General features: G+C 48.0%; 2 protein-coding genes and 2 non-coding genes across 12 annotated transcripts; 2 read left to right on the top strand and 2 right to left on the bottom strand.

Annotated features, from left to right (window-relative positions):
• Nucleotides 1-568: 568 nt before the first annotated feature.
• Nucleotides 569-671, bottom strand: LOC126031573 (U6 spliceosomal RNA). Its single transcript, XR_007503405.1, has one exon. It is a non-coding gene; the product is annotated as a U6 spliceosomal RNA (small nuclear RNA).
• Nucleotides 672-1,923: 1,252 nt separating this feature from the next.
• Nucleotides 1,924-5,877, top strand: TUFM (Tu translation elongation factor, mitochondrial). Its single transcript, XM_049787811.1, has 10 exons — nucleotides 1,924-2,066; nucleotides 2,158-2,355; nucleotides 2,930-3,096; nucleotides 3,205-3,309; nucleotides 3,404-3,568; nucleotides 3,697-3,829; nucleotides 3,911-4,015; nucleotides 4,127-4,278; nucleotides 4,378-4,497; nucleotides 5,526-5,877. Exons 1-10 carry the CDS (start codon nucleotides 2,021-2,023, stop codon nucleotides 5,697-5,699), a joined length of 1,365 nt encoding a protein of 454 aa, XP_049643768.1. The 5' UTR covers nucleotides 1,924-2,020; the 3' UTR covers nucleotides 5,700-5,877.
• Nucleotides 5,878-8,977: 3,100 nt separating this feature from the next.
• Nucleotides 8,978-28,050, bottom strand: ATXN2L (ataxin 2 like). Of its 9 annotated transcripts, XM_049787787.1 has the most exons (24): nucleotides 27,680-28,050; nucleotides 26,255-26,291; nucleotides 25,713-25,769; nucleotides 25,550-25,621; nucleotides 23,866-24,016; nucleotides 23,411-23,535; nucleotides 20,342-20,433; nucleotides 19,872-20,072; nucleotides 17,295-17,470; nucleotides 16,835-16,945; nucleotides 15,444-15,656; nucleotides 15,296-15,367; nucleotides 13,443-13,513; nucleotides 12,985-13,280; nucleotides 12,838-12,907; nucleotides 12,249-12,395; nucleotides 12,067-12,139; nucleotides 11,785-11,972; nucleotides 11,003-11,132; nucleotides 10,791-10,912; nucleotides 10,417-10,629; nucleotides 10,039-10,282; nucleotides 9,730-9,889; nucleotides 8,978-9,482 (listed from the first exon to the last, which is right to left on the bottom strand). In XM_049787787.1, exons 1-23 carry the CDS (start codon nucleotides 28,033-28,035, stop codon nucleotides 9,735-9,737), a joined length of 3,372 nt encoding a protein of 1,123 aa, XP_049643744.1. In that variant the 5' UTR covers nucleotides 28,036-28,050; the 3' UTR covers nucleotides 8,978-9,482; nucleotides 9,730-9,734. The 9 variants fall into 9 exon arrangements, with proteins under 9 accessions (XP_049643744.1, XP_049643743.1, XP_049643746.1 ...); XM_049787786.1 differs by having other exon boundaries at nucleotides 8,978-9,889; XM_049787789.1 differs by having other exon boundaries at nucleotides 8,978-9,889; nucleotides 10,093-10,282.
• Nucleotides 28,051-33,422: 5,372 nt separating this feature from the next.
• LOC126031684 (U6 spliceosomal RNA) lies at nucleotides 33,423-33,529 on the top strand. The gene has a single exon (XR_007503516.1). It is a non-coding gene; the product is annotated as a U6 spliceosomal RNA (small nuclear RNA).
• The last annotated feature ends 27,419 nt before the right edge of the window (nucleotides 33,530-60,948 follow it).

The following is a 60,948-nucleotide window of genomic DNA, read 5'->3' as shown; positions in this document are numbered from 1 at the left end:
TTTTTTATTTTATCAGGCTAATATACATTAAGTTGGAGGACATATGAAAACACAGCCCCTTACAATACTAAAACAGAAACTGTATATTGAGTTAGGACCTGATATGTGTCAGGAAAATTGCTGATTTGTTTGTTTTTGCCATACCCAGTGATGCTCAGGATCAGTTCTGGCAGTGCTCAGGGAACCATATGCAGTGCTCAGGATCGGGCTTGGCTATGTGTAAGGCAAGTATCCTACCCACTGTACTATTACAACATTAAACAACTACTATTTTCCTCCTCGGAAAAAGTCTAGAGGCTGAGATGCAATGAGTGTGAGTGTGATTATCCTAGTATTCCTTCATTCATACAACAGATATTGAGTAATTGCTGAGTACCTTGCCTGCTGGGGCCACAGAGTGAACAAGCATGATTTTACAGGGCCGGAGAGATAGCACAGCGGTAGGGCATTTGCCTTGCAAGCAGCAGACCCAAGACCAATGGTTCGAATCCCGGCATCCCATGTGGTCCCTCGTGCCTGCCAGGAGCAATTTCTTTATTCTTTTCTTTTTTTTTTTATTTTCTTTTTAAAATATATGGAACGCTTCACGAATTTGCGTTTCATCCTTGCGCAGGGGCCATGCTAATCTTCTCTGTATCGTTCCAATTTTAGTATATTTGCTGCCGAAGCAAGCACGCCAGGAGCGATTTCTGAGCGGAGAGCCAGGAGTAACCCCTGAGCGTCGCCGGTGTGACCCAAAAACAAAATAAAACAAAAAGATTCTACTCTTGGGACCGGAGCAATAGCATAATTGGTTCCTCACTGTCAAACTGGGGGCTGTGGAGTGAGGATGCGGGAATCATTCCTAGGCTGCAAGAGGCCACACGGTAGAGGGCACAGCTTTTCTTTCGGGGCTCTGTTGGTTCTGCAAGGTGGGCAGCACAGATGCATACAGGCAGTGTGCCAGAAGGATGGATGTTAGGATGGACTGTGCCAAAAAGCACCCTGCTTTCTCTCCTGCTTGGCCCATCCCCTCTCAGAGTCAGAATTCAGAATCTCCCTAGAAGGCAAAGCAAGGCTCAGCCAAGAGAGGAGTCACAGTCGCGCCTCACCCAGATGCTCCAGAAACTGCTCTCCTCTGGGCTGTGAGCTTTATTTAAGTCCTACCTCCACAGCTGCACCAGGTCGTTCCCCGGACCCGCACGATGGGTCGGATTCCTGGGGACTCGGGGCTAAGGATGCTCCAGAGCGGTCCACGGTCCTACAGCAGCAGGCGTGGTTAACACTTAACTCCACCCTAAGGCAAATCCAAGCACCGCCTGGGAACTACAAATCCCAGGACCCTTTGCGGCAAATCCACGCACCGCTCGGGGAACTAAAATCCCATGAACCTGGGGCCGGGCGGTGGCGCTGGAGGTAAGGTGCCTGCCTTATCTGCGCTAGCCTAGGAGACGGACCGCGGTTCGATCCCCCGGCGTCCCATATGGTCCCCCAAGCCAGGAGCGACTTCTGAGCGCATAGCCAGGAGTAACCCCTGAGCGTTACCGGGTGTGGCCCAAAAACCAAAAAAAAAAAAAAAAAAAAAAAAAAAAAAAAAAAAATCCCATGAACCTTTGCGGCAAAACCCACGCACCACCCTGGGAATACAAATCCCAGGAATCTTTGCGACAACGGTGCCTTAGGGGAATTTGACAGAGTGGCCCGCCCCCCACTGCGCCCCCAACAGGCCGACGCCGCCCCCAACAAGCCCGTCCACCTGCGTTCGGCCTCGGAGCCCGAAGACGCAGTGGCAAAGCTGCTCCATCTTCCGCCGCCTCCTCACCGCCTCACTCACCTTCCGTCGGCGTCTCTCTCCCGGAGTCCGGAAGTCGGCCGAGGTGGACATAGAAACTCGTGGCTAGAGGCGCCCGGACTTGCCCTCCCGGGACTAACTTCCGCCGGAAGTGACCTCTGGCCGCTCGTGCCCTTTTCTCGTTGCCCGCGCGACACCAGGACCCGGGACCCGGTCCTCCCTCGGTAGTCCGGCGCGAGCACCCCCGAAATGGCGGCCACTAGCCTGCTGCTGCGCGCGACGCCCCTCTTCAGCGGTGAGGGACCGGGGAGGGGAATGGCGGCCCGGGCACACGTGGGGGGGTCGCGCGCGAGGTTGCCCTGACTCCCAGCCCGCTGCCCCTGCAGGTCTCGGAACCACCGGCTCGACCCCTCTGCTGCAGGGATTGCTGCGGCCGCGGAAGGCCCCGGCGCTGCCCGTCCTGTGCCGTGGCCTGGCCGCGGAGGCCAAGAAGACCTACGTGCGCGACAAGCCCCACGTGAACGTCGGCACCATCGGCCATGTGGACCACGGCAAGACCACGCTGACCGCGGCCATCACGAAAAGTGAGCGGGGGTGCAGAGCGGAGGGGCCCTGGGGTCAGGAGGCGGGGCCCGCACAGAGCCCGGGGGTGTGCCTCTGTGGCCCTGGACTCACTGCAAGGTGTAAGGAGACCAGGAGACCAGAGATTTGTAATAAGGAGCCAGAGCCACAGTACCGCGGATAGCGCATTTGCCTTGCACCCTGATGTCCTGGGTTCCATTCTTGGCATTTTCTTATGCCCCCCTCTAGCACCTCCAGCAATGGGGAGTAATTCCTTGAGTGCAAGTAACCTTACCCTGAGCATTGCCAGAGGGGGAAAAAAAAAGAAAAGGTTGTGATTCATCTATTAAGAGATCTAAAAAAAGGCTTCCCTGCCCTTTTGGCAGAGTTTACCCTAAGTGAACTGCACTTACCCTAAGTGGAAGAGTTCCTCTGGCTCCTCTGTTAGAGACTGACCGAGGGACTGCAGGAGGGTGGGGTCGCTGCAGTATGCATCTCCCAGACTCATTTGTTCAGATTCATTTGTGTCCTGGGTGTGGCAATCTTGCTTCCACTTCTGGAACTCTACTATTAGGTGTGTTCTCTTCCCGCCATTAGTTTTAGCAGAGGGAGGTGGGGCCAAATTCAAGAAGTATGAGGAGATTGACAATGCCCCTGAAGAGCGAGCGCGAGGGATCACCATCAATGCTGCTCACGTGGAATATAGCACCGCGGCCCGTCACTATGCCCACACAGACTGTCCCGGGCACGCTGATTATGTTAAGGTGAGAGTTCCTTAGGAAACACAGAGGAGAATGTGGCTATATTCCAGCAGCTGAGAGTGGCAGAGGATGGGGAGCCTGTTTCTGACATCTCTTCCCTTCACCACTCAGAACATGATCACAGGCACTGCCCCTCTAGATGGCTGCATCCTGGTGGTGGCAGCTAATGACGGCCCCATGCCCCAGACAAGAGAACACTTACTATTGGCCAAACAGGTACTAAGCCTCTGGGGAGAGGTGGAAAAGGAAGCTGGGCAACTAAGCCTCTGGATACTGACTTCTTCCTCTTCCCTCCTCCCTCTCCCCTTAGATTGGGGTGGAGCATATAGTGGTATACGTGAACAAGGCTGATGCAGTCCAGGATGCGGAGATGGTGGAGCTGGTGGAGTTGGAGATCCGGGAACTGCTCACTGAGTTTGGCTACAAAGGAGAAGAGGCCCCAGTTATTGTGGGCTCTGCTCTCTGTGCCCTTGAGGTGAAGATAGGGTCAGCAGGGACTGTAGCAGTGGGCTGGGTGGACATCCTGGCTGCTGGGTCTGTGGAGGGGATCTTGGTAAGAAGATCGGCAAATGAAAATTGCTGTCCTTTTACCTCTGTCCATAGCAACGCGACCCTGAGCTTGGTGTGAAGTCTGTGCAGAAGTTGCTTGATGCGGTAGATACTTACATTCCAGTGCCTACCCGGGATCTGGAGAAGCCATTCCTGCTCCCCGTAGAGTCTGTTTATTCCATCCCTGGTGAGGACCATGCTTATTCCAACCCAGTCTTAGCAACAGCCTTTTCCAGAGTTCCTCATGCCCTGTCCTGTATACTCCTAGGCCGAGGCACTGTTGTGACAGGTACACTAGAGCGTGGCATTTTGAAGAAAGGAGACGAGTGTGAATTCCTGGGACACAGCAAGAACATTCGCACTGTGGTGACAGGTACAGAAAGGAAGCCTGGGGGCTTTGGGTCTAGCTCCAGGATGGCCTTTCCTTAGTTCTTGAGCCTTCCTTCTGCCCCTCTCCTCCATCTTTTTTTCTCCTCTCTCCTAGGCATTGAGATGTTCCACAAGAGCCTGGAAAGGGCAGAGGCAGGAGATAATCTTGGAGCATTGGTTCGAGGCTTGAAGCGGGAAGACCTGAGGCGTGGCCTCATCATGGCTAAGCCAGGTTCTGTCCAGACCCATCAGAAGGTGGAGGCCCAGGTGAGGCCTCCAGGTGATGTGGACAGAGCTGAGCCAAATGGAGCCTGTAGTGGGGCAGTTTGAGTCAAGCCCAGCTCCACTCTTTTTGCTCTCTTCCAGGTTTATCTCCTCAGCAAGGAGGAGGGTGGCCGCCACAAGCCCTTTGTGTCTCACTTTATGCCTCTCATGTTCTCCCAGACGTGGGACATGGCCTGTCGTGTCCTTTTGCCTACGGGAAAGGTACTGTGGGTGTAAGGGTGTGTGTGGAGATTCTTACTAGATTTGCTTCCCTCCTGAGAACATGGGGCAACTTTTTTTAGGGCTAGAGGTTCTGATAGTGAGGTAGAGCAAACAGTGGTGAAAGGGCCTGGTTTTAGGACCCCTGAGCAATTATTCCTGAGACTAAAATAGCTATGCCAGTAATTAATCCATCATGACTCCCTAAAAGGGGCTTCCAATATGTCCAAAACATTTACAAACATGAAATGTAGTTCCACTACATACAGTGACTGAAAAAAACCTGTGTAACCTAAAATTTCAGTGTTTATTTAAATTAGGAACATTGGGGCCGGAGTGGTAGCACAGTGGTAGGGTGTTTGCCTTGCACACAGCTGACCTGGGACTGATCCCTAGTTCAATCCCTGGCATCCCATATGATTCCTCAGCCAGGAGCGATTTCTGAGTGCAGAGCCAGGAGTAACCCTGAGTGCCACCGGATGTGACCCCTCCAAAAAATAAATTTGGAACATTCTTTTCTTGCCTGGGGTTGGGGGGCGTGTTACAGAGAGGTGTAGTGGTCCAGAACCAGCTTTGCATATGGGCCATTCCTGGCTCAGTGTTAAGGGAATCATGTTTGGTGCCATGGATCACACCTGGATTGGCTACATGCAAGTATCTTTTTTTTTTTTTTTTTTTTTTGGTTTTTGGGCTACACCCATTTGATGCTCAGGGGTTACTCCTGGCTATGCACTCAGAAATTGCCCCTGGCTTGGGGGGGACCATATGGGACGCCGGGGGATCGAACTGCGGTCCGTCCTACGCTAGCGCTTGTAAGGCGGACACCTTACCTCTAGCGCCACCTTCCCAGCCCCTGCAAGTATCTTAATGTCTTTCTAGGCTCCAGGACTTCTGCCTTTATGTATGCTATTTGCATATGCCTAATAGGTAGACTGAGGTTGTGTTCCACATTTTCAATATGAACCTGAGTAGCCATAGCTGTAGGATAAATCACACTGAAGGCCATGCACTGGTACTCTTCCTTCTTGCAGGAACTTGCCATGCCTGGAGAAGACCTGAAGCTCACTCTAATCTTGCGGCAGCCAATGGTATTAGAGAAAGGTCAGCGTTTCACCTTGCGTGATGGCAACCGTACCATTGGCACAGGCCTTGTCACAGAGACACCTGCTATGACCGAAGATGACAAAAACATCAAGTGGAGCTGAGCTTGGACCTCTGCTCAGACTCTTGTGTTCAAGCTGGCCAGTGGTTTGGTTCCGCCTCTGGTGCCCCCTTCCCTGGATACATGCTGCAGCCTGGTAGAGTGACTTAGACTGACATGTTTGCCTACCTGAATGGGCCTTGCCAAGGGAGGGAGAGCAATAAACTTCTGTGAATAGTGAACTGGGCTATGTGTTGTGTCCATTGTATAAGTTGGCGAGGATGGAGGTGTATAAAAAACTAAAGGTTAGCATGGCAGAGCTAGAGATAGTGCAGCAGTAGGGCGTTTGCCTTGCACACAGCTGACTCAGGATGGATCTCGGTTTGATCCCCGGATTCCCATATGGTCCCCCAAGCCAGGAGCAATTTCTGAGCGCTTAGCCAGGAGTAACCCAAGTGTCACCAGGTGTGGGCCCTCCCACCCCCAAAAAAAAAAACAACCCCAAAACAGTAAAAGCTAGGACAGGTGAAGTCAGTCTGATAACATTCAGTACTTTATCTCCAGTACTAGAGAAATCATATAGCCTTAGCTCTGGCTTTATTTGTGGCTGATCCTACTAGGTTTAATTTTCAGCTCTACTGCCAAAAGTAATCCCTGACCCAATGAGTAATCACTTATTTGGATGTGTGTCTCCCAGTAATAAACTGAATTCACCCCTTCCAACCGCAATAGTTCTCTGGCTAGTGCAAGAGCAATAGTATGGCAGGTAGTACTTTCTTTGTACACAGCTGACCCAGCTTAATCCTCAGCACCCACAGACACCTGAGCCCACAGAGTGATTTGTGAAGGCAGAGGTAGGAATAAGTCTTGAACACTGCTGGACATGCCTCCCCCCACCCGAGTTCTCTGATTCAGCTATGGGAACTTGGAGCAGGTCATAGAAGTCCATTCCACCAGGGGTATGTCAGGTATGAGGGGGTCAAACCCAGAGCCATATTAATATCCCTTTGCGTGTGCTCTCTTACCATTTTGAGCCATCTTGACTTTGAAGCTCATTTTTGGGGCCACACTCCACACTTCAGGACTACTCATCATTCAGGCATCAACTCTTAACAGTGCTTGGGGAATAACCATATCAGGGTTTCAGGCCTTTGCTTTTTTTTTTTTTTTTTTTTTTTTGATGCTCAGGGATTACTCCTGGCAGCTCAGGGGACCATATGGGACCCCGGTGGTTAGAACCTCGGTCAGTATTAGGCTACCACCGGCAACACGCAAATGCCTTAGCACTCTGTGCCACTGCTCTGGCCCCTATTATTGTTTTTTGGGTCACACCCAGCTGCGCTCAAGGGTTACTTCTGGCTCTTCGCTCAGAAATCGCTCCTGCAGGTACGGGGGACCATATGGGATACTGGGATTCGAAACTACCATTTTGTCCTGAATCAGCTGCATGCAAAGCAAACGCCCCACCGTTGTGCTCTCGGCCCCACCTTTGCTTTTTTTGGGGGGGGAAGGGGGGGTCACACCTGGCGGCGCTCAGGGGCTACTCCTGGCTCTACATAGGCTCAGAAATTGCTCCTGGCAAGCTCGGGGTTCCATATGGGATGCCAGGATTCGAACCACCGTCCTGCATGCAAGGCAAATACCCTACTGCTGTGCTCTCTGGCGGCTCCTTTGCTATTTTTTAAAAAGCTGTCATGATTTGACTAAGGGTGAGAAGCTAAAGGAGGAAGCTACCAATGAATTTCATATGACTGCTTAGCAAAAAGATATAGTAGGTACAACTGGCATGTACTTAGCTTTAGTGCTAAGCACCTCCTTTTTCCTTTCAGTTGGAACTGGGCTATTCTAGCTGTTTACAAGCATCATTGGACAGTATTTCATCTCTAGATCCACCATGTTTGTACTTGGTAGAGGACAACTGTTTTCACCAAAACACAGGACCGAAGCTACAAAACACAATTTTCAATGTTTACCAACATTAAAATGGGATGAACCCGGGTTCAATCCACAACATCCCATGTAATTCCCCGAGCCTACCAGGAGAGATTTCTGAGCAGAGCTAGGAGTTGCCCAAGGGTTGTGGCCTAAAAAAAAAAAAAAAAAAAAAAAAAAAAAAAGAGGGGCTGGAGAGATAGCATGGAGGTAAAGCGTTTGCCTTTCATGCAAGAGGTCTTCGGTTCGAATCCCAGCGTCCCATATGGTTCCCCCGTGCCTGCTAGGAGCAATTTCTGAGCATGGAGCCAGGAGTAACCCCTGAGCACTGCCGGGTGTGGCCCAAAAACCACAAAAAAAAAAAAAAAAAAAAGATCGCTGGCCCCTTACAGATTTGAATAACCCCAAAATGTCAGTTCAGTATCAAAACCTCCTCACAAGTCTGTTTGTATGAATGTTAGACAAAAGCAAAATTCCAAACTACCTACTAGAAAAGTCTGCAATGACCAAATGCCAGTTTTGTATACCTGTTATCTGTCCCACTCTACCTATAATCCCTAGTTTGGTTCTTCCCTTTTTGTTTTTGGGCCACACTTGGCAGTGCTCAGGGGTTACTTACTCCTGGCTGCGCTCAGAAATCACTCCTGGTAGGTTCAGGGAACCTTTTGGGATGCCAGGAATTGTGGCTTCGTGCAAGGCAAACACTTTGCTGTTTTATCACTCCAGCCCCCTGGCTCTTCCCTTAACCTGCTTCTTTTACCCAGTTCTCACCAGTCTCCAACTGTAGAGCTATAGCAGGGGCTATTAGCTCTCACCCAGATCTACATACTCAAGTCATAACCTCTATCTATGTATGCCAACCACAAGTGTTCTTTCACTCTAAAGGTGTTTCTAAAAGGATTTTAAGGCTGGAGTAGTAGTACAGCGAATAGAATACTTGTTTTGAATACGGCCATCCCAAATTCAATCCCCAGCATCCTATATGGACCCCTAAGTACCCCCAGAAATAATTCTTTTTTTGGTTTTTGGGTCATACCCGGCAGCGCTCAGGGGTCCCTCCTGGCTCCACGCTCAGAAATCGCCCCTGGCAGGCACAGGGGACCATATGGGATGCCGGGATTCTAACCAACGTCCTTCTGCATGAAAGGCAAACACCCTACCTCCATGCTATCTCTCTGGCCCAGAAATAATTTTTTTTTTTTTTGGTTTTTGGGCCACACCCGGTAATGCTCAGGGGTTACTCCTGGCTATGTGCTCAGAAGTTGCTCCTGACTTGGGGGACCATATGGGACACCGGGGGATCGAACGGCAGTCCGTCCAAGGCTAGCGCAGGCAAGGCAGGCACCTTACCTTTAGCGCCACCGCCCGGCCCCATTCACTACTGTCTTTAAAGAGAAAACAATACTCAGGTTAAGTTAGTTTAAAATTTTATTTTTTTTATTTTTTTTTAATATTTTTATGTAATAAAAAGTAAAAGTCCTTGTCCAACCATCCTTGTGGGGCATGTCTGTCTCTCACGCAGATCACTCAAGTTAATGGGAAAGAAAGAACAGGGGGCCCAAGTTTGAGGTTATAAATAATAGAAAATAAAAGATCTTCCGTCTCCAGCGGGGAAATAGTTGAGGATGGGAGGGCAAGATGGGGGAGACAGGTAGGGGCAGAGAAGGAACCCCCCTACCCCCGCTGGACCCTGGCCCTGCCCACTTTGAGGCCCCTCCCATTCAAGGTGCTTGACAAGAATTCCCCAGCTCCCCTGGGGAAAGGGGGAATTGGGAGGCTGGGAATGGTCCGAACTGCTGGGGGAAGAGACATAGATCACTCTTCCCTCCACTCATGGAGGTCTCAGGTCGCGGCCAGGACAATCTTCAGTTCCCCGGGGGGTGGAAGGGGAGCTGCTGGGAGGGATGAGATTGAACTGGTTGGAGGGGAAAGAGAAGAGAGCAGGAGCATTAGAACCCAAGCAGCTGTCCCTTCACACAAAGTCGTCCAGTGGGGTGGGGCGGGGCGGGGCGTTGGGGCAGGAGCGGTCTCTTCAAGGTGTCTCAGGGGGCTGTCAGAAGCACAGATCAATCGCTGTTTCCCAGTGAGCCAGTGCCCTTACTTATGTGCCCAGCTCAGCCCCCCACACCCCAGCCTGGCCCTGTCTGCTGCGCTGACCTTACCTCGGCTAAGTCAGGAGACAGTCGGGGTCACTGAGAGCTGGGGAGGCAGTGGGGAGGGGGGCTGCTGGATCACAACTGAGCGAGGACGGAGGGAAGCAAAGGACAGAGCCAGGAGCAAGCCCCTGGCGGCGGCGACTGTGGCTTCTGCCCACCCTACATACTTCACAGACAGGTGCAGGTCGGCGGGCGCCCTGAGGGACGGCCCTGCCTCCAAGACCCCTCACTCCCCACCCAGCACCCGAGCATCCTGCCCCACCTGCAGCCCGTCAGCTCTTCCATGCCAAATTCCCCCAGCTAACGAGAACTCACGAATCCTGTCATCGGCTCCTCCTGGAAATCCAGGCGCCTGGCCGGGCTGCTCACCTTGGGGGTGTCCGATGTAGGGGTAGGGTGAGGGTGTGGAAGCTGATAGTGCAGGCACCCCACTCTGGGGCACCGCGCCTTGGGGGGGGCCCCCATGGCTCTGGGGTGGGTGCAGCAGCATCACCTGGGGCGGGTGGGGAGCCCCAGGGTGAGGGGGCGGGGCTGCTGTGATTCCAGTTTGGACATGGGCCTATGAAAGAGAGAACAGAAAGGAATTGAGACAACATAAATACTGGGACAGACCCCAAGCATTCTAGTGGCACCAGGGGTTCATAGCCCCATGGCCAGATAGAATCACAAGTAAGTTCCCCCTTGGGTTCTTACCTGGGTAACATGGGCCATATTGGTGAAGCCGTGGGGCAGCTGCTGATGAGCATGGATGGCATACACAGCGGCTGGTTGGGGAAAGCTGCTCTGAGGGGACTGGGCAGAAGGTCCCGGTGGCAGAGAAGGCGGTGTGCCTGTCAGGGCCCCTGGGTGGTACAGATTCTGCTGTGGTTGTCCACTGCCCAGGTGTGGGGCCTGCCCCGCCTGGTGCTGTCAGGGGGAGGGGGAAGGGTAAGTGCCACCTATTTATCTGGTGCCCAAGTCTTACCACCCATCGACCCTCATCGTCTCGGCTAGGAAAAGCTCCCTAGCCCCTCTCTCCCACACACCCCAGTCCTGTACCAACCACTTCAATCTCCCATGGCAGGCACCTGGACAGGACTAGGGGCCGCATGCTGGGACTGTGGCTGGCTCCCAGTAGGTGTGGTGGCCGGCTGCGGCTGGTGAGCATGGAGCTGTGTGGCATGGTGTGGATAGGACTGGTGAACAGTGGCTACAGGAAAAAAGATAATGGCACAGAGCTGAAAACTCAGCCCAGAAGGAACAGTACATAGCACTTGCGTGCACACATACTAGTACTCACCATAAAGGGCTTGGGGAGTGGGCTGCTCTGCAGAAGGGTATTGAGGAGTAGAGGAGGACACAATGGCCTGGGGATGACTCCCAGAAGTCAGCATGCGTGGATTGCTTTGAAGCATGGGGGCAAACACCGGCTAAGAGTAGAGAAGCAGTCAGTCAGCAACGGCAAAGAACTCAGGAAATGTGTTCTACTGTCCAATGCTCTGGACCAACCAAGTCTATAGTCTTGGCCCAGCTACTACCTGTGACATTCTAAGTGCACTGTTTTGGGCCATACCCAGCTGGCCGCCGGACCTCCTGGCTCTGCACTCAAGAAATCACTTGGTAGACTTGGGGGACCATATTGGGGTGCCAGGGACTGAACCCAGGTCACCCATGCAAAAGGTAAGTAACTACTGTATTACTACTCCAACATCCTTCTAAGTAAATTCTGACTCACTTGTCAAAGGAAAAATCCAAGCCAGGAAATATGATTCAAAGGGTTGGAATGCATGTACCCCCCTTGGCACCATGCACGCCCCTCAGCCCCAAACTGTGCCCAAGCAGCAGGGTATTACTGTGTCTGAGCACTGACTGTACAGGCTAGCTGGGTAATCATCACCGGTAGTAGTTCCCAGTTCTAAAGCATTGAGAGATACCCTCCCACCCCCAATTCCAAAATTCAGTGTCTTGCTACAGGTCCTATGAGGATCCAAGCCTCTCATCCAACTCCTGAAAGCCCGAAAAGTGGAGAAGATGGGATCCTTAGCAGAGCTTTAATACTGTTTCCTACTGGGCCCAAGTTACCTGTGAGGGATAGTGGGCCATAGGCTGCATCATGGCTGGCTGGCCTGGGAACTGCTGTGGGTTGTAAGGGATGTAAGAAGAGTAAGGAGTGGCAGCCACCAGAGGTGGACCAGCAGCAGCTGCTGCCTGCATCATTGGAGGTGCTGAAGCTGGCTGGTGTTGGTCCGAGCGCTGAGGGGGCAGGGAGCCTGGGAGTGGAAGAGAAACAGCACATAAGTCTAGTTCCTTCAGCCAGGATACATTAAGCAGCCACCCACTAGTGAGCATGCTGGCCCTGCTCACCTTTTGCTCCCCGGTACTTGCCCTGCTGTCCAGGCACTGAGTTGGATACAGGATATGGATACATCTGTGGTGCCTAGGAACAGGTGAAGCAAAATCATTTGCATACAAATAAAACCCCCGAATACCTTGTCCCTCAATCAGTCCACCCAATTTCCTAGACATGGCTCAACCCAGTATCCTACCTGAACAGCTGGTCCCATGTGGATCTGAGGTATGTAGGAAATGTACTGGGGGCTATACAGTCCACTCTGGCCTGCTGTCAGCACCGGGATGGAAGGAGTTGAATGAGTCCGGGGTCCCGGAGAAGTTGGGGTACTAGTGGATTTATTCTGTAAAAGCAAATGGTGTATTTTTTTACTCCATCTTCTACATTTGCAACATCAACAGACAGCATCCACAGAATTCTATATGCCAAACACAATTACAGTTATATTGCTAAACTTCTTCAGGAAATGAGCAGTCTTAAACTATTGTTGAGGAAACTGAGGCAGAGGTTAAGTGACTTGTCCAAGACTGTCAGGTCCCATAGGTGCAAAGAAAGCCCTTGCTCATAACTACCCCATGCAACATACTTCCTGAGTGAAAATGCTAAGCCTCAGAAAAACCCATAAACACCTCGCAGACAGGATAGAATGCCTTGTCACAAACCACAAGATACTCTCTATAATCCATCCCATCTCCTATTCTGCTACTTCCAAATGTCTCTTCATTGCCCCATCAAATGCTGACCTTTCTCTTTTGAAAATTGAAATCCACATTTTCCATACTTACCACAGAAAGCAGAGGCTTTGTAGGATTAAACTCCTTGGCATTAGGATTCAATGTTGATTTCTTCACTTGTCTGAGAGAAAAATAAATCCTCTAGCTTGCCACTCTTGACTCCATACATCCACCCATCTCCTCCCCAATCCCACTCACTCAGCAACAGGGCCGTCATCCTTGTCATCTCCCTTGATAAGGCCCACTGGGGGGCTGCCGGTCTGGCTTGGGCAAGGTGGTGGGGGTTGTTCTGACCCCTCAGTGCCTCCAGCTGATGGCAAAGGTGGTTTATCCTCCTTATCCAATACAGAGTCTGTCTTGGAGGAGACTGGAGATCCTATAGGTTCTGAAGTCAACAGTCCATCAACCTCCTTCTCCTTCCCTTTGATCTCTTCCTTTAAGATCCGAGGAGGAAAAGGATCCAAACTGGTCTCAGGGGAACTACTGGATTGAAGCTAGAAGAAAGATATGCAGTATTACCATTGATCTCAACCTCATTTTGCTTACTTCCTTCATCCTTGTTTGCTCTCCCAACCCTCTAAGCCTAGGTTACTTGTATAAAACCTACTAGTTACCCCACCACTTTATCTTACTAGATTATTCCAATTTTACCTTACCTTAAACTGAGCCCCAAACTTTCTCAGCTCTTCCAACTGAAAGCGTTTTTGTTCATTTTGAATACCAGGGACTATGAAAAATAGGAAAAAGTGAGAAAATTTCTTGCCTCAAAGATAACTATAGTGCAAACAGCCAAAAAACATAGTAAATAAAAGAATTTTCAAAAATCTTTCGAAGGGGCCAGAGCGATAGCACAGTGGTAAGATGTTTTGCCTTGCATGCAACCAACACAGGACAGACAGCAGTTCAAATACGGGCATCCCATATGGTCCCTGGAGCCTGCAAGAGGCGACCCCAAAACAAAACAAACAAAAAACCTTTTAAGATATTGAGGAAATGTTGATTGGGAGCCTGAAAGACAGTTCAGTGGCTAAGGGTGCTTAATGGCACTTTCCTAGTACACAGTCAACCCAGGTTTGAGCACAAGTATCTCACATGGTCCCATTGTGCCCACCAGAAATAATCCCTGGGGCCGGAGAGATAGCATGGAGGTAAGGCCTTGCACGAGAAGGATGGTGGCTTGAATCCCGGCATCCCATATGGTCCCCCGAGCCTGCCAGCAGCGATTTCTGAGCATAGAGCCAGGAGTAACCCCTGAGCACTGCAGGTGTGACCCAAAAACCAAAAACAAACAGAAATGATCCCTGAGCACAGAGCCAGGAGTAAGTCCTGAGCACTACCAGGTATGACCCCAAAAAATAAAACAAAAGGAACAAAATATTGGTAAAGGGGCTGCCACAAACAGCTCAAAGGCTAAGGTCTGGAGGCATAGTACAGTGAAAAGTCATGCTGATAATGCCAGTTCAATTTCCAGCACTACATAGTCTTTCTTGCACACCCAAGAGTGATCCCTGAGCACAGAGCCAGGAATAAGCCCTGAGTGCTGCTGGTTGTAGTCCTCAAAACAGACCACATACTCTGCATGCAATAAACCACCCCTGGTTTGATCTCTCGCACCACAAGGAGCAACTCTAAATGAACATCATGCAGTGAATAGTTCACAAGAAATGGGGGGTGGGATGCAAGAGTGAAAGAACAGAGAGCAGTAGCTCACTCCTGGCTCTGTGCTCAGAAATCGCTCCTGGCAGGCTTGGGGGATCATGAGATGCTGGGAATTGAATCTGGGTTTGTCCTTGGTCGACCCCGTGCAAGCAAATGCCCTATTGCTGTGCTGTCTCTCTGGCCCCTAGGAATGTGATTAGGGAGGCAGGGCACTTGCTTTGCACATGGCCAACCCAGGTTTGATCCCTGCCACCCTGTATCATCTCACATGCACTGCCAGGGCTTATTACTGAGTGCAGAGCCTGGAATAAGCCCTGCGCATCACCAGTAGTAGTTCTAACACCAAGACAAGAACAGTAACAAAAAAGGGTAGGGTGAGCTTTAGCTAAGCCATTAGATTTCTGGGCTGAGAGATAACACAGTAATTAAGGCACTAATGTGTTGAACATAGCTGAGCTCTGTTTTAATCTATGCTACTGTAGCCCCACTCCCATTCAGGAGTAATCCCTTCAAACAGGAGTATATCCCAAGTACATAGAGACATATATGCAAAGGTACCACACATTAAACAAAAAAGACATTGGGTTTCTGACTCCCACAAGTTTTTTAACTGGAATGCTCCCGATGATCAGAGGGGATTCTTTGTAACCAGGAAGACAGCTGAAAAGGGCTGGAGCACATGCTTTGATTTAAATGGCTAAACTCAATCCCCAGAACCACATGATTCATTAAGTGACTCCACCCCCCACCCCCAGCACTAAACTGGGGAGTTATCCCTAAGTACTGCTGCTGGATGTGGCCCCCAAACAAAAACAAATGGACATTGGACTTGGAGAAGAAGGGAGCTCACCTTTTCCAGCTATCCGAGACAATTCCTGGGACTCCAGAGTTCTACCAGATTCCTTGGCTTGTAGTTCTTTCACTAAGCAAGAGAACACACCTGAAGATCCTGTCCAAAATTATACATTACCCACTACCTGCAATCATCCAGTTCTTACCATCTGTGGGGGCCAGTGAGATCTTTGGAGATGCCGGGGAAATGGCACCTACTCCGGGATCCACGATCGATGATGTTACAGGGATGGAAGCTGAAGAGGTTGGTACTGCTGAACCAATTGGAGGTTCAGGACAGGAAGCTGAGATTGGGGCCGGGGCAGCAGATTTGGGAGAACGAGGCGGGTACATCCGGCCCACTGCAAGAAAAGGGAGAGCTGTACAATGGTTACTGCTGGCCAATAAGCAATGTGTACATAGAAGACTTAGTCGAACAAAAACATGTACCCTCTTCTTTTTGTTTTTTTGGCTGATACCCAATGGTACTCAGGAGTTACTCCTGGAGGTCTCAGAGGACCATATATGATGAAGGAGAGCAAATAGTCAGCTGCATGCAAGGCAAATAAATCCCCCCTACCTGGTGACTATTGCTTCGGCCCCTACTCCCCTTTGTGCCTGGGGTAGGACACAGAGTCCCACCACAGATAGGCAAACCTTTCATCATGACCTTTCACCCGCCCTTTTTAGTTTTAGGACCATACCCAGTAGTCTTCATAGCTTGTGGTGGGCAAGGAGGCCTTATGTGGTGCTGGGGATCAAACCCCGATTGTCCACAATCAAAGCAAGACTTATTCATTTTTCTTTCTCTATGGCTACTTTACCCAATATTTTTATATAGTAACAAATTTACATGCATACACACACAGGTAAACAAGACTCGGAGGCAGCATGAATGAATGACTGGAATGCTTAGAAGAGGACCAATTGTCAAACACAATTCCAGCCAGAGCTATGCTGTACTCTACTTTGAAAAAAATTGAAATTTTATGTGAATTCTCTTTTAAATGTTGACAACTTAAAAGACAGTTGGGAGGACACATAACAGTACAGCAGGTGGGATATTTGCTTTGCACACAGCCTAACCAGGCTGATCCCAGCACTCCACTTGGTCCCCTGGGTTCAGCAAAGAGTGATCTCTAAGCTCTGAAAGTTCTGAATACTCCCAAGTGTGACTCAAAAAAGGGGACAGTGGGGCCGGGGTCAAACAGAACGGCGAACAGGGCACTTGCCTCGCACACAGTCGACCCAGGTTCGATCCTCAAGCACCGCCAGGAGTGATCCCTGAGTGCAGAGCCAGGAATAAGCCCTGAGCACAGCTGGGTGTGGCCGCCCCCCAAAAGACATTTTTAAGGAAACCAAAGAAAACCCATGAATTACTACATTGAAACCTTACGAGTAAAAAGCAAAAATTATTTCCTAAAAAGCATAAATTCAAATCCCCTCAACATTTTTCCTATCCTGAAATAATCCCATCCTGGCATTCCAACAAGGGATATATTGACATCCCCTAACAAATGTCTACCCATTACTTCATGTGACACTGCTGAAGTTTTACCTGCAGGAGGTGGTGGAACAGAAGCTTCTCCAGAAGGCCTACTGCTGGGTGAAGACAGTGTCTTGGCACCTCTCAGAGGCCGCTGTGCCTTAGGAGACATGCGGGAAGGGCCTATATATAGTTTATAAGGTAAATTAAGAAATAGAAAAAGATAATACTCATTAATACATAATCACAAAGTATTATCCTTTGAATCTATTTAAATATTTTCTTTTTTTTTGTTTGTTTTTGGGCCACACCCGGTGATGCTCAGGGGTTACTCCTGGCTGTGCGCTCAGAAGTCCCTCCTGGCTTGGGGGACCATATGGGACATCAGGGGATCGAACCACGGTCCGTCCAAGGCTAGCGCAGGCAAGGCAGGCACCTTACCTCTAGCGCCACCGCCCGGCCCCATTTAAATCTTTTCAATTATCCTAATTCCTAACATCCCTCGCCCCCATAAGCCAACTTCACAACTTACCTCCATTAATACCGCGTGTTTCAGAACCTGGGCCAGGGCTGCTGTTGTCTAGATGGTGAGGGCCACGAGGTGGCAAGGAGCTAAGTCCAGGCCGGCCACCCCGAGAACTACTGCATCGAACTCCTCCCCTTGGACCTTCCCGAACTCGCTGGGGTAGAGGGATATATTTTCCTTCCCTAGAGGAGAGAGTTCAAATTGCACAAACCCACACATGGTTTTGGTTTTGGGCCCACACAAAAGTGGTTCTCGGAGATTACTCATGGCTGCACTTAGAAGTTGGTCCTAGGGGCAGGGGCGATAGCACATAAGAGGGTGCTTGCCTTGCACGTGGGCAACCCGGGACAGACCCAGGTTCGATTAAAGGCATCCCACATGGTCCCCCAAGTCTGCAGGAGTGATTTCTGAGCACAAAGCCAGGGACCCCTGAGCACTGCCTGGTATGGCCCTAAAACCTAAATAAATAAATGTATGTTTGGGAAAAAAAAAGTTGGTCCTAAAGGAGCTCATGGGATTAGGCAGTGTCGGTGGCCAAACCTGAGATTACAGCATGCAAAGCACTTACTCCATGAAAAACCAACTAAAAGTCTGCTAAACCCACACTCTGGGAAAGATGAAGCCCTTCCAAGGTGTGCTTCAGAGTTGTGGGTATGACTCAAGAAAAGAGCAGGTGCCTCAGGTGAGGTCCTGGGCTCAACATCTAGTTTAGAGATGAACATCTCCTGTTCCAACCTATCCCCACCCCACTGCTGCCTAGTATTTTACACAATCTTTCTTGAAAATCGCTCCTTATTAAATGTTTTATGGCTCTAGACTTGTGGTCTTGTAAGGTCTACCTTTACTAAACTATCTATATACTACACAATTCTACCACTCCTGACCTATACTATAAAAGACAAAAGGGCCAGAATGATAGCACAGTGGGATAGGGCTTTTGCTTTGCACGTGGCCCACCTGAGTTGGATACCCGGCATCCTATGTGGTCCCCCCAAATCTGCCAGAAGTAATTTATGAATGCAGAGCCAGGTGTAACCCCTGAGCACCACCGGGTGTAGCCCAAACACAAAACAAAACAAAACAAAATGAATATTTTGTTGGAACTGGAAATAAGAGTACAATAGTTGGGGCTGGAGAATAAGCATGGAGGTAAGGCATTTGCCTTGCATGCAGAAGGATGGTGGTTCGAATCCCGGCATCCCTGTGCCTGCCAAGAGCCATTTCTGAGCATAGAGCCAGGAGTAACTCCTGAGCGCTGCCGGGTGCAACCCAAAAACCAAAACAAAGAGTACAACAGTTAAAATGCTTGTTCTGCACATGGGCCAACCTGGTCTACTAAGCCCAGCTAAGAGTGATCCTGAGCAGAGACAGAAAGAGTAAATTCTGATCACTGCTAGTGGTGACTCCCCAAAGCACATTATTATGGGGTTAGTAAAGTACATGCACTACAAACAAGAGACCTGGGATCAAAATATAAAGCATGTGCCCCAATCAGAACTATCTCCTGAGCCCAGTACAGCTGTCCTAAGCTAAAAACCATGTATAAGTAGGGCCGGAGAGATAGCATGGAGGTAAGGTGTTTGCCTTTCATGAAGAAGGTCATCGGTTCGAATCCCAGCATCCCATATGGTCCCCGAGCCTGCCAGGAGCGATTTCTGAGTATAGAGCCAGGAGTAACCCCTGAGCGCTGCTGGGTGTGACCCAAAAACCAAAAACAAACAAACAAACAAAAACATGTATAAGGCGAAAGAGAAAAATGAGTGCTTGGCTTGCATGCAGTGGACCCATGTGTGATCCCAGGTACCTCATACTGTTCCCCCAAGCACTGCCAGCAATGATCCCTGAGAGCAGGCAGGAGTAAATTCTTTTTTGGGCCACACCCGTTTGACACTCAGGGGTTACTCCTGGCTATGCGTTCAAAAATCGCCCCTGGCTTGGGGGGACCATATGGGACACCGAGGGATTGAACGTCGGTCCGTCCTATGCTAGCGCTTGCAAGGCAGACACTTTACCTCTAGCGCCACCTTCCCAGCCCTGGCAGGAGGAAATTCTAAGCACAACTGTGTGTGGCCCAAAAAACAATCTCGTAAACTTTGATTTCATTTTCAGAGACAAATAAAAATATGCAAATTACATACACTAAAATTCTGAAAACTCACTTAAATTCAAAAGCTTTACCTCAAGCAAATAAAGTACTTAAAAGAGAGTAAAACTATTTACTATAGAAGTTAATCTCCTGGGGCCGGAGAGAGAGCATGGAGGTAAGGCATTTTGCCTTTCATGCAGGGGGTCATTGGCGCCCCATATGGTCCCCTGTGCCTGCCAGGAGCACTCAGAAACTGCTCCTGGCTTGGTAAACCAAATGAAACGCTGGGGATTAAACCCAGGTCCATCCTGGGCCAACCGCGTGTAAGGCAAACACCCTACCTCTGTGCTATGGCTTCGGGCCCACAGGAGTATATATGAAATCTTAGTCCACCCACCACTGACTCAAACCAATACACACTCCCATAAACAAAGTCCAATTCAGATCTTGGTCCTTCGAGCAATCTCCCAGAGTGTCAAACTATCCCCAGCTATTACCTGGATGCCAAGCTGGGGCTCTCCCGCCCAGAACCCTGGCGCTGGACTGCACTATGCTTTTCCTCTTCAGTGCGCCCATCGTCATTCTCCATGGCAATCCGCAGGCGATATTGGGGGCTGGATTCAATCTCTCGAGCTAATTGGGCTGCACGTAGCTCCCGCTGACGAAATTCTTCAGAGTTGTCTTTTTCTAAGGGCACCCTGAGAAGGACACCACAAACCACAATTGTCCCAGTGCCAGAAGAGGGCGAGAAAGAGAAATGTTTCCTTAAATCCAAGCACTGTTTCCAGTCTTGATATATTAAATCCCCTTCAACTACTTAGCATACATTTGATGGAACACCAGGGAAACTAGATGTTTATGGGAAAGAGCATGAACAAAAAAGAAAATCAATCTTCTAGCCAGAGAACTGCCAAGTTTGAGTGACCTCACACTTCAAATTGTACCACATGCCAGTATTAAGACTTACGTGTAAGAAGAGAGACTGCTATCATAAGTGGTCTTCACACCGTAGTTCTCCTCATTGAACTTGAACATTTCATTGGGGTCCCATCCATTGGACTAGGAAGTGAGAAGGAAAATAGTTTAGAACAGACAGGGAAATTACCAAAGACTGGCATTCTTTTTTTTTTTTTTTTTTTTTTTTTGGTTTTTGGGCCACACCCGGCGATGCTCAGGGGTTACTCCTGGCTGTCTGCTCAGAAATAGCTCCTGGCAGGCACGGGGGACCATATGGGACACCGGGATTCGAACCAACCACCTTTGGTCCTGGATCGGCTGCTTGCAAGGCAAACGCCGCTGTGCTATCTCTCCGGGCCCAAGACTGGCATTCTTTTTTATTTTTTTGGTTTTTGGGCCACACCCGTTTGACGCTCAGGGGTTACTCCTGGCTATGCGCTCAGAAATCGCCCCTGGCTTGGGGGGACCATATGGGACGCCGGGGGATCGAACCGCGGTCCTTCCTTGGCTAGCGCTTGCAATGCAGACACCTTTACCTCCAGCACCACCTACCCGGCCCCAAGACTGGCATTCTTACCAAGTTAATTTTTTTTAATCCAAGCAAATAAAAATAAACCCAAACAAATTGGGCCAAATAGATAGTATAGACATTTATCTTGCATCCTGGGCATAGAGCCAGAGCAATAGCACAGTAAGGAGGGTGTTTTGCCTTGCAGGAGGCCAACCCGGGTTCAATCCCTGGCATCCTATTAGCTCCTGGCCAAGCTTGTCAAGAGTAATTTCTTAGAGTAGAGCAGTGTTTCTCAAATAGTGGGGCTCGAGGCTCCGTAAGGGGGGGAGCGCGTCTGACTTCGGCAAACACTGTTATAACAAGCTAAGCCCCGTGTTTACATCTCTGTATATCTCTGGAGCTGAGAGTCGCTGTCTTCTGCTTCAAACCCCACTTTGAAAAGCTATGCATTGCAAAACGTGCTCATTATAGCCATTAATCCAGACATCACCTCTGATTAAAAAAATCAGCTCAAATTATTTGATATATTTTTGTTCTGCAGATTAAAGTTTTTTTAAATAAAGGTACCATTTAGGGTCGTGCGGACGGCGCGAAAAATGTTTTCTTCTTCCTGGGGGGGGGGGCATGACAAAATAATTGAGAAGCACTGGTGTAGAGCCAAGAATAACCCAAGCGTCACAAGGTGTGGCCCAGAACCAAAAGAAGTAAAACCTGACCAAACCAAAAGCAGGAAAAGAACATAGTTGGTGGGGGTATCAACTAGTATAACTATAGTACTAGCTGACAATAACTAAAGGTAAACTAAAGACTTAAAAAAAATAAAATCAAAGAGTGGAATGATAATACAGTGAATACGATGCTTGCTTTGCGCACAGCCAACCCGGGACTCCATATAACCCCATAGAAATAATCTAAGAGCAGTCAGGAGCTAAGTACCAAGCACAGACAGGTGTGGCCCCAAAATAAAAAGACAAAAACTAATCATTTTCAGGTTTATATACTAGAGAGAAATTCTGGCATGTGTGCATAGGGGTCCAAACTCTAAAAACCATGAGTACAGTTTTAAAAACTGCGCCAAACATATTATTCTTTTAAAGTTTTTTTGGGGAAAGCACAGCAATAAGGCGTTTGTCTTGCACATAGCCATTCCAGGATAGACGGTGATTCGATTCCCGGCATCCCATATGGTCCTCTGTGCCTGCCAGGAGCGATTTCTGAACACAGAGCCAGGAGTAGCCCCTGAGCGCCGCTGGGTGTGACTCAAACCTCCTCCTAAAGTTGAGGGGGCAGGAGCGATAGCACAAAGGGTAGGGCATTTGCCTGGCACAGGACCAAGTAGAGTTAGATATGTGGCATCCCATATGGTCCTTGGAGGCTGACAGAATTGATTCCTGAGCAGAGCCAGAAGTAACCTCTGAGCATGGCTGAGTGTGGCAAAAAATAAATAAAATAAATAAAAGTGGCTGACGTTTTTTTTTCTTTTTGGTTTTTGGGTCACACCTGGCAGCACTCAGGGGTTAACTCCTGGCAGGCTTGGGGGACCATATGGAATGTCGAGGTTCAAACTACTGTCCTGCGTGCAAGGCAAATGCCCTACCTCCATGCTATCTCTCCAGCCCGTGGTTGACATTTTTTTTTGTTAGTGCCCGGGATCAAATTAGAACCTCACACATGCAAGGCAAGTATTCCACTACTGAGCTACATCCCTTGTATTTTCATATAGACTTGTATTTAACTCAACGAGTCTCAATTATTTGAAGCACATAACTCTACCACAAAGTCATACCTCCAGTCCCAAAGCATAATTTTATTTATTGTTTTCTGGGCCACACCCTGTGACGCTCAGGGGCTACTCCTGGCTATGTGCTCAGAAATTGCTCCTGACTTGGGGGACCACCACATGGGATGCCAGGGGATCGAACCAATATCCATCCTAGATTGGCCATGTGCAAGAGAAACGCTCTATCACTGTGCTATCGCTCCAGCCCCCTGAAGCATAATTGTAAACAGTAAAATAAAAACACAACACCAATGAGGATGTTACCCAATCCTCAACCTGGGATGTATGCATGTGTAATAAGGACCAGAAAAAAAAAATACAGCAGGTAGGGTGCTTGCTATGCATATGGCTGACACAAGTTTGGTCCTTAGCACCCCAAATGTCCACAACCCTAACAGGAATGATCCCCAAATAGAGATAGCTCTGAGAACAGCCAAGTATGTCCCTAAAGCCAAAAAAAACACTAAGTTATTAAAAACCTTTGTATTTTTGTTACTCCCTGTACTCATCTGTCATCAATGATGAGAAATAGTATACAGGGTACATGCAATCAACCTAGATTCGATCCCCAGCACACCTCATTACCCCATATGGTAGTCCCTCCAACACCAAGCCAAAAATTAGCTTCAACTATGCTGGGTGTGAAAATGCCCTCCCCTAGAAAAGGAAATAGTAAAGGCTCTTCCTTCATCCTCCAGTAACTTTTTATCAAATCTAAATGTCAATACCCCCAAAATGGCAGCATTAACTCAGTTCTAGGCTGTGGAGGAATACAATGTATTATGTACCATATCAGATTCCAGGTCGTAGTCATCACTGTTGCTGTCACCCCCCTCCCAGCGCTGAAGCACCTTCTCTTTATGCTCTCCATTCACCTTCGAATTCATGGCAATGGCTGAATCAGTGAACTTGTCTGTAGAGACAGAATTGAACATTAAGAATCAAAAGTTACTTGAGACTTTTTTGTCCAGTTCCCAGACCCTATAAGGGAGTGGCCCAAAAGCAAAGAGTAGCTTGTCTTGGTGTTGTGGTGTGTGAAAGAGAAATGGTTGGTGGAGGGAGGTGCAGCATAAAAAACACCCCATAACCACTCAAAGTGTTGAATATAAAGACATTAAAAAGAATCACAATATATGCTGAATTTATCGCTGACCGGATATATCCTCAAGGAGAAAAACAATTGTTTTTCTTGGAAAAAAGTAGTATGTGAAACAGGAGGGCATTCAGTCAATCTAGTGAGTACCTTTAGTAGCATAATTGAAATCAACATTTCGGAAGTGCACGAGCATGACATCATTTGGCTTGAATATCATGGTATCTACAATATCTTCTCGACGAGGGCCACCCACTGGCTCAGATGCTTTCCGGTGCACAGCATCGACTGCTAGTTCAAACTACAAAAGTCCAATTTTCCAACAGGCAGGGGTCAGTTTCAATGTGAAGGTAAACACATGACATGATTTTCCCAGCACCATTTTCTCAAGCACAACGCATTGTTTTTTCTCCACGTAAGCCACAGAATTAATCCTAAGTCCCAAATTTAAACTTACATTTATTTTTAAATTCAAGCATTAAGTTTTTTTTCCTACACTGAAGAAGACCTTTTCTTATTTTGTATTTGGGCCACACACTCAAGGAAACCACTCTTAATGGACTTGGGGGATCAAATCAGTGTCAAAGATCAAACCCACAACGGCCACATGCAAAGTAAATGCCCTATCATTTACTATCATGTACTCAGACCACAGGCCATTTTCTCTCTTGAACACATTCCTCATTTTCCCCTCATACATAATTCCTTTTAATAAAACTATTTTGCTTCACTGAAAAATTTTAAGCCTTGGGCTGGATTGATAGCAAGACGGTAACTTTTGCCTGGCACGCGGCTGACCCAGGAGACCCAGGTTCGATCCCAATTCCCATATGGTTCCCAGAGCCTGCCAGGAGCTATTTCTGAGTACAGAGCCAGAAGTAACCCCTGAGCGACAAGAATATAAGAATAGGGCCCGGAGAGATAGCACAGCAGCGTTTGCCTTACAAGCAGCAGATCCAGGACCAAAGGTGGTTGGTTCGAATCCCGGTGTCCCATATGGTCCCCCGTGCCTGCCAGGAGCTATTTCTGAGCAGACAGCCAGGAGTAACCCCTGAGTACCGCCGGGTGTGGCCCAAAAACCAAAAACCAAAAACCAAAAAAAAAAAAAAAAAAATAGAAAAGGGGGTCCTAGAATTTCAGGTTGTGGCCCAAAAACAAAACAAAAAAGTATATACTGATACACCCTCAAATTCTAGGACCCCCCCTTTTCTATTTTTTTTTTTTTTTTTTGGTTTTTGGGCCACACCCAGCAGTGCTCAGGGGCTACTCCTGGCTGTCTGCTCAGAAATAGCGCCTGGCAGGCACGGGGGACCATATGGGACGCCGGGATTCGAACCAACCACCTTTGGTCTTGGTTCGGCTGCTTGCAAGGCAAACGCTGTTGTGCTATCTCTCCGGGCCCCCTTTTCTATTCGTATTGCATTCTGTAGGCCTACTATAGAGAGTTAACTTAAGTCACTGTTGACCAACACCATTCCGCCAACACCTTGAAACAGTCTTTTCTGACCAAGACAGTAATTCAGAAAGCTAAAACACAGGGCCAGAGAGAGAGCATGGAGGTAAGGCGTTTGCAGATAGTTATTGGTTCGAATCCCGGCATCCCATGTGGTCCCCAAAGCTTGCTAGAAGCGATTTCTGAGCATAGAACCAGGAGTAACCCCTGAGGGCTGCCGGGAATGACCCAAAAAACAAAAACCAAAAAAAACCTAGAACACAAAAGAGACGTTCATTTGATGTTTAACAAGGAATGTACCCCAACACCAAAGGGGTAGACACCACTAGTCTACTTAATTCTCTCAACAAAACTCCAATAAATTAATCTGAGTACACTGACCTTAGAGCTAAGAGTTTTGAAGATACCTTCATACGTGGTACCATTTTTCACCTTTACATCACAAGTAGAGCCCTGGCAGAATGAGAAAAGAAAGATATGAATGATGTCAGTAAACCAGTGCCATCATGCTCCTCAACCAATCAACCAAAGGATATCTACTCACCACTACAGCTGTAAGAAAATGCAACATTCTGGAATTGTTGTAGACACCGTCAAACACCTGTCATTAACAGGGAGGGAGAGAGAGAAAAAGAGTCAACACCTCATCTCTAATGTAAATGTCCACAATCCCACGCTTTTTTATGTGTAGTGCCCTTCTCAGTATTCCTGATGCTGTTCACTAATCACTCCTGGCATTGCCCAGGGAACCATATGTAATACTGGGAAAGAATTCAGGTTGATGCCGTGCAAAGCAACATACCTGCTGCATTCTATGGCCCCTCTGATTACTCTGGTAAATAATGTACTATACCCCTATATAACAATTTTTTTTAATCTTGGTTTTATGGGACATACACGATGCTCAAGGGTCATTCTTGGCTCTGTGCTCAGAAATTGCTCCTGGCTTGGGGGACCATATGGGACACTGGGGGATCGAACCGCAGTCTGTCCTAGGTCAGCCGCGTGCAAGGCAAACACCCTATCTCTGTACCACCGCTCCGGCCCCCCCCCTACGAGAATTTTTAGGTGGGATGGGACACTCACCGGTAATTGTGGGGGACCCTTTCCAGTGCTTTGCCCCCTAAAAAAGAGAAGGAAATGAAAAAAAGAAACTGTTATCGTTCAATTCCTTGTCATTGAGTTTCAACAGCTATAGTCACCTAGTGAAAAGTGCTGCGTGAAACTGCCGATTTAGGTCACAAACCAACCAAGCAAGACTTTCAAAAGATCATCTTACAGGAAAAAAAAGGAGCAGGCATTTAAAGCCAGAAAAAAAAAAAAAAAAACCTGTCTCCAAATACCAGTAACTTCAAACAGGGCTGTCAACTGCTTTCAAGTGCCGATCAAAATCATTCCTCCTTCCCAAGGCGACAAGGCCTCAAGCTTTTAGTGGACCAAATGGCACTAACCTTTTGACAGGCCCGAATCGACCTAGCTTTGGCAAGTTACCTTCTAGAGACAGACCCCGAGGATCCTTTTCATCAGCCTTAGGCCCTAAACCGGGGGTTGGGGGGTCGAGATTGGAATCCCTCTCTAACACCCACCACCCCGGCTCACGCCACCTTCTCTTCTCGACCGCACGCACTCTTCCTTGGGCTCGTTCCCCACTCGGGAGAGGCGAGGGCGGCGGCGGTGCCAAGGATCACCCCGTAACCCAGATCGTTAGCGGCTGATGTAACCGGCGGAGGGCGAAGAGGGGGCCATCGGTGGGGCTGGGGTGGGGGGGCGGGAGTCAGCGCAGCCGCAAAGAGCCTTCCACCGCCCCAGGCCTCTCCCGGTCTGCGCCTGCGCACTGGGGCCCGGCGGCCCCTCCAAAGGGCCCCCTCCCAGGGCCGGAGCGGAGCAGAGCGCCCACCGCCTGCGTGTGCCAGCGAGCAACCGAGCCATCGATCGATCGGGGCGTGCACGCTCGGCACCGCCCCGTGCAACACGGGGAAAGCCCTCCAGTCCACGTCCACCCCCCCACCGCCCCAGTCCGGCCCCGGCTTGAGTAGTTACCCGGGGCTGCCGAATGCCCGGGTCATGAGACCGGCACGGCCACGGCCACGGCTGGCCACGGCGCGCACGTACTGCGAGGGCGGCCGGGCGGACGCGCGCGCGCTTGCAGGAGGTGCCGAGGCCCGCAGTGCTCGCTCGCTCGCTCGTCCGTGCGTGCGTCCCTCCTTCCCCGCTTCCGCTCCCCGCCCTCCCCATTGGCCCAACTGTGGGCCGCGCGCCCCCCTCCATTGGCTCGGGCCGGGGGACCCTTCCCGCCGCGGGCTCCCCATTGGCTGCAGCCGGGGAGCGCGAGACCCTCTCGGCGGTCATGGACGGAGCCGGGGACCCCCCCCCCCGCTCTCCACCGCCCCGATCCCCACCACCTACCCCTCCGCCCGCTCGCCCCCACCGGCCCCGATCCCCCCGACCCGTTGGCACCCAGCCCCGGGGGACCCCAGCCCTCGGCCCTCTCTGTGCGTCTGTCTCTCTCACCTGGCGCTGCCGACGGCCGCGGCCCCCGGCCTCTCGGGATGCGGCGCTGCCGGCGTCGGCGCGGTCGGCGGCGGCTGCGGCGCCAAGAGCGCGTCGGGGCCGCGGCGGAGCCCGCTCCCGGCCGCGGCGGCGGCGAGGGCGGCGGCGGCGGGCGGCCCCAGGCAGGGCGCGGACACGGCGGCGGGCGGCCCGGGAGCGGCCGAGGCGGCGGCGGCGCCGGCGATCAGGGGCCCCGGGAGGCCGCCGTTGGGCGGGCTGCTGCCCCCGGGAGGCCGGCGGGCCGCGGCCTGTTGCTGCTGCGCGGGGAGCGGCGGCTGCGGCGGGGGCGTCTGTTGCGGCGGCTGCGGCTTCAGCATGGTGGACGGCGGCGGGCGGCGTCCGGCAGGGGGGCTCGGGTGGGCGGCCGGGCGGATCGGCCCCCCGCGGGCGGGCGGGCGAGCGCGGGAAGCGATCGGGCGGCCGATCGGGGGTGGCGGGGGGCCCCGCCGTTGGCGGGCGGGCGGGGGGCAGCCCCGCGGGGTCGGGGTCGGGGCGCGGAGCCGGCGGAAGGCGCGAGGCGGAAGGGAGGAAGGCGAGGCGCGGGGAGGGGCGGGAGGGGGTCCCGCGGGCCGGAGCGCTCCGGAGCGGAGCCGAGCGAGAGGGCGCGAGCCGGGGTGGCTGGCGCGCGAGTGCGCGTGCGCGCGCGCGTGCGTGCGCGGCGCCGGCGTGGGGGCGTGGGGGAGGGGCGGCCCGCGGACTCGACTCCGCGCCGCGCCGCGCCGGGAGGCTTCGAAGAAAGAAAGGTGAACCTTGCGCCCCCACTTGAGGGCGTGGGGGGAAAAAAGCTGGCTGGGCTGGGCGCGCCACGAGCTTGGTTGGGGTTCTTTCTCTCTAGGTCTCCCTCCCCACAGCCTCTAGAGCTCGCGGCCGCGGTCGCTTCACAATGAGCGTGTGAGGCGCCGAGGGGGAGGAGCCCGCGCGCGACGCCGAGGGAAAGGAAGGCCGGCGGGCGGGCAGGCAGGAAGGAAGGAAAGGAGGAAGTAGCGCCGGTCGCCCCGCCCACGCTGTCGGCGTCGCGCCGGGATGCCTCCGCGGCAGTGAGGAGGCTGTCACGTCGCGACGGACGCACACTACGTCATTACGTACGTGCGGGTCTTCCGCCGCCACTCGGACAGAGCCCGTGGGCGGAGTTTGAGCGCCAAAAAAAAAAAAATTTCCCGGGATTGGCCCCTACTTGGTCTCGTGTGCTCGAAATCAACGGTGGGCATGCAGAATTACCCACCTGAGCGTGCGGATCTTTCTTTCTTTGTGGCTGTTAAATCCTAGATGAGGATGATCTTCCCTGGAGTGGAGCCGCTAGGGCTCCACAGGGTGTTTGTTTGGGAAGCCATGCATGCCCGCGGCCCTGTCTCTGCATGCCGGTCATGCACTTCTGTCCATCCAGCTGTCTCCCTGGCCTGACCAGTATATTTGTTATTATCGATTCAGGGACTGACTGACCCACGTTTTAAGCATTCTAGACACACATTTTTTCCGACCCTTAGTTATTTGCAAGGTGGGGGCGACACTGGACTTTACACCGGGCTGTGGGCAGACAGCGGGCAGGACACTTCATTTTTCTGCAGCCAACGAAAGTTCAATCCCCGGTATCCGTTATAGTCCCCCGAGACTCCCACCAGGAGTGATCCTACGGGGCAGAGCCAGGAACTAATCCCTGAGCACCACTATTAGGTATGACCGCCCCCCCTCAAAAAAAAAAAGTTTTGCATACTGGAGAGGTAATACAGGAGGAGTTTAGGCCTTTTCCTTCCATCCTTCCACCACCGGTTCAAATCCTCAACACCGCAGGTGGCCACTTGAACACCTCCAGGGGTAGTTACTCCTGAGAAAGTAGCCAGGAATTACCAGCCCTTGAGCAGCACTAGGTGTGCCCCCCCCCCCAAAAGCAAGGAAGTCCAGAACACTTGTACAGAGGGTTACACTTGCTTTGCATGCAGCTGACTGGGATTCAGTCCCTGAACCCTGGCACCTCTGAGCCAAGAGTGCAGAGCCCTGGGACTAAGATAGCACCATGGGATGTGGCCCAACAAACTGAACAAAACAAAGAAAAACACACACACCAAATAAAAGCAAAGAAACAAAAAGATCTCGGCCCCTTAATTAAACCTAAAAGCATTCTCATTGCCCTAGAATGAACCTTTAAACTATGTTAACATTGCCTGAAGGTACAAGTTCCAGAGACTGGTCCAAAAATCTTTTTTTTTTTTTTTTTTTTGGTTTTTGGGCCACACCCGTTTGACAGCTCAGGGGTTACTCCTGGCTATGTGCTCAGAAATCGCCCCTGGCTTGGGGGGACCATATGGGATGCCGGGGATGGAACCGCGGTCCGTTCCTTGGTAGCGCTTACAAGGCAGACACCTTATCTCTAGCGCCACCTTCCCGGCCCCAGTCCAAAAATCTTTTGCCCTAAATTCTACAATGAAGGTTGCCTTCACTCAAAACTAGCAAGGCTTCTGGATATTCAGCAGAATTTTGGGATACAATTGTAATTGAACTACTAGTTGCCCTTCTGTAGTTCAAACTGGAGATAGGTTTAGTTAGATAAGATCTATTCTAGATGAAGCTAAAGCACGAGGAATAGATAGGAAAGCTGTTTTGGCTGATATATGAACTAGAAGGGCTTTTAGGCTGGGGAATTGGTTGTGACTAAATAAAACTTCAACAAGGCAATAGTACTGGGCAGGTTGCTTGCCTTGCATGTGGCTGACCCAGGTTTAATCCCTGGCATCCCTGATGGTCCTCCCTGAGCTCTGTAGCCATGATCTCTGAGCGCAGAAAACGAAAAATGTAATGGTTGGGACAAAATTAAGGAGGGAAGAGGCCGGAGAGATAGCATAGCGGTAGGGCATTTGCCTTGCATGCAGAAGGACAGTGGTTCAAATCCCGGCATCCCATATGGTCCTCCGAGCCTGTTGGGGTGATTTCTAAGTGTAGAGCCAGGAGAAGCCCCTGAGTGCTGCCAGGTGTGACCCAACAAAACAAAAAAAAAATTAAGGAGGGAAGAGGTCTGAAAACCAAATCGAAAATACAAGTGACCCTTCGTGGTTGCCAAAAAAAAAAAAAAAAAAAGAAAAAGAAAATACAGGTGATCTGGGATCAGTTTTGTTAGCTTTTCTGGGGGCCTCACCTGGTAGTAACAGGGATGTACTATTTACCAGTCCCTGGGACTATATATATATTATTTGGGAGCCACACTCAACAATGCTCAGGGGTCATTCCTGGCTCTGCACTCAGGAATTACTCCTGGAGGTGCTGGGGGATAATATGGGATGTGTGGGATCAAATCCCAGTCAACTGTATGCCAGACCCAGCTGTACTACTGCTCTGTCCTCATGGGACCAGATTTTTAAGCAATGTGGAGAAAAACAGATATGCTTTCTTTTTGGAAATGCCAAGGCATCAAACTCTTTTTTTAACTTGATTGATTTATTGGTTTGGGGGCCACACCCAGAGGTGCTCAGGGGTCACTCCTGGCTCTGCACTCAGAAATCACCCCTGGCAGGCTGGGGTTCCATATGGGATGCCTGGAATGGAACTGGGTCTCACCCAGTTTGGCTGCATGCAAGACAAACGCCCTACCACTGTGCTATTTCTCCAGCCCTGGCATCAAACTTGATTCTCAGGGTCAGAGAGATGATACAGCAGGTAGGGCACTTACTTGCCTTGTATGTGGCCTATCCAGGTTTGAACCCAGATACCTGGTGCAGAGCCATAAGTAAGCCCAAAGCACAGCCAGGTGTGGCCCAAAAACCAAAACTCTAATCCATTTCTCATATATGGGATGCGGTGCTCATCAGTAAAGTGTCACATCCCCAGCCATTTTTAAAGGACTTCAGACTGCTTCCTGGAGAATGGCCTGGCTCAGTGTCAGTCCAGTGAGCTACCCAGCTCTATCTCCAATCTCATCAAGATTGGAATAGTACTACTCTTTGGAAGAAAAGTGTTCCACTCTCCTGTCTCACTCCTGACTTTAAGTGTATTAGGCTCCCCTCATGTGCTGGATAGCAATTTCCCTTACTTTTTTTTTTCTGTTTTGTTTTTGTTTTGGGGCCACACTCAGTGACACTCAGGCATTACTCCTGGCTATGTACTGCTCAGAAATCACTCCTAGATGGGCCGGAGAGATAGCACAGCGGTAGGGTATTTGCCTTGGAAGCAGCCAATCCAGGAGGGACGGTGGCTCGAATCTCGGCATCCCATATGGTCCCCTGTGCCTGCCAGGAGTGATTTCTGAGCACAGAGCCAGGAATAACCCTTGAGCACCGCTGAGTGTGACCCCCCAAAAAAAGCCAAAAAAATAAAAAAAAATAAAACCCAAACAGAAATAGCTCCTGGCTTGGGAGACCATATGGGATGCCGGGGGATCTAACTGTGGTCTGTTCTAGGCTAGCGCGCGCATGATGGATGCCTTATGACCTGCATCACCGCTCCAGATCCCTCTCACTTGATTCTAATGGGTCCTTTAGTTCTGTCTTCCTGCTAGGGTCAGCTCTCACTGAGATGGGATCTCTCTCTCTCTCTCTCTCTCTCTCTCTCTCTCTCTCTCTCTCTCTCTCTCTCTCTCTCTCTCTCTCTCGTGAATGGCCCGAGTTTTATTCCTAGCACCCTGTATGGTTCCCCAAGCATCCTGGAGCAATACTGGGTGTAGCCCCAAAACCAAAAAACAAAATTAATTGAATCTCAGGAATCATGGATGTCTAACATAGAGACCTGCCAGAAATCAAGTACAAAAGTGACATGTTTGCCTTAGATGTGGTTGTGTCATGGCACTGTGTGAGTACCGCTAGAAACGATCCCTGAACACTGCTGGATGTGGTCCCAAAATATATAACAGACCACCTTTTTCCTGGCCTCACTTGTACCCCTGTTACCTTGTCACCTCTCCAATCTCATTATGGGCCTTCATCCCCTGCTCACTTTATGACCTCACAGGGAGTCTAAAAATTGTAGCCCCTTTAAACTCTCATTCTCATGACATGTATTGACCTTCTCAGCTCTTGCCCATGTGGCTTCTCCTCCTTTCTTCCTTCTAGCATTGCTTTCCCTGTCCCTTCCCTTTCCTTTCCATTGTGGTGTTCAGAAGCTATTCTGTTTGCCCATAAATCCCCTGTGGGCTGCACTCTTTTTATTTGTTTTTTTGTTTGTTTGGCTTTGATCTTTTGGCCACACCCAGTAATGTTCAGTCAGGTTACTCCTGGTTCTGCACTCAGAAACTGCTCCTGGAAGACTCAGGGGACCATATGGGATGCCACTGACAGAGCCCTGGTCTGCCACATGCAAGACAAACACCATACTCGCTGTGCTATTGCTCCAGCCACTGCACTCTATTTTTTTTTTTGTTTTTTTTTTTGTTTGTTTGTTTTGGGTCACACCCGGCAGCGTTCAGGGGTTACTCCTGGCTCCACACTCAGAAATCGCTCCTGGCAGGCTCTGGGGACCATATGGGATGCCGGGATTCGAACCACTGACCTTCTGCATGAGAGGCAAACACCTTACCTCCATGCTATATCTCCAGCCCCATTTTTACTTACTTTTAATTGGGAGGTGTACTTGCTCTAGCTTATTCCTTTCTGTATGCAGGAGTGATTTCTGAGCACAGAACTAGGAGGAACCCTTGAGCGCCACCAGGTGTGACTCAAGAACCAAAATAATAATAATAATAATAATAATAACAATAATAATAATAATAATAATATTGATTGGTGTACTCACTTCAGCAGCACATATACTAAAATTGGAATTATACAGAGAAAATTAGCATGGCCTCAGCACAAGGATGACATGCAAATTTGTGAAATATTCCATTTTTTTGTGTGTGTGTGTGTGTGTGTGGTTTTTGGGTCACACCCTGCAGCGCTCAGGGGTTACTCCTGGCTCTACGCTCAGAACTCGCTCCTGGTAGGCTCGGAGGACCATATGGAATGACGGGATTTGAACCACTGTCCTTCTGCGTGAAAGGCAAATGCCTTACCTCCATGCTATCTCTCCTGTCCCAACATTCCATATTTTTAATATATTTGCTACTGAACTTTTTCTATTCCATTTTATTTTTTTAGTTTTTCTTTCTTTTCTTTCTTTCTTTTTTTTTTTGGCTTTGCCAGCTGGCATTTTATTAATGTAAAATTCATGGGCAAGACAGTAACACCAAGCATCCTCTCCCCAACCCCAGATATTTTCTTCTTTCTACCTACACCCAGGGCTGTGGGTCCCCCTCCTGAGTTTTGTTTGGGATGCCCAAACTTGGCAGAGATCAGGGATACCAGTGATCAAACCCAGATCAGTTGTGTGCAAGATAAACACCCCACCAGCTATAGCTCCGGCCCCCAACCATCCTGAACTTTTGTTTTTCGGTTCATGCTGTGGGGTCTTTATTTTCTTTCTGTTGTTTTGGTTTTTGGGCCACACCTGTTTGACGCTCAGGGGTTACTCCTGGCTATGCGCTCAGAAATCACTCCTGGCTTGGGGAGACCACATGGGACGCCGGTCCATTCTACGCTAGGGCTTGCAAGGCAGACACCTTACCTCTAGCGCCACCTTCCCGGCCCCCTTTCTGTTGTTTTAAATAACTTTGCTTTCTGTCATCTTGAAACAAATGTATTATTATCAGGTATGTGAACTATATGATGCATTTTTTTTTAAATAAAAATGGGGTCTGGAGAGATAAGACAGTGGTAGGTCGTTTGCCTTGTACACAGCTGATTCATGATAGATGGTGGTTCGAATCCCAGCATCCCATATGGTCCCACAAGCCTGCCAGGAGCGATTTCTGAGTGCAGAGCATGGAGTAACCCCTGAGCGCTGCTGGGTATGACCCCAAAATCATAAATAAATAAATAAATAAATAAATAAATAAATAAATAAATAAATAAATAAATAAATAAATAAATAAAATAATACTGGTTGGTGCTGCCAGTGAGACTTTTGTTGAGATGGAAGCTAACATATATTTCCTTTCATGTATCCCACAGGCCCAGTTAACCTTCATCAAGGCTGAGAAAGTTCCCAAGAAGAGTCTGCATGAGGGTCAGACAACTAGTACAGGGCTCAAGGTATAGGCTACATACATGCAGCCAACCCTAGTTTGATCCCAGCACCATTATACTGGTCCACCCCCTACACTGCCAGGAGTAGATCAAAAATAAAAACAGGGGCCAGAGCGATAGCACAGCAGTAGGGCATTTGCCTTTTACAGGGCTGACCCAGAACAGACCCAGGTTCAATCCCTGACATTCCAAATGGTCCCCAGAGCCTAATAGGAATGACTTCTGAGCACAGAGCCAGGAGTAATCCCTGAGCATGGCCAGGTGTGGCCCAAAAGCCAAAATAAATAAATAAATAAAAACAGAGGCCAGAGGTACAGCAGGTTGGGTGCATGCCTTGCACACATCTGACCAGGGTTTAATCCCCATCGTATAATTTCCCAAACTCACCAGGAGGAAGCTCTAAGCATAGCCAGATTGGGCCCAAAAGCCAAATTAATATTATTAAAATATTATTAGTAGTAATAATAATAAAATAAGTAAAGAGCTGCCATATTCAGGCAGAAAGAGCATCCCAACTACTCTAAGTTCCAAAAGAAAATGATGGCCACTGAATCTTCCCAGGTACTCTTGTCCAACCTATTCTCTCTGGGGCCTTCTGCGAAAGGGTGAGGCAGATTCTCTTTTATACATAAAGCCACAGCAGTCCAGTGCCACCCATGACACCTTCTGACAGAGACCTCTCAGCAGAGTGATTTAGCCTTATGAAACTTCCAAGCCATCAAATTAGTCTCAGACTGTGTGGCCACAAGCAGGTGAATGACACCTCAAAGTTTCACAGTAGTGTCAGCCCTGTAATATACCAGGAAATGGTAAAGTTACACACTAATCTACCAAGCTCAGTGAGTCTAAACAGTAATATAGAAGGCTCAAATAGCTCCAACCACAACCTAGTAAATCATTTGACACTGACATCAGTAACACCTTGGACAGCTAGAATGATAATTTCAAATTGACCCTTGTTGATCTAGGTTTTGATAATCCCTTTTGCCTTCGTGTTGTAAAAGGAATCTGAAGTAACTTCGGTTTTTGTTTGTTTGGCTCAGGCTCTGTGCTCAGAAATCACTCCTGGGGGGCTGGAGAGATAGCATAGCAGTAGGGCATTTGTCGTGCATGCAGCTGACTTGGGTGGGACCCGGGTTCCATTCCCAGCATTCTATATGGTCCCCTGAGCCTGCCAGGACCAATTTCTGAGCAAAGAGCCAGGAGTAACTCCTGAGTGCAAAAGAAATCACTCCTGGCAGGCTTGGGAGTAGGAACCATATGGAATGCCAGGGATCAAACCTGGTTGACTGCATGCAAAGCAAATGCCCTACTTGTTTTGTGCTGTCTCTCCAGACCCTGAAGTAAATTTGTTTGAAGGGGCAGAATAGGGTGGTGAGTGGAAAATTGGAAACACTGGTGAAGGTAAGAAAACACTGGTGGCGGAATTGGTGTTTGAACATTTAAAGCCTAAACAACTGAATTATGAACTACTTGGTAAATCACTGTATTATAATTTAAAATTTTAATCAAATAAGTTAAGTAAAATAAAACAAAACCCCACACCACCCCCAAACCAAGATACCTTACTTGCCAAACTAGCAATGCCTACGTGTTTGTTGTGCAGCTATGGGATTCTATGAACTCCTTCTCTAATTAGAAGTTCTACGAACTTCTCTAATTAACATTGCAACCAAGTCTTCCCAATGGGACTCATGCTATGGAACTTTCCACCACCCATGAGACATCTGCCATGCAGCTATGGGATAAGGCCCATTTCAGCCTCATCAGAGGACTCAGAGGAGGGTTCGGTACCAATAATTTTGGACATTTTTTTGTATTGATTGAGTGAGTGATTGCTATCTGGGCCACACCCAGAAGTGCTCAGGGATCACTCCTGGCTCTGCACTCAGAAATCGCCCCTGGCAGGCTGGGGGACGATATGGAATGCTGGGGACCAAACTGGGTCCTTCCTGGGTTGTCCACATGCAAGGGAAATGCCATATCGCTGTACTATCTCTCCAGCCCCAATTTTGGACATTTTGGTGAGTGAGCTCTCTAGCTCTTCCACCTCCTTTCCAAAAGAATGCTCTGTCTTTTGGGCCGGAGAGATAGCATGGAGGTAAGGCATTTGCCTTTCATGCAGGAGGTCATCGGTTCGAATCCCGGCGTCCCATATGGTCCTCCGTGCCTGCCAGGAGCAATTTCTGAGCCTGGAGCCAGGAATAACCCCTGAGCACTGCCGAGTGTGACCCAAAAACCACAAAAAAAAAAAAAAAGTCAAAATTTTGGGGCCGGGTAGGTGGCGCTGGAGGTAAGGTGTCTGCCTTGCAAGCGCTAGCCAAGGAAGGACCGCGGTTCGATCCCCCGGTGTCCCATATGGTCCCCCCAAGCCAGGGGCGATTTCTGAGCACATAGCCAGGAGTAACCCCTGAGCGTCAAACGGGTGTGGCCCAAAAACCAAAAAAAAAAAAAGAATGCTCTGTCTTTTTCACTTCCCTCCTACTGGACACAGTTCTCCATAATTGCATCCTTGGGTGGGGATAAAGGAAGGGAACTGACCTGGAACTTTAGTAAATGCCCTACCCCAGAGGTCTCAAACTCTCGGTCCGCGAGCTGTTTGCAGCCCTCCGTACAACATTTTGTGGCCCTACCCTAGAGGAATATTTTTTTGTTTTGTTTTAGTTGTTTGGGTCACACACCCCCCCCACCCCACCCCCCACTGTTCAAGGCTTACTACTGACTTTACACTCAAGGATCACCCTGACTTTGTCTCCTTCGGCCTCCAGGTAAATTGAGTTTGAGATCCCTGCCTACCCACACTTTCCTAATTGATTCACAGCATTTCTCTCTTCTTTAGGACTCAGAAATTTCACCCTCTTCTTCTGGTGCTTGCTTATCAAACATTTTGTTTTCTGTGTCAATAAGGATCTGGCTCTTAGAAATGCCCTCCCTGCTTAGTCTCTCACATTTCTCTGTTCTCCCAACATGACCTCAAAAGATTGGTCTCATTTTCTTGCCTTAATACAAACCAACTTTTTTGTTTATTTGTTTGTTTTGGGGCCACACCTGGTAACACTCAGGGGTTACTCCTGACTCAGAAATTGCTCCTAGCTTGGGAAACCATATGAGACACAGGGGATCAAACCTAGGTCCATCCTGGGTCAGCCGCGTGCAAGGCAAACGAACTACCACATCACTATCGCTCCAGCCCAAACCAACTCTTTTCTGCTCCTTCCACAAAACTGACTGATTTTTTTTTTTTTTTTTTGGTTTTTGGGTCACACCCGGCGGTGCTCAGGGCTTACTCCTGGCTGTCTGCTCAGAAATAGCTCCTGACAGGCACGGGGGACCATATGGGACACCAGGATTCGAACCAACCACCTTGGGTCCTGGATCGGCTGCTTGCAAGGCAAACACCGCTGTGCTATCTCTCCGGGCCCAAAACTGACTGATTCTTACCAACCAATCCCCAGTCATACTTTCTTGAGCTTTGCTTTTATCCCTGTAGACACCCTGTTTTCATCTCTTCCCCATTTTCTCATAAACCCAAGAATAGTGGGGTCCACCTTGCCCATTCTGGAAGCTCTAGTTATAGGGACCGTTCTTCCAGGCTGGCCTTCAGGACAGAACCTAGTGTTCTGTGGTATCTCATCCATGCCTTCTACTGCTCCAGAGCAAGGAGGCTGGCTGGAATTCAGCTCTAGAATGGATAAGTCACTCCCTCAGCAGGAATAAATAGACACTAACATTTCCTCCTTTCTAGATTTCCATTTTAGTTTAGAAGCGAAGTTCCTGGCTCTCCCAGTCTGTCACCATGCTTTCAGCTTTCATTCTTCTCTCACTCTGAGCTTCCATCCACCTGGTTCAAAAAAGTTACCTGGGGGGCCAGAGTGGTGGCGCAAGCCATAAGGCATCTAAAAAAAATTCTACCTTGCCCGCGCTAGCCTAGGAATGACCATGATTCCCCGGCATCCCATATGGTTCCCCCAAGCCAGGATTTCTGAGTGATTTCTAGCATATAGCCAGGAGTAACCCCTAAGCGTCACTGGGTGTGGCCCGAAAACAAAACAAAAAGTTACCTGGGCAGAGGTCAGAAAGATGATATAGGGACCAGAGAGATAACACAATGGTAGGGCATTTGCCTTGTACACAGCCAACCCAGGACAGACAGTGGTTTGATTCTCAGCATCCCATATGATCTCTCCCACCCCCAGCCTGCCAGGAAGATTTCTGAGCACAAAGCCAGGAGTAACCAGCCAGGAGTAACCCTTGAGCGATGCCAGGGTGAACCAAAAACAAAAACAAACAAACAAAAAGATGATACAGAGGGTAGGACACCTGCCTTGCATGTGTTCAACCCAGGTTCAATCCCTGGCACCCCATATGGTCCCCAGCACCACCAGGAGTCAAGAGTAAGCACAGAGTCAGGAGTAAGCCCTGAGCACTGCCGGTGTGGTCCACTCCAAAAAAAAGGTATCTGTGGGCCAGAGCAATAGCATAGCAGTAGGGTGTTTGCCTTGCATGCAGCCAATCCCGGATGGACTCCAGTTCAATTCCCAGCATCCCATCTGGTCCCCAGAGCCTGCCAGGAGTAATCTCTGAGCGCCACTGGTGTGACCCCAAAACAAAAAAAAAGTTATGTGTTGTATCAGCACCATACATATACCACATCAAAATTTACTTTTTTGGGGGGTGTTGGGCCACCCCCAACAGTGCTCAAGGGTTACTCCTGGCTTTGTGCTACCGCTGTGTTATCACTCCGGCCCCAAAATTTACCTTTTTAAGTGAAAAACACCATTTTCAAACATCTATTTTATGAACCAGAAATTACAGGGGCTAAGGTAGTTAAGGTGTATCTGACTGACTCTGGTTTAATCTCTGGCACCACATACGATCCCTTTGAGCACTGCTAGAAGTAATCTCTGAGGACAGAGCCAAGAGTAAACTCTGAGTACTACTGAATGCAGCCCCCAAACCAAAATCAAACAAATCTGTATCTAATATCATGAATCTTACACCCTTCTAATGCTTAAAATTTTTCTCATAAGAGCCAGAGAGAGAGAGAGAGAGAGAGAGAGAGAGAGAGAGAGAGAGAGAGAGAAGGAGGGAGGGAGGGAGGGAGGGAGGGAGGGAGGGAGGGAGAGAGGGGGAGAGAGAGAGAGACAGAGAGAGGGGGAGAGAGAGAGACAGAGAGAGGGGGAGAGAGAGTTTACCTTGAATGTGGCCAACCTTGGTTTGATCTCCGGAATGCCATATTGTCCCCTGAACTCTGACAGGAGTGCAAGAGTGATCCCTGAGTACAGAACCAGAAGTAAGCCCTGAGAGTCTCTGGGTGTGGCCAAATATAACAGCAAGAAAGATTTTCAAGTGAGATTAGTGGTAAAAACTGACCAATGGGTTTCTTTTTTTCTTTTTCCATTTTTTGTTGTTTATATTTTGGCCACAAGCCGCAGGGGTAATTATTGGCTTTATAGTCAGGTGCTAAGTAAGTCCCTACTCTACTAGGGGGAGATATCAACACCCACTCACCATCTATGAGCTTTCCCAGAATAGAGGACAGTTACATTTCAGAGCGATTACAGGCTTAGTGCTAGACCAAAATAGGAAATAGTGCAAGAAAACAAGTCATATGAAGATTTTGGTTTCCAAGTGTTTATGAAAGTGGATTTTTGTGGCTGGAGAGATAGCATGGAGGTAAGGCCTTGCATGTGAAGGTCGGTGGTTTGAACCCCGGCATCCCATATGGTCCCCTGAGCCTGCCAGGAGCGGTTTCTGAGCATAACCTTTGAGCGCTGCCAGGTGTGACCCAAAAACCAAAAAACAAAAAAGAAAAGAAAAGAAAAGAAAAGAAAAAGAAAGAAAGTGGATTTTGTGTTTGTTTGGGTTTTTCAGTTTTTGGGCCACATGTGGAAGCACTCAGTGGTTACTCCTGGCTCTGCACTCAGAAATTGCTCCTGGCAGGCTCGGTGGACCATATGGGATACCGGCGATGGAACCTGGGTTCCATGTCCCGGGTCGGCCATGTGTAAGGCAAATGCCCTACCGCTGTGATATAACTCTGGTCCCTATTTATGGAAGTTCTATTTACACAGTCCATTATGAGTGCAATAATGTTATATCTTTGCAATAGAAGAATAGTTCAAGGGCCCGGAGAGATAGCACAGCAGCGTTTGCCTCGCAAGCAGCCGATTCAGGACCAAAGGTGGTTGGTTCGAATCCTGGTGTCCCATATGGTCCCCCATGCCTGCCAGGAGCTATTTCTGAGCAGACAGCCAGGAGTAACCCCTGAGCACCGCCGGGTGTGGCCCAAAAACAAACAAACAAAAAAAAGAATACTTCAACAGGCTGGACAGGTGTTTTGCCTGCAGGAGATCCAGACTGGTCCCTGCCACCAATCGGTTCTCCAAGCACTACTGGGAGTGAGCTCTGAGCACAGACCCAGGAGACGAACTAGCCAAGCACTTCTATCTAGGTGTTACCCAAATCAAAATCAGTCACAAAGTACAGGGGCCAGAGCAGTGGCGCTAGAGATAAGGTGTCTTCTTTGCAAGTGCTAGCCTAGGATGGACCATTGTTCAACCCCCCTGCGTCCCATATGGTCCCTACAAGCCAGGAGCAATTTCTGAGCACATAGCCAGGAGTAACCCCTGAGCATCAACGGGTGTAGCCCAAAATAAAAAAACAAAATTAGTCCCAAAATAAAGCAAAACATACTGGCTGGAACAGCAGGTAGGGCATTTGCCTTGCACGTGGCTAACCTGGGTTCGATCCCTGGCATCCCAGATGGTCCCCCAAAACTGCCAGGAATAATTTCTGAGCACAGAGCCAGGAATAACTCCTGAGCACTGCTGGGTGTGCCCCCCCCCAAAAGAAAAAACAAAATAAAACAAACAAAAAAAAACATACCTTAATTTAAAATATTGCGGGCCAGAGCAATACCACAGCAATAGGGCATTTGCCTTGCACGTGGCTGACCCAGGATGCACCTGGGTTCGATTCCCAGCATCCCATATGGGGCCCCATATGTGGCAGGGTGTGGCCCAGAAAAAAAAAAAACCTAAACCTATGGGCTAGAAAGATAGCACAGCAGAGGGTCATTCGCCTTGCATTCTGCCAACTTGGGAGGAACCCGGTTTGATTTCTGGCATTCCATATGATTCCCTAGCCTGCCAGGGGAGAGTGTAGAGCCAGGAATAACCCCTGAGCACTGCTGAATGTGGCTAAGAAAACAATCAATCAATTAATAAATAAAGATTTAAAAAAAACTAAGTATAAAAAAATAAACCCTAAATATTATTAGAGTTCTCAGTGAGTCATATCTTTATGTCAATGGTGGCAGCTGCTGAAGCTGGGGTGACTAGAAATTTCTTTTTTTTGGGAGTGGGGTGGGGCCATATAGCAGGTGATGTTCAGGGCTTAATCTTGACACTGTGCTGGGGCAGGGCTCAGGGAACTATATTCAGTGTTGGGGATTAAACCTAGGTCTTACCCACTGTACTATATCTCTGGCACCTCCTGTTTTGTTTTGTTTGGTTTGGTTTGGTTTTAGGGTCACACCCGGCTCCTGTGAGTGCAGCTGCTCAGGCACTGAGTTGAGCTCAACTGCTAATTTGAGTTCTCTAGCTGGTTGCACAGTGTTGGTACCGACTTCCTCTCCTAAAGTCTTTGTTGTTTTCTTTTGGGTCACACTCATAGCTTACTCCTGGCAAGGTGCCCGGGGTTCACTCCTGAAGGTGCTTGATGTGGTGCCGGCATTAACCTATCTCTCCAGCCGCATGACATCTTGGCTAGTCAAAGTCATTCTGAAGACTGAAATCAACTTTTCTTTTTTTGGTTTTTGGATCACACCCGGCAGGCGCTCAGGGGTTACTCCTGGCTCTATGCTCAGAAATCGCCCCCTGCAGGGACGGGGACCATATGGGATGCTGGGATTCGAACCACCGTCCTTCTGCATGCAAGGCAAATGCACTACCTCCATGCTATCTCTCTGTCCCCGAAATCAACTTTTTTTAATTTCATTTTGGGCTACACACAACAGTGCTCAGGAATTATTTCTGGCTCTGTGCCTCGGGATCACTCCTCTCAGTGCTCAGGTGACTATACGGGATGCCAAAGATAGAACCCAGGTAGGCCATGTGTCAACTTCTTCCAAACTTAGTCGTGTTGACATTTTTTTTTACCTCTTTCAAGCAATCACAAATTATCTTTTTTTGAGGGTGGGGATTTTGGGTTTTTGGGCCACAACTGGTGGCACTCAGGATTTACACCTAGCTCTGCACTCTGTCAGGAGAAATTGCTCCTGGCAGGCTCGGAGAACAATATGGGATGCTGGGGACCAAACCTGGGTCCATTTTGGGTCTGCTATGTGCAAGGCAAACACCCTACACTGTGCTATCACTCCAGCCCCACAAAGTATCTTATTATGTTCCCCCCCCCAGGGGAGCACATCTAGTGAGATTACTCCTGGCTCTGGGTTCAGGGATTGCTCCTGGTGGTACTCAGGCATCCATATGTGGTGCTAGGGATTAAACCCTAGATTGCCACATGCAAGGCAAGTACCCTCCCTACCAATGATCTTAACATCTAGATGGTGAGTCCTTGCTAGAAGCTTTTCACTTTATCTTTTAGAGGAATTACATCTGTGACAGCTGAGCCACATGAAACGAATTTCTTAAGTAATAGGACTTGAAAGCCAGAATGACTCCTTGGTCCAGCACTGTAGGATGGATGTTGCATTTGCTAACATGAAGCATTTATCTTCTGTACATCTCCATCATGTGCATTGTTAGCAGACAATCATAATTTGAAAGCAATCTATTTTTCCTCTGAGCTGTCAGTTTGAAAATTTCAGTAAAGCATGCTGATAACTGATGTGCTGTCATTTAGACTTTTACTTCTGGAATACAGGCAGAATAGTCTTTGCATCATTCTCCAAGGCCTTGGATTTTGAAATAGTGAATGAGTGCGGGCCTCAATTCAGTCACCAAGGGCTTTGTCCTCTAACTTGAGAGTCAAGCTGCTCTTTGAACGCTGGAAACCACACTGACTTCTTCAAAGCTATCTGAGATGGTTTCTGCCAAGGAAGGGCCATCCAGCCACACTGATACCTGCGGTTCGGGGCAACCGCCTTGTCAAAGATCATAGCTGGATCTTCCGCATTAGCACTCGCTGCTTTACCTATATCTTCACATTATGGAGCTGGATCCTTCCTTGAAACCTCATAAACTAACATCTGCTAGCTTCACATTTCCTTCTGCAGCTTCCTTCAGATTCATTTAATGTTTTGTTTTGTTTTGGGGCCACACCCAGTGATGCTCAGGGGTTATTCCTGGCTATGTTCTCAGAAATCGCTCCTGGCTTGGGGGACAGTGTGGGACGCCACGGATTGAAACTAGGTTCATCCTGGGCCAGCTACGTGCAAGGTAAACACCCCATTGCTGTGCTATTAATCTGGCCCCCTTTAGAAACATTTGAATCTCGCTGTTGTTCTTTTTAGGGGGAAGCTGGTGGTACAGGGGCTTGGTCCACATTTCCTGGTACTTAGAGTAACTACTCATGGATTTATGCTGGAGGCCAAGCTGGGATCAGATGCATACAAAGCAAGTGCCCTCAGTCAGAAAAATTAAAATCTGAGGCCGGAGCGATAGCACAGCATAGGGCGTAGGGCATAGGGCGTTTGCCTTGCATGCAGCTGACCTAGGCCAGACCCTGGTTTGATCCCCCAAGCCAGGAGGGATTTCTGAGCTCATAGCCAAGAGTGACTCCTGAGCATCACCGGGTGTGGCCCCCCTCAAAATCAAATCAAATTAAATCAATTAGACTTTTTTAAAAGAAGGGTCATATGGAGCAGGAGTGATAGCACAGCTGTAGGACATTTGCCTTGCACGCAGCAGACCAGGGACAAACCTGGGTTCGATCCCCAGAAGCAGACCAGGGATGAACCGGGGTTTGATTCCCAGAAACAATTTCTGAGCGCAGAGCCAGGAGTGCTACAGGTCTGTTCCCCACACCAAATCTTATTTTTTGGTTTTTGGGCCACACCCCGATGACACTCAGGGGTTACTCCTGGTTATGTGGGGATCAAACCGAGGACCTTCCTGAGTCAGCCACGTACAAGGCAAACGCCCTACCACTGCACTATCTTTTTTCTTTTTTCTTTTTTTGTACTATCTTTCTGACTCCTCTTCCTGGAATTCAATTTTTTTGTTTTTTTTTTTTTGGCACACCCAGTGACACTCAGGGGTTATTCCTGGCTATGCACTCAGAAATCACTCCTGGCTGGGAGGCCATATGGTTCGCCTGAGATCAAACCAAGACCTTCCCGGGTCAGTGTGTGCAAGGCAAATGCCCTATCACTGCATTGTCTTTCTGGACCCGCTTCCTGGAACTCTTTTTTTTTTTCTTCTGGAATTCTTTTTTTTGTTTGTTTTTGGGCCACACCTGCTGATGCTCAGGGGTTACTCCAGGCTATGTGCTCAGAAATCACTCCAGGCTTGGGGGACCATATGGGACGCTGGGGGATCCATTCTAGGCTAGTGCTGGCAAGGCAGAAGACTCACCGCTCCGAGCCCCCTCTTCCTGGAATTTTTTTTTTTTCTTCTTGTGGTTTTTGGGTCACATCCGGCAGTGCTCAGGGGTTATTCCTGGCTCCAGGCTCAGAAATTGCTTCTGGCAGGCACGGGGGGGGGGGGGGGACCATATGGGACGCCGGGATTCAAACCGATGACCTCCTGCATGAAAGGCAAATGCCTTACCTCCATGCTATCTCTCCGGCCCGCCTTCCTGGAATTCTTAATCAACCAGGCCTGTGGCTCAAAGTAAGGTTCAGGGTTGGAGTGATGGCACAGCATTGAAGCCTTAGCCTTGCATGGGGATCCACTCTTGACAACCCAGGTTCAAAACCAGGCATTCCATATCACCCTGAGCCTGCCAGGAGCAATTTCTGAGCACAGAGCCAGGAGTAATCCCTGAGCATTACTGGGTGTGGTCCAAAAACAACAGAAAAACTAAAAACAAAACAAAAAAAAAGTGCAGGTCAGAGGATGTAAGGCTGCTTTGGCTTTGCAGTGTCAGGGGTAACCAGGGCTGCTCCTGGTACATTCTGGTACTTGGAATATAGTTATTTTAGAATATAGTTCTAAAAGTTCTTCTTTCCTTTTCACTTAAGGCTATTTTTGTGACGGCCCTTTCAGGGAATATACATACCCGTAACTCCTAGAGATGTTTGCTTGGTATCTCTAATCTGATAGTTCACAGTTCTTTGAGCAGTTCTTTTTTTTTTTTTTTTGGGTCACACCCGGCAGCGCTCAGTGGTTATTCCTGGCTCTACGCTCAGAAATCGCTTCTGGCAGGCTCGGAGGACCATATGGGATGCTGGGATTCGAACCACCGTCCTTCTGCATGCAAGGCAAATGCCCTACCTTCCTGCTATTTCTCTGGTCCCATGCCCAGCATTTCTTAGGCAACCAAGGCTATAGTGACCTTTTCCGGGTGTTCATGTGGTGCTAGGGAAGAACTCGAAGTTGTACTTTGTAAAGATGTTTCCACTTGAGTTCTCTCCTTGGGACTCCCTTCATCTTTTTTTTGTTTGTTTTTTAAACCATCTTATTTTGTCTTGGGCCACACCCAGCAGTGCTCAGGGCTTTTTATGGGGAGGAGGCAAACCAGGCAGCCCTCAGGGGTTACTCCTGGTGGGCTTTGGGGGGGGGACCATATGGAATGCTGGAGATTGAACTACCTTGCACCCCTACTACTCTCTGTGCTATTGCTCTGGCTCCTCTCAGTGCCTGGCACTTTGCTCAGGGGTGGGGTCACTCCTTGATATGTTTGGGGAATCATATGTGGTGCTGGGTTAGCTGCGTGCAATCAAGTCTCTACCCACAGTACTATCTCTCTAGTCCTCTTTTTAAAACCATCTTAATTATATTTAATTGTACAGCTCTGTGATATATATATATACAGGGTCTGAGCGGTGGAGGAGCGATAAGGCATTTGCCTTGCATGCATCTGACCTAGGACAGACCACGGTTTGATCCCCTGGTGTCCCATATGGCCCCCCGAGCCAGGAGTGACTTCTGAGTGCATAGACAGAATTAACTATATATATATATGTATACACATATACATATATATATAATTCAACTATAACCACCAGAACTATTTATCCATCAAAATTCAAAATTTGTATCTACTAATTAATAAATTCCATCTTCTCTCTTCTTCCATGATGTTTGCACAACGGTAAAATCACTTGATGATGGCGTTCTCCGAACATATCCCTGTCATTAAAAGACAAATAATTATATATACACATAAAGAGACACACACACCCTCAAAAGGTCTTTCTGGGGCTGGAGCAGTGTCGCAAGTGGTAGGGCATTTGCCTAGCATGCGGCTGACCTAGGACGGACCACAGTTTGATCCCCTAGCGTTTGATCCCCGGCGTCCCATATGGTCCACCAAGCCAGGAGTAATTTCTGAGCACATAGCCAGGAGTAACCCCTGAGCATCACCGGGTTGCCCCCCCCCCCCAAAAAAAAAAGATCTCTTTCTATTTCACTCTCACACATATATTGTTTGAGGTAATAAAAAATTTAGAAAGTTGGTAAATACAAAGTTAACACATTAAAACCATAGGCAGGCTAAAAGACAGCTTCCCAGTCAGCCTTGCCTCAGCCTAAGAAGAAGCCGACAACTCTGCTACTGCAGCTGATTTGCTCTCAGTGGCCCTTTTTCTCCCCACCTTCCTTCACTATGGACTGTTGCTTGCTACCAGATTTGATTTCTGAAAAGCCCCAGCTTGAGAACATTTCCTGATATGTGACTGCTAGGAGCCATTTTTCAGACTCTGCAAGACCATGTGCAAAGCTGAAGCTGTCCTCCAGATTTTATCCACCCCCCTTCCGACTATTTCAAAAGACTTAAAGGGACATGTATATCTCTTTCGAATATTTTTTTCCTTCCGGTTTTTGGGCCACACCCAGTCGTGCTCAGGGGTTACTTTAGGCTCTGCAATCAGAAATCGCTCTTGGGGGCTGGAGCAGTGGCACAAGAGGTAAGGCATCTGCTTGCAAGCGCTAATCTAGAATGAACCGTGGTTTGATTCCCCAGTGTCCCATGTGGTCCCCCAAACCAGGAGCGATTTCTGAGCACATAGCCAAGAGTAACCCCTGAGTGTCACTGGGTGTGAGGAGAGAGAGAGAGAGAGAGAGAGAGAGAGAGAGAGAGAGAGAGAGAGAGAGAGAGAGAGAGAGAGAGAGAGAGAGAGAGAGAGAGAGAGAGAGAGAGAGATTGCTCCTGGCAGGCTCCGGGGACCATACCCAGGGATTGAACCTGGGTCTGTCCTGGGTCAGCCACATGCAAGGCAAAGGCAAAGACTGTTGTGCTGTCTCTTCAGCCCCAAATGTTTCTTTAGACATATTTCCATAATAGGTATAATTCTTATTGTCTGTCTTCTTATGTATCAGCAGTTTTCCCCATTCCTTTTTTTTTTTTTCCTTTGGATCTATTTAGTAGGAAATTTTGGTAGATAAGTTCCTCTTGTGATCCAAGTTCAGATTAGAACCAGGATATTGGGGTTGTTTGGCTTGTTATTTTTACTCCCATATGCAGCAGTAGTACCATATGGCATTGTTCCTTTAGTATAGGAACATTAAAATAAAGAAATCCTGGGGCCGGCGAGGTGGCGCTAGAGGTAAGGTGTCTGCCTTGTAAGCGCTAGCCAAGGAAAGGACCACGGTTCGATCCCCCGGCGTCCCATATGGTCCCCCCAAGCCAGGGGCAATTTCTGAGCGTGTAGCCAGGAGTAACCCCTGAGCATCTAACGGGTGTGGCCTAAAAAAAAAACCAAAAAAAAAAAAAAAAAAAAAGAAATCTTACATGTGGAAGCAAGTTCTTATCTAATAGGGATAAGAACACATACATTTTATATTGTAATGGGACTTTACATCCTGAACACTTGTCATAGTGACTAGACTTAGGCTCCAGAAGATCGGACATTGGCCATTCACCCCTGAACCTTGGATCCCCTCTATGGAACCAGCATTATTTTCTACAACAACACTAGGAATCGGTCTTCTACCAGGACAGACTTAATGCTGCCCTGGCATTGACTTGCTCCAGAGTGAGATCATACGACACCCTAATGACTTGGTAACTGCTACAACTTACTTTCAGGGCAGGGCTCCCAGCATTACCACCTATGGGTGTGATGAAACCATAAGACACTCTATGCCACTCTGATTTCGACATAGGATCTGTCCAAAAACCAGGATCACTAACTACATTAACCTGACCATGACAACCAGGATTGTGAAGAACTTTTACTGGGCCCACGGAGAAAGACTTTGGGGTTAGACAACTTAGTATGCCTGGAGCCTACAGTTGGTCTTATGCCAGGATGCTTCATGTGTAAGCTGTTCTTAGGCCAAAGGTTTTTTCTTTCTTCCATATTTTGCTGTGCCTATGCAAACAAACAAAAAACCTGCCACATACACCTTTTTTTAATTGGATTTTTAATCTTTTATTTTTTTAAATTGGGGCTCCTGCCTTTTTCATAGAACCTTGGGACACAGATTATTTTATTGTAGCACATACACATTTTTCTATAAAACTAAGAAGAAAGGATCAAAGGAAGGCTGGGGTCAGGAGTCAAGTGGTCTCGAATATATTGGCAGGGAACTAAATAAGGACAGAACTAAATATTTAAGCCCAAGTCAATAATAATAGAATCAAGGGAGCTAAACTTTAACTATCTAAACTTAAAAGAGCATGTTATACAGACAGGTAAGGGGGCACTCTGGGACTATTAGTGGAAGGATGTTGACACTGGTGGTGGGCAGGGCCTTGACTCATTGTATATCTCAAATTCAACTATGAAGGATTCTGTTGATCACTATTGTATTAAACATTAATTATAAAGTCCTGGTGGTGCATGGAATGGATGAGGCCTTTCTCGGTTCATCCAGCATCTGCAGCTCCTATGGTGGATCTGTAGTGACAGTGAAGAAATGACCCACAGCAGTCAATTGAAGTCAGGAGATATAAAGCTTTATTATAAGGCCCTAACCAGCATGTGTGGCTTCTAAACTAAACAGCCTCTGCATCCATGCTGATCTCTCTCTCTCTCTCTGCTTCTTCTTCTTCCTGCTCCTTCTGTGGTTTCCCCCTCCTCCCAGGCCTTAATTACAAACCAAAGACCCCTCCCAGCAGTAGGCTGGTCTGACCATCAGGTAAGATTAGCATTTTGCCCTGGGGAGGGGTAACAGATCACAATAGTTTCTTTTTCTTTTTTCTTTTTGGTTTTTGGGTTACACCTGGCAACGCTCAGAGTTACTCCTGGGCTCTGTGCTCAGATATTGCTCCTGGCATAATCGGGGGACCATATGGGATGCTGGGATTTGAACCACCATCTGTCCAGTTTCTGTAGAGTGCAAAGCAAACACCCTACTGCTGTGCTTTCTCTCTGGCCCCTCACGATCGTTTTAATAAAATAAAAAATTTTTTTTTCTTTTTGGTTTTTGGATCATACCCGGTGGCACTCAGGGGTTACTCCTGGCTCTGTGCTCAGAAATTGCTCCTGGCAGGCACGGAGGACCGTACATGATGCTGGGATTCAAACCATCATCTGTTCTCGGTCAGCAGCATGCAAGGCTGCACTATCCCTCTGGCTCCTTTCTTCTTGTTCCTTTTTTTTTTTTTTTTTTTTTTTTGGTTTTTGGGTCACACCCGGCAGTGCTCAGGGGTTACTCCTGGCTGTCTGCTCAGAAATAGCTCCTGGCAGGCACGGGGGACCATATGGGACACCGGGATTCGAACCAACCACCTTTGGTCCTGGGTCGGCTGTTTGCAAGGCAAACGCCGCTGTGCTATCTCTCCGGGCCCTCTTGTTCCTTTTTTTTAAATAAAATAAAATTAAAAAATTAAAAGTATCACAGGCAGGCTGGAGCAATAGTACAGCAAGTAGGGCACTTGCTATGCAATTGGCTGACCTGGGTTTGATCTCCATGAATATTGCCAGGAGAGGTTTCTGTGTCAGAGCTAGGGGTAAGCCCTGGTCATCACTGGGTATGGCACAAAAGGAAAAAGGAAAAAGAAAATCATGAGGCATTTCTACCTACCACGCACTAATGAAAAATTCATCAAAAAAGAAAACAATTTTTGGAGCTGGAGTGGTGGCACAGTGGTAAGGCATTTGCCTTGTATGCAGCTGACCTGGGACAGACCTGGGTTCGATTCTCAGCATCCCTAAACCTGCCAGGATCGATTTCTGAGTGAAGAGCCAGGAGTAACCCTGAGCCAGGTATGGCTCAAAAGCCAAAAAATAAAATAAAATAAAATAAAATAAAATAAATGAGAGAGAGAGAGAGAAAAGAGAGAAGAGAGAGAAGATGAAGAAGATAATGAAGAAGATGAAGAAGAAAGAAGAAGAAAAAAAGAAAAGAGAAGAAGAAAAGAAAAGAGAAGAAGAAGAAAAGAAGAAAAGAGAAGAAGAAGAAGAAAAAGAAGAAGAAGAAGAAGAAGAAAAGGAAGAAAGAAGAGGAAGAAGGAAGAAAGAAAAGGAAGGAAGGAAGGAAGGAAGGAAGGAAGGAAGGAAGGAAGGAAGGAAGAAAGGAAGGAAGAAGAAAGAAGAAAACAATTCTTCACAGGAAGGAAGGAAGGAAGGAAGGAAGGAAGGAAGGAAGGAAGGAAGGAAGGAAGGAAGGAAGGAAGGAAGGGAGGAAAGAAGGAAGGAAGGAAGGAAGGAAGGAAGGAAGGAAGGAAGGAAGGAAGGAAGGAAGGAAGGAAGGAAGGAAGGAAGGAAGGAAGGAAGGAAGGAAGGAAGGAAGAAAAAGAAAACAATTCTTCACAGGGCCAGGAGTAGTAAGCTGAGTCCACAATAGAGTGTGGACCAAAAATAAAAATAAAAATACCTCCCTAGCCCAAACATTTTTGTTTGCTTTAGTTTTGCTCTATTTTTTTTTGTTGTTTGTTTTTGAGCCACACCCCACAGCCGCTGCCTCAGAATTATTCCTGACTCTGTGCTAAGAAATTACTCCATGGAGCCGGAGAGATAGCATGGAGGTAGTGCGTTTGCCTTTCATGCAGAAGAACGGTAGTTCGAATCCCGGCATCCCATATGGTCCCCGAGCCTGCCAGGAGCGATTTCTGAGCGTAGAGCCAGGAAGAACTCCTGAGTGCTGCTGGGTGTAACCCAAAATCCAAAAAAGAAAAAAGAAATTTCTCCTGGCAGGCTTGAGGTACTATATAGGATGAAGAGGATCAAACGTGGGTCTGCCACCTGGAAGGCAAATGCCTTACCCACTATGCTATTTCCCAGGCTAATTTGTTTTTATTTTTGGAGATTTGTTTTGGGCCACAAATGGTGGTGCTCAGGGGCTACTCCTGGATATGAACTCAGGACTCCTCCTGGTGGTGCTTGGGAAGCCATAATGGGGTCCTGGAGATTAAACCTGTGTCAACTGTTTGCAAGGCAAGTGTACTATTGCTCCATCCCCCAAACCCAAACGTTTCTAAAAGCAATAAAAACATAAATAAATGGAGTCACATTTCATGTTCGTGAATTAAAAAATTAATGATGTTGAAATGCCAATGCTGGTCTGGAGAGCTAATGTAGTGGGCAGGACACTTGCTTTGCATAACCTGCACACCCCAGCACCCCATATGATCTGCTGAGCCCCTCCAGGAGTGATCCCTGAGTGCAGAGCCAGCAAAAAGTCCTAAGCACTGCTGGTGTGGCAAACAAAATCAGATATAAAAACTACACCAAAGATGTGGCTGGAGCGACAGCACTTTGCACCTTCTATACATTTGAGGGCTATTTACAATTAAATAGCTAAAGCATAAAGGCAACTGAAGGGTTCATCAGTAGATGAATGACTAAGGGAAACATGGTGTATGTATTTATCCACTCACATACTAAACTATATGTCACCTGCAATAACATAAATGGAGCTTAAAGTAATAGACTAAAGGAAATAATATAAAAAATCCAAGTAACATATGATTTTATTTATATACAGAATCTAAAAACAAAAACATTTTTGGGCGAGAGTGATAAAATAGTGTGTAGGACATTTGTACTTGGTTGTCCTGGGTCCCATCCCTGGCACCTCAAATGGTTCCTGAGCCTACCAGGATTAATTCATGAGTGCAGAGTAACTGAGTGTCACTGGATGTGGCCCTAAAACAAAGCCAAATACCTTTAAAAAAAATGCAATTGTAGATTTTTTTCAAAAAACAGATTGGCAGTGGTCAGGTTTCTAGTGGGGAACAGATAAAACAAGTGAAAGTGGTCAAAAAGTACAATATTATCTACTTAAATAAATAATATACAAAAAAGAAGTCATATACAGTTTTGTGACTATAGTTACTAAAACCAGGAGTTTGGTACGATAGCACAGTGGGTAGGATCCTTGCCTTTCACAACGCCGATCCAGGTTTGATCCTGAGCATCGCATATGGTTCTCCAAGTCCCACCATTCCTGAGCACAGAGCCACGAGTAACCTATGAGCATTGCCCAGTGTGACCAAAAACAAAACAAGCAACCAACAAACAAAAATACCTTATTGTATATTTGAAAGTTGCTAAGAAAAGGGGCTAGAGCAATAGTACAGGGTGTTTGCAATTGACCTGAGTTTGATCCTTGGAATCCCATATGGTTGTCAAGCACTGCCAGGAATAATTCTTAAGTGCAGAGTCAGGAATAACTCCTGTCCATCATCAGGTATGACACAAAAACCAAAACCCAAACCAAACAAAGATGCTAAGAGAAGACTGAGTGTGTGATACTGGAGATCAAAGCCAGGTTTCATGCATGCAAGCCTTTATCTCTGAGCCACATCTCTGACTCCAGATTGGATCTTATTTATCTATTTATTTATTTATTTATTTCTGTTTTTTTGGGGTCACACCCGGCAGCGCTCAGGGGTTACTCCTGGCTCTATGCTCAGAAATTGCTCCTGGCAGGCTCGGGGGACCATATGGGATGCCAGGACTCGAACCACTGTTTTTCTGCATGCAAGGCAAACACCTTACTTCCATGCTATCTCTCCGGCTCCTTATTTATTTTTTTAGTAAGATTTGTTTTTGGGGGGGGGCCCACACCTGGTGATGCTCAGAAATCTCTCCTGGCTTGGGGGACCATATGGCACGCTGTCCATCCTGAGTCAGCAGCATGCAAGGCAAATGCCCTACTGCTGCGCCATTGCTCTGGCTCCAATAAGATTTATTTTTATTATTACTATTATTATTTTGGCTTTTGGGCCATACCTGGCGGCGCTCAGGGGTTACTGCTGGTTCTGCACTCAGAAATCGCTCCTCAAAAAAAAAAAAAGAAAAGAGAAAAAAAAAAAGAAAAGAAAAGACATCGCTCCTCACAGGCTTGGGAACCATACGGCTGGGAATAGAGCCCGGGTCTATCCTGGGTTGGCCGTGTGCAAGGCAAATGTTCTACCGCTGTGTTACCACTCTGTCCCCACCCCCCGCAGACTGGATCTTAAAAGATACTTTTTACACACAAAAACTTTCTTTTCTTTTCTTTTTCTTTTTTGTCTTTTTTTTTGGGGGGGGTCCACACCCAGCAGTGCTCAGGGGTTACTTCTAGCTCTACACTCAGAAATTGCTCCTGGCAGGCTTGGGGGAATGTCAGGATTGGAACCACTGTCCTTCTGAGTCTAAGACAAATAAATGCCCTACCGCTGCGCTTTCTCTCCGGCCCAACACACAAAAACTTTCCTAACTGGAGGCTAGACAGATAGTACATAGGGTAAGGCACTTGCCTTGCATGTGGCCAACCTGGAGTAATTCCTGAGTTCAGAGCCAGTAGTAAGCCCTGAGCACCATCAGGGCACAAAACAAAAGCAAATTTTTGGCTTTGGAGCAATAGCAAGGCATTTGCCTTGCATGTGGCCAATCCACGTTCAATCTCCAGCATCCCATAAAAACATTTATGGTCCCCTGAGCCTGCCAGGAGTGATTTGTGAGCACAGAGCCAAGAATTAACTCCTGAGCATCATCAGGTGTGGCCCCAAAACAAAAAGAACAACAACAATGAAAACAAAAACAAAGCAAACTATTGTAACTATGTATGGTGTTAAGGGGACTTATTATAGTAGTGTTTCAACATGTTAAAATGTGATAAATAGGGGCTGGAGAAATAGCATGCAGGTAAAGCGTTTGCCTAGCATGCAGAAGGACGATGGTTCGAATCTCGGCATTCCATCTGGTCCCCTGCGCCTGCCAGGAGTGATTTCTGAGCGTGGAGCCAGGAGTGAGCCCTGAGTGCTGCCGGGTGTGACCCAAACAAAACAAAACAAAACAAAACAAAAGAAACAAACAAACAAAAAGATATATAAAGGCCAGAGCAATAGAACAATGGTAAAGCATTTGCCTTGCACATGGCCAACATAGGACGGACCCTGAATCCCTGCATCCCCTGTGGTCCCCCAAGCTTGCCAGGAGTGACTTCTGAACGAGCCAGGAGTAACCCCTGAGCACTACTGGGTGTGGCCCAAACAAAACAAAACAAAACAAAAAAAATAAAGTGATATATAAGGTATGAATTAGTTTTTGCTCTTCTTTTTCCCTACCCTTTAAGTTAAGAAATACTTTATAAGGGTGGAGCTGTAGCACACCAGGTAGGGAATTTGCCTTGCACATGGCTGACCCAGGTTTGATCCCCAGCATCCCATCTAGTCCCCCAAGGCTGCCAGGAGTGATTTCTGAGTAGCCAGTAGTAACCCCTGAGCATTGCTGGGTGTGGCCCCAAACCAAAACAAACAAACAAACATGTATATAGGCAGAGCAATAGCACAGCAGGTAGGGCATTTGCCTTTCATGTGGTTGACCCCGGGTTCCATCCCACCTGGTCCCTGACAGGAGTGATTTCTAAGCACATATCTCTGAGTAACCACAGAGCATTACCAGGTGTGGCCTCAAAACAAAAACAAACAAACAAAACAAAACACACTACCTAGAGCTAGTAGGGTACTTGCTTTGCACATAGCTAACCTGAACTTGATCTTCAGCATCCCAGGTGGTTTACCTGAGCCTTCTAGGAGTTCTGAGTGTAGAGCCAGGAGTAACCCCCGGGCATCGCTGGATGTAGCCTCATAAGAAAGGTCTTGTCAAAAAAAAAAAAAAGAAAGAAAGAAAGGTCTTGTCTTGGGCCCAGAGAGATAGCACAGCAGCGTTTGCCTTGCAAGCAGCCGATCCAGGACCTAAGGTGATTGGTTTGAATCCTGGTGTCCCATATGGTCCCCCGTGCCTGCCAGGAGCTGTTTCTGAGCAGACAGCCAGGAGTATCTCCTGAGCACCGCCAGGTGTGACCCAAAAACAAAAAACAAAACAAACAAACAAACAAAAAGGTCTTGTCTTGATGTACTGATGGAAAGTTAGAAATGTGAGCAGGTCATCAGAGAGGCAGTCAGAAGCAGGAGGTCTGAGTGCCCTATTCTGGGAACTGAGCAGAGATGAATTCTTCACCAATAATAAAACTGACCAAAAGAGAAGAACCAAGCCAATCTATTACATAGGTAAGAAGTGGAGTGCAGCCTCCAAAATAATTAATAAAAAAATAAAGGTCTTGACGGCACCTAAAGCAGAATTCATTCACCACAAAGATTCCCAACAGGGGCCGGCGTGGTGGCGCTAGAGGTAAGGTGCCTGCCTTGCCTGCGCTAGCCTAGAACGGACCTGGGTTCGATCCCCCAGCATCCCATATGGTCCCCAAGCCAGGCATGATTTCTGAGCTCATAGCCAGGAGTAACCCCTGAGCATCACTGGGTGTGGCCCAAAAACCAAAAAAAAAAAAAAAAGATTCCCAACAACAAGGGCTGGAGAGATAACATGGAGGTAAGGCGTTTGCCTAGCATGCAGAAGGACAGTGGTTGGAATCCCGGCATCCCAGATGGTCCCTCGTGCCTGCCAGGAGTAATTTCTGAGCATAGAGCCAGGACTAACCCCTGAGCATGGCCAGATGTGATCCAAAAATCAAAAACAAAAACAAACAAAAAGGATTCCCAACAACAAGAGTCCCCACCCAGTTAGTCCTGTGTTTCATTATCCCACCTCAAGATAGCTCAAATAGATTGTAGTGAAGCAACCAATTGAAAAACTTCATTTTGGAAACAACCAAGATGTCCTTCAACAGATGAATGGCTAAACAAACTGTGGTACATATACACAATGGAATATTATACAGCAGACAGGAGAGATGAAGTCATGAAATTTTCCTATACATGGATATACATGAAATCTATTATGCTGAGTGAAATAAGTCAGAGGGAGAGAGAAAAACTCAGAATAGTCTCACTCATCTATGGGTTTTAAGAAAAATAAATGACTTTTTTTTTTTTGGTTTTTGGGTCACACCCGGCAGTGCTCAGGGTTTACTCCTGGCTCCATGCTCAGAAATTGCTCCTGGCAGGCACGAAGGACCATATGGGATGTCGGGATTTGAACCAATGACCTTCTGCATGAAAGGCAAATGTCTTACCTTCATGCTATCTGTTCAGCCCCCTAAAAGACATTTTTGTAGTAATTCTCAGAGACAAAAGCGAGGAGGACTGGAAGGCCCAGCTCACTACATAAAGCTCACCACAGAGTGATGAGTGTTGTTAGAGAAATAACTACATTGAGAACATAACAATGTGAATGAACGAGGGAAGTAGAGCCTTTCTAGAGTACAGGCAGGGGTGGGGTGGGGAGGAGGGATATCTGGGACATTGGTGATGGGAATGTTGCACTGGTGAAGGGGGGTGTTCTTTGCATGACTGAAACCCAACTACAATCATATATGTAATCAAGCTGTTTAAATAAAGATATATAAAATAAAAAAAGAAAATAAAAACTTTATTCTGGGGCCTGAGTGATAGCACAGTGGTAAGGCATTTGCCTTCCATGCAGCCAACACAGGACAGACCCGGTTAGAATCCTGGCATCCCATATGGTCCCCCGAGCCTACCAGGAGCGACTTCTGAGTGCGGAGCCAGGAGTAACTCCTGAGCACTGCCGGGTGTGACCCAAAAACAAAACAAAACAAAGAAAAACTTCATCTGGGCCAGAGAGATAGCACAGCCAATCCAAGATGGACGGTGGTTTGAATCCCGGCATTCCATATAATCCCCCTGCCTGCCTGGCATGACTTCGGAGCATAGAGCCAGGAGTGCCGCCGAGTGTTACACCCCCTCCAAAGTGCTCTGTACCCCTCTTCGGGGCCAAAATGTCATGCGATTGCCTAATTGCTGTCTGTCTTAATGCTAACTAAAACTTTTTGTTTTCTCACCTAAAGATGTTTTTGGTGTGATTGAGTTTCATTACAAGACAAATACATATGGAGACTTTTACACCTAAAACTAATGTTATATGTTAATTGCATTTTAATTTCAAAGTTGTTGGGTTTTCTGTTTGTTTGATTTTGGATTTTGGGCTACACCCCACAGTACTATGAAGGGGGATACTCCTGGCTCTGCACTCAGCGGTCATTCCTGGTGGTTCTTGGGGGGTCATATGGGATCCAAATTGGCTGTATGCAAGGCATACTCATTGTGATATCTGGTCCCTTTATTTCAAAGTTTTGACTATGCACAAATTAGTGAGCTTTTCATTTTTTTCCCTTGCTAATCTTCAGGATTGAAAGTAAATTTTTTTGTTTTTGATTTTTGGCCACAACCAGCAATGCTCAGGGGTTTTTCTTGGCATTGTGCTCAGAAATCATGCCTGGCAGGTGCAGGGGACTATATGGGATGCCAGAGATCCAACCTGGGTCAGCCACATACAAGGCAAATGCTCTACCTGCAGTGCTATTATTCTAGCCACGACTGAAGATAATTTTTTTTTTTGGTTTTTGGGGTCACACCCGTTTGATGCTCAGGGGTTACTCCTGGCTAAGTGCTCAGAAATTGCCCCTGGCTTGGGAGGACCACATGGGATGGCGGGGGATCAAACCACTGTCCTTGGCTAGCGCTTGCAAGGCAGACACCTTACCTCTAGCGCCACCTCACCAGCCCCATACTGAAGATAATTTTTAAACTCTTATCTTTGATGTTGGAATCTGGGGAGACCTACCTACTGGACTTCTATTATTCATTTGTTTGTTTGGGGCCACACCCAGCAATGCTCAGAAGTGCATTACCTGACTCATTACTCAAGAATTACTTCTAAAAAAAAAAAAAGAAATAAATAAAACAGAATCCATGTACAATTAAAAAAAAAAAGGAAATACTTCTAGTGAGGCTCAAAGAACCATATGGGATGCTGGGGATTAAATCTACATCAGCAGTGTGCAAGACTTACATACTGTACTATCTCGTAGGGCCCCTGTTGGATTTCCAAAAGGACAGAATTAGCTGAAAGGCTTTGGTTCAAGCCATTGTTTAAAAGTTATTTGGAAGTAAAAATAGGTTTATTTAGAAATTCTGAAAAAGGGGAGGGAGAGGATAAGAATAAGGGTAATTTACTCAGGGCTGGAGCGGTGGCACAAGCGGTAGGGCATCTGACTTGTATGCACTAACCTAGGACAAACCATGCATGGTTCAATTCCCTGACGTTCCATATGGTCCCCTGAGCCAGAAGCAATTTCTGAGCTCCTAGCCAGGAGTAACCCCTGAGCATCACTGGGTGTGGTCCAAAAACCAAAAAAAAAAAGTAATTTACTCAAAAGAGAGCACAAGGTTGGTACCAGAATGATAGCACCAAGGGTAGGATGTTTGCCTTGTATATGGCCAACCTGAGTTTGATCCCCAGCAACCCATACGGTCCCCTGAGCCTACCAGGAGTGATTTCTGAGTGCAGAACCAGGAACATTGACTGCTCTGAGAACCTCTGAATGCTGCTGGGTGTGTCCCCTCCCCAAAAGATTCCAGTATTTTTTTTTTTTTTTGTTTTTGGACCACACCCAGCGGTGCTCAGGGATTACTCCTGGCTGTCTGCTCAGAAATAGCTCCTGGCAGGCACGGGGGACCGTATGGGACACTGGGATTCGAACCAACCACCTTAGGTCCTGGATCGGCTGCTTGCAAGGCAAACGCCGCTGTGCTATCTCTCCGGGCCTCCAGTATTTTTTAAAATATGGAACGCTTCACGAATTTGCGATTCCAGTTTTTAAAAGTCTACTGAGACACGATTGGTGACAGTATATTGATATCTCCCGTCTATGCTACTGGCACTTGAGAAAGAAGCATATTTAGTTGTCAAGTAGAATGTGTGTGCAAGAAGTCTACTTGGATTCATCTTTTCATTTGGGGGGGGTGTTCACACCTGGCTCTGCACTCAGAAATTGCTCCTGGCAGGCTTGGGGGACCATATGGGATGTTGGGAATTGAACCAGGGTCCATCCTGTGTTGGCCGTATGCAAGGCCAATGCCCTACTGCTGTGCTATATCTCTGCCCTGAATTCATTATTTCAAATTCTTTGTGTCCTTGTTCCTTGGATTGTTATAGCCATTATGCCTCTTGGATTTGTACAGTAGCCTCTTTCCAGAGTGGGAAAGTTCTCTGCTATTATCTCCCTCACTGCTTGTTCTTCCTCTTTCCTTTTTTTTTTTTTTTTTTTTTTTTGTGGTTTTTGGGTCACACCCAGCAGTGCTCAAGGGTTTTTCCTGGCTCCAGGCTCAGAAATTGCTCCTGGCATGCACGGGGGACCATATGGGATGCCGGGATTCGAACTGATGACCTTCTGCATGAAAGGTAAATGCCTTACCTCCATGCTATCTCTCCGGCCCCCCTCTTTCCTTTTTTCCTCTCCTTCTGGTATTCCTATAATTCGAAGATTATTTCTTTTGTCTGTTCATTAAGTACCTTACATTTTCTTCCAATATTTTCTTTCTTCTTTCTTTATCATTTTTCTTTCTCCTTCCTTTCTTCCTTTCTCTTTCTTTCTCTCGCTTTCTTTCTTTTCTTTTTCTTTGCTTTCTTTCTCTCTTTCTCTCTCTTGCTTTGTTTCTTTCTCTCTTTTTCTTTCTTTCTGTCACTGATGGCTTGTAATTTGTCTTTTTTGTTTGTTTGTTGTTTGGGTCACACCCAGCAGTGCTCAGGGGTTACTTCTGGCTCTATGCTCAGAAATCGCTCCTGGCAGACTCGGGGGACCATATGGGATGCCGGTATTTGAACCACTGTCCTTCTGCATGCAAGGCAAACGCCCTGACTTCATGCTATCTCTCTGGCCCCTTTGTAATTTGTCTTTAAGTTCATCTATGCAATTCTCC

Source organism: Suncus etruscus, chromosome 15 (genome assembly GCF_024139225.1).
Source record: "Suncus etruscus isolate mSunEtr1 chromosome 15, mSunEtr1.pri.cur, whole genome shotgun sequence".
Classification (NCBI taxonomy): Eukaryota; Metazoa; Chordata; class Mammalia; order Eulipotyphla; family Soricidae; genus Suncus; species Suncus etruscus.
Note: the sequence above shows the minus strand (reverse complement) of the source record. Positions and strands in the feature narration are given on the sequence as shown.

Excerpts from the sequence above, each read along its gene's own strand:
- ATXN2L (XM_049787786.1), bottom strand. The coding sequence starts at position 28,035 with ATGCTGAAGCCGCAGCCGCCGCAACAGACGCCCCCGCCGCAGCCGCCG. Across the intron at positions 15,657-16,834 it reads TGTTCCACCACCTCCTGCAG|CTCTCCCTTTTCTTGCAGTG; the intron begins GTAAAACTTCAG and ends ACCATTGTACAG. Across the intron at positions 9,890-10,038 it reads AGGAGCCGATGACAGGATTC|TATGTAGGGTGGGCAGAAGC; the intron begins GTGAGTTCTCGT and ends CTGTCTGTGAAG.
- TUFM (XM_049787811.1), top strand. The coding sequence starts at position 2,021 with ATGGCGGCCACTAGCCTGCTGCTGCGCGCGACGCCCCTCTTCAGCG. Across the intron at positions 3,830-3,910 it reads GTCTGTTTATTCCATCCCTG|GCCGAGGCACTGTTGTGACA; the intron begins GTGAGGACCATG and ends GTATACTCCTAG. Across the intron at positions 4,498-5,525 it reads TCCTTTTGCCTACGGGAAAG|GAACTTGCCATGCCTGGAGA; the intron begins GTACTGTGGGTG and ends TCCTTCTTGCAG.